We start from the raw sequence: 60,948 nt of genomic DNA on the forward strand, positions 1-60,948 counted from the left end.
GTCAATGAATGAGCCACAGTTTTACACTCACTCCCCAGTCTTATCTTATTGGCAGATGATCTCACCCGGTGTGGGGAGAAAATCAAGTTAGGCAAGAGCACAACAAGCTCTATCAGTGAGGCCTAACTTGAGACGCCTGGATAGCCCAGCTATCAGCCAGTCAACAAGGGATAATGAGGCACCCCAGGGCTATCAACAGAAAAAAGCTGTTACTAAACTAGGCCTACAGGTCCAAGGGGAAGGAGGTGCCATCCCTAAGGCTAAACAGAATCAGATGACCATAATTAGAGGAACAGAGGACTGAGTGACTCAGGAAAAGCCTAAGGGGTTAAGAACCTTCACACACACACACACACACACACACACACACACACACGCATGCCCCTCTCTCTCTCCTTTCTCCCTCTCTCTCCTCTCCCTTTCCTCTCTCTCTCCCCACTTCTTTCTCTCCTGTCTCTTCCCTCTCTCCTCTCTCCCTCTCTTTCTCTCTCCTCTCTTTCTCACCCCCTCTCTCCTCTCTCTCTTACCCCCTCTCTCCTCTCTCTCTTACCCCCTCCCTGCTCTCTCTCTCTGTCTTTCCCCACCCACCCTATCTCTCTCTCCTCCTATCCTCCAACACCCCATAGGCACTTCCTTCTGGCTGCTGTTAGCTAAAATCTAGAGAGTAGAGAGCGAGTAGCCCTCCTGGGGGGCACAGAGCAGGGCAGAGAACAGATCCTGAGGGAACTTGGAGAACAACAAACCTGAGGGCAAGGTGTGATTCTAGGAAATCTGTTCAAGTAGACTGCTCCAGATTGCTTTGGTTTGAATATTAAAGGTGACACGACATATTTGCAGTCACAGATTTGGTGAGATCTGGAGATTGAAGTTAGATTGTTTGAATGGATTCCCATCCAGGATCCAGGAGGTGAGAGATCACACTTGCCTTGCTCACTTCAACACCCCATTCCTGGGCACAGTTCCAGAATACAGTCGGCACTGAAAACAACATTGACTGAATGAATCAAGTCCATCCTTGCAGATTTGTGCTTTGGGAAAAGATGAGGCTCTTTGCGCCTGACACCTTCTTCTATTGAGAAGAGTTTGCTCACCCTCTAATATAAATTTACCTTGGGCTGTTCCTACTCCTTGGGCCTCCTGACATATAAAGACAAGCCTATAGCCTAGGCTCAAGCTGAGATACACAAAGACAATAAATTATGTCATGGGCCACATTCCCAGGAGGAGTTCAGGATTAGAGCTAGTAGCTGACTGAGCTGAGGTTCAGGGCTTGGTTTCAGCCCTAAGGTGAAAGCAGGGATTCAGGGGCCTGCGTGTGTAAAAGGCTGGTCAATTGGAGACCAGAAAGGAATTAGAAGTCTTTGCTCACACAGATGCCCTTTTCACTTAACATTACTTTATTGAGCATCAGTCTTGCACCAGATACCATGTCAAATGCCTGGGATGTAAAACCAAGTAAAACACATTATTTCCCTTTCATTGCTTACATTGTTGTTAGGGAGGCAGGGAAAAGTTTATGAATACATTTTGCAATGAGCTCTTTTGTAAAGGTCAAAGATGCCTTAGACAGGAGGGAATGCTAACCACTGCCAGGGTCGAACTGTGAAACGACAGGAAAGCTTAACAAATGCAGTGATCCCTGAGGTCTGTCTCAGAGCATGAGTGCAAGTTTTCCAAGACGGGGATGGGGAAGTCAGCTGGACAGAGAAAATAGCTCACGGAAAGGCACAGTGGTGAAGAAAAGGATGTTGCTTTCAGAAAACTAGATGTCTTAGTTTGAGCTACTGTAGACTGGGTGGCTTAAACACAAACATTTATTTTTCACAGTTCTGGAGACTGGAAATCTGAGATCAGGGTACCGGTGTGGTCGGGTTCTGGTGAGGTCCCTCTTCTTAGTTTACAGATGGCCATCTTCTTGCTGTGTCCTCCTGTGGTAAACAGTATCTCTTCTTATAGGGGCACTAATCCCACTCATGAGAGATTTGTTTTTATGACCTAATCACCTCCCAAAGGTCACACCTCCAAATACCACTATACTGGGGATAAGAGTTTCAACATATGAATTTGGGGGGATGCAAACATTTAGTTCATAGGACTATAAGAACTTATGTATAGGCCAAAGGGTCTAATCAGGGTTCCTGAATGCCACACACAGGAGCCTGGACTCTGTTGCACATGTAGAGTTTGGCTGAAGCAAGGAGAAGGTGAGGTCATGGTATTCTGCAGGCTCCAACATGCTCAGGTTGGAAGTGCCTACAGGCCTCGTCTGATACCAGCTTCTCCATGTGCTATACAATAATAGCCTAGTGTTTCTCATAGGGGGCATACAGCCCAAGAGTCCAGTCTCTTGTGGGGACATTAGCCATGACCAGAACTGATCTTTTTATATCCCTCTAATCAAAATCACTTACATGGTTTGCAAGGTGATAAGAGTTTCTCCCACTATTTAGCTGTTTAGATTCACGCCATTCAGAGGTGTGCTCTGGGAGAGCTATAGGCTAATAAGGAGGATACCAGGCCAAGCTGCTAGGGAAAATCTCCTTTCTCATTTCAAACGCTTGTAAAAGCCAAATTTAAAAAGAAATTTCAGTGTATAGAGATGTTTAACCCTCTGCCTCCCACCAAGAAGGCAATACCCAAAAACAAAATAAGGATAAGTAATTCAAAGCCAATGGTGCATGGGACTTGAAGCCACTCGGCAGGCTCGTGGGGGAACCAGGGAATGGCATAGGCTCCAACGGCTGGGGGCTAGGGTCCCACTGCTGCCCACAGAAGAGACTCCTGTCCTTGGCAAATGAAGCTACTGTCTTCCAAGGACCAGTGCGGAAAAAAAGTTGGCCCGGCCACTTTCACAAGCAGGTGTGAGTTCTGAATCCAGGCTTCTAATGTGATATGGTGACACCAAGCCAAAAAAAAATTAGGCTGGGTGTGGTGGTTCACGCCTGTAATCCCAGTACTTTGGGAGGCCGAGGCAGGTGGATGAAGAGGTCAGGAGATAAAGACCAGCCTGGCCAACATGGTGAAACCCCTTCTCTACTAAAAATACAAAAATTAGCCGGGCGTGGTGGCACATGCCAGTAATCCCAGCTACTCCGGAGGCTGAGGTAGGAGAATCGCTTGAACCTGGGTTGCAGAGGTTGCAGTGAGCCAACATCACACCACTGCACTCCAGCCTGGGCAACAAGAGCAAAACACCATCTCAAAAAAAAAAAAAAATTAAAACGAAAGCTCCTGATTTAATGAAACCCATAGGTCCTCCAGCTCAGGCAAATTCAAAACTGCCTGCCAGTGATTCTGACACAACTCCCGTTCAATAGTCTAATATGACAGGCGAGATTCGAAGATCAATAGCTATCAACTTAGAATCACAAAACCTGCAACAAAATGAGGAAAATAATGACACCTTTAGACAATAAGATGCAACCTCTGAAAGAAGAAAATTTAACATAGAAGACTGGCATACAGAAATAAAAAGAACAAATTGTTGTTAACTGTAAACTAGCATTGATTGACTATAAAAACTAAAATGACTTTTGAGAGAGGTAAACAGGTGAGGCTAAAATAATGGTGAACAATAACATGGAAAATGGGTAAGATCTGAATCTTATATGTTGCTGCAACAGACATACTTGATGAAAAATAACAGACAGTTGAGAATATAGTTGTAGGAAAGTATGTATTATACAAACACTAATAAAAATCTTTTATAGTAATAAAATCTATTCAGGATAAAGAGCATCAAGAGATATAAACAGGAATACTCTATAAAAGTGATGCTTATCCCCAGAGATACATAGAAAATGTGAAATTGCGTGCCCAAAAAAACAGAAATGGGTATTGAAATGAAAGCCTCATGGAATTAAAAGCTGAAATTGACAGATCTGCAGTCCCAAAAGAATATTTCAATTCACACCTCTCAGAAGCTGACAGATGAAATACACAAAAAATTAGTAGGATAGTAAAAAATTTGAATGACACTTTGTTCTATATGTCTGTGTGTGTGTGTTTGTGCACATGTATATAATTGTAGTATACATGAATACATATGTATGTATATGTAATATGTTATACATACCACACACATATATTAATATATAAATATATTTTACCTAAATATACATATCTATACATAACAATTACACATGCACAGTTTATATACATACATATACATCTTAACCAACAAATAGAAACCATTATATTCAAGTCCATACGTAACTTTTAAAATAAATATTAACCACATATTAGACCATAAAAAAATTTTGATAAACTGAAAGTATTAATATCATACACTTTATATGCTCTGATCACAATTCTGTTAAACTAAAAATGAACAATAAAGTCATAGTTAAAATACTTTACAAAAAGACATTTAGAATAAACACACATCCATACACACACAAATCCCAAGGGAAATACTCTAGAAATGTGTAAGAAAATATGACAGTCTAAATAGTTTTAAAATAGAAAATTTCTTAAGACAAAAAGAACCCAAGTCACAAATGAAAAGGTAAATAACTTAAATAAATCGAATGAAAAGCATCTCTCTCAAAAGAAAAACAAAGGAAAGAAGAGAAAGAAAGAAACACATTATAATCAAATTTAAAAGACGAGGCTGGGAGAATGTATTTACAACACATGTAGCAGATTCAAGATCGTATCCATGCTTCAGAAAGAATTTTTGTACAACCATCAGAAAAGGAGAAAGAGACTGGGCACAGTGGCTCATGCCTGTAATCCCAGGCATTATTCCCATTTTGGGAGGCTGATGCTGGTGGATTACCTGAGGTCAGGAGTTCGAGACAAGCCTGGCCAAGATGGAGAAACCCCGTCTCTATTAAAAATACAAAAATTAGCTGGACGTGATGGTGCATGCCTGTAATCCCAGCAACTTGGGAGGCTGAGGCAGGAGAATTGTTTGAACTCAGGAGGTGGAGGCTGTAGTGAGCTGAGATCTTGCCACTGTACTCCAGCCTGGGCGACAGAGCGAGACTCTGTCTAAAAAAATTAAAATTAAAAAAAGAAAAGGAGAAATAAAGTGATATTATAATTTGTTCATTGGGACAAATGTGTATATTAAAACATTTTTTAAAAACTTCATGATACTTTTAGGAAGGAAAATAGAGAAACGACTTATGGGAGGAATAAACTTCAACTTCATACTTAATCTCCTATTCCTTTAATAGAAAGTGCTTGAAATAAAAATTGGCAAAATGTTAATATTTGTTAATTTTGGTACACAAGTAAATTTTACATTTTTTGTACTTTTTGTACTTTACTAAGTAATTCAGAATTTTAAGATTGTCAAGGAAACTATAAATGCACTAATTAAGTGGTTAATATTTGTGTATGTGTGTGTGTGTTTCTTTATTGCTAGATTTCATGCCAGTATTTTTTCCAAAGCAAGATTGACACATGATCCTTCAAATAAATGAACATTTCCATTTTAATTGACTATATTAGTCCTAATAAGTTAACATGTTAATGTGTGCTTTATGTACATAATTCTTCAGTTACAGGCAATAAATTACTGTTATGTTTTTACCACGTGCAATGCACAATCATAAGAAAATCAGGAGGTGGAATTTCATAACGGGCATATGCAAGATTGAAGAAAAAGGACAAATACAAAAAATAACTAGGGCACAAATCATCATGACAGAGTAACCAATACCCCACTTTTTTCAAAAGAAAAGATTACTAGTGTGACAAGATTGCAAAATAAGTTCATTCCTTAGGTAAAATTGTGAAGAAGAGGAAGTGTGCATTGCTATTTGTGCAAATAAGGCACGTTGGGTAGTAAGTAACAGAACACACACCTCAAATTGGCTTCAAATAGTGACGGCAAGCATTATTTACATCACAGAGGGGCAGACAATGCAGTGGCTGATCAGAGCTTTCCTGATACCATCATGCTTTTTAGAGGCTCTGCTCTGCCAGCCTGGGAGTCATCCTCACCCTCAGGCTGGTAGACTCCAGTCTCTTAGGTCAGTATTGGATTACAGACCCATTCCTGAACCAGTCACACACAGGTGGCGAAACTGCTATGATTGGTTTAGACATAGAGACTGGAATGGTTGCTGGTGAGTCCCATTATTTCTGCCATGGTCTTCCTGGGGTTGTTTTTTTCCCCTATTTTTCCTTGTGTTTATGCTCTTTCATTTGCTCAATGCCTTGTTTTTCTTCTTGCTATTAAAATTGAGGCACAGATTCCCATGCCAGTTTATATTCACATTTTAATTTGTGTCTTGTCAACAAAAGCGTATTTGGAAAATATACTAATGGATGTCCAGCTTCAGTTACCAAGGTAGAATTGAGAAGTACTAGATAGTGAGGTTTGAAGTTATCTGATTTTCCTCCCATTCTTCCTTCCTCTGTCATTCTCTTGTAAGTAATATCATTGCAGAAAACTTGAGAAATACATATGCAAAGAAAAAGTAGAATTGCCCGTAATGTCACCACTCAGAGAGAGATGCTTTATATTTCAATCTGTGTTCTTACAATAAATTAAACCTTGGGAAATTCTGTATAAAACTTATTTAGAGAATTATGTTTGATGTTGATGAAAAAAGGCAAACTCTGTAAAATATTTAAAGAGGTTATCTGAGCCAATATGACTGACCATGGCTTGGGGTACAACCTCAAGAGGTCCTGAGAAAATGTTTCTGCGATGGTTGGGTTATAGCTTGGTTTTATACATTTTAGGGAAACTGAAGTTACAGGCAAAGACATAAATTAATACATGTAACGTGTACATTGGTTCAGCCCAGAAAGTGCAGGTTGGCAATTGGTGGGGGTGGGGCTTATAGGTCATAGGTAATTTCAAAGATTTTCTGACTGGCAATTGCTTGAAAGAGCTAAGCTTTGTCGAAAAAGTTGAATTCAGTAGAAAGAAATGCTTGAGTTAAGATGGGGAAGGTTGTAGAAGCCAAGGTTCTTGTTACGTAGATGAAACCTCTAAGCAGCAGGCTTCAGAGAGAAAGGATGGTAAATGCCTTTCTTTGGACATTAAAAGGTTTTCAAATCTCAGTTAAATCTCTTCTGGATCCAGTAAAGACCTAGTAAGAGGAGATTCTATACAGAGGCTAATTTCTGCCATAAGAGAGGGTTTTGCAGGGCCATTTAAAAATATGTTAGAAAGGACAGGTGAGGTGGCTCATGCCTTTAATCCCAGCACTTTGGGAGGCCCAGGTGGGTAAATCACTAGGTCAGGAGCTCGAGACGAGCCTGGCCAACATGGTGAAACCCCGTCTCTATTAAAAATACAAAAAATTAGCTGGGCATGGTGGCGGGTGCCCGTAATCCCAGCTACTTGGGAGGCTGAGCCAGGAGACTCACTTGAACCCAGGGGACGGAGGTTGCAGTGAGCCAAGATTGCGCCACTGCACTCCAGCCTGGGCAACAGTGCAAGACTCAAAAAAAAAAAAAAAAAAAAAAGAAAGAAATATATGTCATATATGTCAGAGAACTGTATTTTGGGGTAAATTATTTTGATTTCCTTTAGGGCTTGTGACGTGTCATGTGATGCTATCCCAGATTCAGGTTAGAATTTGGTATCTTGTTGCCACGAAGAGTCTGTTTTAGCGGTTATATGATCTCTATTTTAATGTTAATGCTGGTCAGTTGTGCCTAAATTCCAAAAGCGAGGGGGTATAATGAGGTATGTCTGAGCTTTTTTCCCATCATGGTCAGGAGTTCAGTTTTTCAGGTTCCCCTTGGCCCAGAGGGGTCCATTCAGTCATTTGGGGGATGTAGGATTTTATTTTTGGTTTACAATGTATATTGGTTTTCTACATTCTTGCAGAACTAGAGAAGAGAATTGAAGCTTCTCCTAAATGCTCGATTTGATATTTTCTTCCTGCCTCGCATGCCTTTCGCCCCTGCTTTAAGAAACATGTTTGTGCCTGTCTGTTGAGACAGCACTAAATTCTGCGTGAACAAACATCCAAACTCCATGGGATTAGGGTTTGCTCCATAGTCTGGCTTTATTTCAACCCTGAGGTCTTAAATTGGAAAAGCAACCAGGGCTCACAGGCACTGACTCACCTTAGAGACTCTTGCAGAACTTCTGCTCCTGAAACCCAGAGACAAAGAGAGGTGTGACTGGGAAAGAATGCTTCCCCTGACAAGAGTCGTGATGGAAACTCTTAAGTCATGAGCTTCATTCTTTGGGCTAATAGCACCTGACTCTGCCAAAGCCCAATCTTTCTTCAAAGCAGAAGATCCAGGATCCGTGAGCTGTGAAAGTGACACTGAAAAATTATTGTGAGTTGAACATTTGGCTGCCATATAGATTTTATCTTTTTCACACTGTTCTCCCCCACCACCGTCTTTGCCATCATTTACCAAGGGAGGAAGCCAGTGTTGCTATGCTTGGCCTTGCAAACATCTCTCCTTGCAACCATTGTTCTGAATGTGTGGATTGAAGGTAAAGCCAGTCAGCTCCAACTGCTAGTGGCTCCCAGGAAGACTGGCCCCTTCATTACACATCCCTGCCATTGTCATCCATAGAATGATTTAAAACTCTCTTTCTCACTTCTCACTTTGGATTATTTTCCCAGAAAGCTACTTTTTGATATGTGAATGACCCTTAAATAATATCTAGTGAGTGGAAAAGATTAAATAGATTTCTTCATGGTCAGAGTTGCCAAAGCTTGGGTAGATATGCCTTGAATTCCCTGCCTTGTTCCGGACAGATGCCATGATGCTTATGCCAGCAACAGCATCTAATGGGTAGAAACTTTAGTTACATAAAGCCACTTAGCCATGGGCTTGATTTCTTGTTCACTGACTGTGTAGATAATGGATATCTTTCTTAGTCTCTTTTAGCTATTGTATTAGTCAGGGTTCTCTAGAGGGAAATAATTAATAGGATAGGTGTATATTTGAAAAGGAGTTTATTAAGGAGTATTGACTCACACAATCACAAGATGAAGTCCCACAATAGGCCATCTGCAAGCTGAGGAGCAAGGAAGCCAGTACGAATCCCAAAACCTCAAAAGGAGGGAAGCCAACAGTTCGGCCTTTAGTCTGTGGCTGAAGGTCCTTGAGCCTGTGGCAAACCACTGTTATAAATACAAGAGTCCAAAAGCTGAAGAACTTTGAGTCCAAAGTTTGAGGGCAGGAAGCATTCAGCATGGGAGAAAGATGAAGGCTGGAAGACTCAATCAATCTAGTCCTTCCACGTTCTTCTGCCTCCTTTATTCTAGCTGTGCTGGCAGCTGATTAGATGGTGCCCACCCAGATTGAGAGTGGGTCTGCCTCTTCCAGTCCACTGACTCAAATGTTAATCTCCTTTGTCAGCACCCTCGCAGACACACCCAGGAGCAATATTTTGCATTCTTCAATCCAATCAAGCTGACACTCAGTATTAACTATCGCAACCATTATTCTTTGATCTGTAAAATGGCAGTCAGAACACTTAGCAAATAGATTTGTGTGAAGTTTAAATAAAATGACAAAATCAAATACCCACAATTATAGAGCCTAGTATGCAGTTAGTAAATATTAATTTCCCCACTACCTATCTCTCTGTGATTCAATATCCATAGCTGTTATCCACAAAGAGAGGACAAAAGCTTGTAATGTTAACATAGTTCACAAACTAATGGGTTAGGAGGCTAAGATAAGACAAATCTTAAATTTTTTCTTGCTCCAAGATTTAAAAATTGTTCATTCAACAGACTTAAAATACAGCAAAAATACACCAGTGGCACTCAAAGATAGAAAGAGTGGTTGGATGCTGCCTCTGTGGCCATTGAAAGAGAAGCTAGGTTTTCTAGAATATACAGTTCTGTAAGGTGTCACAAAAGGGAGTTCTTAATTTTACAGCCCATGAAAGCATAAAAAGTGACCAGAAACATCGGCAAAATTCTGAAAACAACATCTCATTGCTGTTTCTGTTTGGAGATGTGTAGATGTTGACAACAAAAATATCCATGAAAGTACAAGCCTCCCAGCTCCATCACACACCCAAGACTCACTGGAAGTGAGGGGAACCTTTGAGGTTGGCCTTAAAGTCACACAGGGTTGGGTATAACACTAAGTAAGAGTAGGTCAACACTGGTTTAATAAAACCTCAGAGAAGGGTAGAAATCCACATATCAAGTCTCCTCCATGCTGCCTTCAGACTGTTGCTAAGTGAAGATTAATAAGATTAATATTAAATAAGAATAGGTTTACGGTAAAGCTCTGAACATTAAGTATAAGCAAGATTGGTTTTTTCTAGAACGAGCTTTTGGGTTTATCGATTTGCCCCTATTGTTTTTCTGTTTTCAATTTCATATATTTTTTGCTCTAAATTTACTATTTCTTTTATTCTGCTTCTTTTAGGTTCAAATTGCTCTCTAGTTTTTTCAGGTGGAAGCTTAGATTATTGATTTAAGATTCTTCTTTTCTAATATATGCATTTAATGTTTTAAATTTCCCTCTTTTGCTGCATCCCACAGATTTTAATAGGTTGTATTTCCATTTTCATTAAGTCAAAACATTTTAAAATTTTTCTTGAGACTTCTTTGACTATATTACTTAGGCAGATTTTCAAGTATTTGGATATTTTACAGCTATATTTCTAGTATTGATTTTTAGTTTAATTCCATTGTGGTCTGGAAACATGCTTTGTATGACTTCTGCTATTTAAAATTTGCTAAAGTGTGGTCTATCTTGTAGAATGTTCCATATGAGCTTGAGAACAATGTGTATTCTGCTGTTTTTAGATTCAGATTAAGTTGATTGACAGTGATGTTCAGCTCAACTATATTCTGACTAATGTTCTATGTGCTTGATCGATTAATTACTGAATTAGGGATGCTTAAGTCTCTGACTACAATAGTGGATTTTTGTATTTCACCTTGCATTTCTGTCTATTTTGCCTCACATATTTTGATGCTCTGTTGTTAGAAACATACATATTAAGGGCCATTATTACATTTTCTTGGAGAATTGGCTTATTACTGATGGCTTTGTTATTTAATGTTCCTCTTCATCCCTGAAATTTTTTTTTCTCTGAACTCTGCTTTGTTTGAAATTAATACAGCTACCCCAACCTTCTTTTGATTGCTGTTAGAATGGTATATATTTTTCCATCTCTCTCTCTCTCTCTCTCTCTCTCTCTCTCTCTCTAACCTATCTGTGTCTTTATATTTAAAGTGGGTTTCTTTCTTTTCTTTTTTCTTTTTTTTTTTTTTTTTTGAGATGGAGTCTTGCTCTGTTGCCCAGGCTGGAGTGCAGTGGCATGATCTCGGCTCACTGCAATCTCCACCTCCTGGGTTCACACCATTCTCCTGCCTCAGCCTCTGGAGTAGCTGGGACTACAGGTGCCCACTACCACGCCAAGCTAATTTTTTGTATTTTTAGTAGAGACAGGGTTTCACCATGTTAGCCAGGATTGTCTCGATCTCCTGACCTCGTGATCCTCCCACCTCGGCCTCCCAAAGTGCTGGGATTATAGGCATGAGCCACTGCACCTGGCCCTGTCTTTTCTTTTTTAAGACAGGGTCTCACTCATTGCCCAGGCTGGAGGGCAGTGTCATGATCTCGACTCACTGCAACCTCTGCCTCCTGGGTTCAAGTAATCCTCCTTCCTCAGTCTCCTCAGTAACTGGGACTACAAGCATGCACTACCATGCCAGACTAATTTTTGTATTTTTAAGTAGAGGCAGGGTTTTGCCATGTTGGCCAGGCTTAAAGTGGATTTCTCATGGACAAGGTATAGTTGGGTCTTGTATTTTTATATTTGGATTAATATCTACTATGTTTGTAACTGTTTTCTATTCATTGCATTTTCCTTTATTCTCTGCCTTTTATAATTTTATTTATTTAGTTATTATTTTTAGGTCATTTTCTTTTAAAGGCAGGGTCTCACTCTGTCACTCAAACTGGAATACAGTGGTGTGATCATAGCTCATTGTAACCTCAAACTCCTGGGCTCAAATGATCCTCCAACCTCAGCCTCCTGAGTAATTTGGACTACAGGTGTGCACCACTGTACCCAGCTAATTTTTTAGCTTTTTGTAGATATGGGATTTTGCTATGTTGTCCAAGCTGGTTTCAAACTCCTGGCGTCAAGTGATTCTCCAGCCTCAGCTTCTCAAAGTGCTGGAATTATATGTGTGAGCCACCATGCCTAGGTTCTGGTTTTAATTAGGTATTTTATATGATTCCATTTTATCTCCTATTTTAACGTATGCATTTTACTTTTTTTAAAAAATTTACTTGTTGTCCTAGAACTTGGAATATATATTTTTAATTAATCAAAGCCCATTTTAAAATAACATTATATTGCTTCATTTAAAGTATAGTCAACTTTTAACAAAGTATTCCCAATTCCATCTCTTATAACCTCATTATCATTCCTTTTCCTTATCCATATGTTACAATCTCCTAATGAATTGCTACTAATGTACTTTAGGCAGAGCATTATATTTTATATATATTAAGAACAAGAAAAATAAAGGACTTGATTCTATAATAGATTCATTTATTTCTCCTCCAATATTCTTTCTTTCTTTATATAGATATGGGTTTCTCATATATATGTCATTTTTCTTCTTCCTGACAAACATCTTTTAATATTTCTTTCAGGTTTGTTGTCAATAAATTTTCTCAGTTTTTGTTTTCCTATTTATCCTTCACTTATAAAGGATAATTTTCCTGGATACAAAATTTTAAGTTGGTAAATTTTGTTATTGAACATTAAATATTTCACCCCATTCTCTTCTTTTGTACATGATTTCTGATGAGAATTCTGCTGTAACTCTTATCCTTTTTTTTTCTATAGGTAAGCCTTTTTTTTCCCTTGTCTTCTTTCACTATGTCCTCTTTGTCTTTGGTTTGCTGCTGTTTAGATATGACATGGCTAACTGTAGGTGTTTTGTTGTTTTGTCTTATTTTGTTTTTTTTGTCTGGTACTTATCGGGCTTTGTATTTTGCATCTGTGGTTTAGTATTTGTCATTAATTTTGGAGAGTTCCCAGCCATTATTACTTCAAACAATTACTTACTGTTTTGCTCTGTTCTCACTTTCCTATCTTCTAGTATGCCAAATCTGCATATGTCATACCCACAATTCTTGAATTTTTTCACTTTTAAAATATTATTATTCATTTCTCTCCCTATGTTTTTGTTTGGGGAGCTTGTATTGACTGTAGTCAAGCTCATAGATTCTTTCTTTAGCTTTGCCCAGTCTACTGATAAGTCCATTAAAGGTATCGCTCATTTCTGTTGTACACATTTTTATTTCCAGCATTTAAAAAAATTATTGCTTAGAGTTTCTATTATTCAGCTTATATTATTCACTTGTTTTTCACATTATCTAATTTTTCTATTACAAACCTTATCATATAAATCACAGTTTAAAATTTTCTTGTCTCATAATACTAGCATTTTTGTCATATTGAATGTAGTAATGTGGATTGATTCTTTTCCTCTTCAAATTGTGTTATCTCTTACATTCCAACATGATTTATAAGTTTTTGTTAAAAGCTGAACACCACATACTGCATAATGGAAACTGAGATAAGTATGATTTTAATGTATGGTTTTAAGTTAGTTTGGGTCGGCGTTGGACAATGTTTAGTGTTTGATATAGGTGTAGATGCCAGAGATTTCAAATCCCTCTAGGGTCCTTATTTTTGTCTCCCTTTTTGACTTTGAGTGCCTTGAGGACTGCTACTCAGAGAGGGTCTATCTGAATCTTGCAGCTTTTTCAGGTTTAATCCACTATTATATGGGAACCCTGTTGATATGGTAATAAGATGTTGGGGAGGGAAGATATTCTATAATTTTATTATTAAATCTCACTATTTTAACAGGGAGAGTTCTACATGTTAGTATGGAGTAAATAAAAATAAAATTAATTATGGAATAAAGTAAAATAAAAGCAAGATGTGTAAGAGTATATAGGGCAGGCTAACTTTTGTTTAAAAAGTATAGGTACATTTTAGAAATATAGTTACCTATATTTTCAGAACAAATTAATGAAAGGATAAACATAAACCTAAGTAAAATAATCTCCTCCCTGGGGAGACAGAGAACAAAATAGAAAAGGAGAGTGGTAACGAAACTTAAGTGAATACACTTTATTACATAATTTGGTATTAGATAAATATATACTTTTAAAAAGTTATTTTGACAAAAAAGGGGAAAAAGTAATATCTAAACTTAAGAGCAAGTGTAAATAAATGAACAAAATATCTCTATCAAATGATTGCATAATCACACAGAGCAAATAATTATTTCAAGTGACTTTAAACACCATATTTCAACTGAGCACCTCCAGTAAGATGTATTCTAAAGGAAAAGTACTCACAATAATTTTTGTGCTTTTTTAGCATTATTATTGTTAGTAATATTTACATTCTTATTTTGAAACTATTATAGTTATGCTATAAGTTGATGCAAATAAGTAATTTTGAATATATTAGAAACAGAATTTTTGTGTAGAAAAATATACAAGTTTAAAATCAAAGTCATTTAATAATCGTAATTTTGAAGTGGAATCATCAATTTAAATTATGACTATTTTTTCTCTTAAAAAAATATATATTTTCTCTTCACTGAAAAGGCCTACAAGTAAGACACGTGGAAGCAATGTGTAGCCAGATTGTTGTCCTAAATGCCATTTCCTACCAGGAAGGAACTGGAATCTTTGGAGAAATGTATCATTTCACATCTGGGTAAGAAAATGTCTGATAAGGATCAGACATTTTGTGGGTCAGAAAGCAACAGAGCTGTCAAAGAGAAATCATGCAATGGTATCAAAAGGACTCAGAAGAATTCAGTTGATAAAAGTTTGTATAGACCCATTTGTTCCCACTCTTCCCTGCTAAGTATAACTGTAACCCCTGAAAATTACTCAAGAGACAACCAAAGGAGAACTCTAAACACTAGAGGAAGAAGATGAACAGATTTGGGACCCTAAGAACAACATAGTGGCAGGGTGACACTCATTCCTCCTTTCAAAAGAACAAGGACACCTAGACCCAGTATTTTCCTACCTCAACAGAGCAACAGCTGGAAGCCCAGGCAGGCTCATCGCTCTCCTGGATCCATCAGCAGCCCCTCTGCATCAGGCGAGCCCAACACTACGTTTGAGGAGGAATCAATTTGGAGACCTATCAATAAGCAGTCAGGGGAATCACTCTCCTTCCTCAAGCAGCACCAGCAGGAACCAGTGGGAGCCCGAGAAACACCAGACATGTTAAGTAGTCCAATGTAACACCACAAAGTCTCTGAAAATTAAACTGCCATTGGAACCATAGCCTAAAAAAGTTGGCCGAGACTTATGTATGTGATAAACCTAAACAGGGTGACTGCCATTTAAAATAAAAGATTTAAAGAGGACCCCAGAGTCTCTTAACATACTAGACAAAATGTTGATACAACATTTTGTTGTATCACACCAAGAACCAAGGAAATGACAAATTACCCATCACACCAAGAACCAAGGAAATGACAACTCGAATGAGAAAGAAAATCACCTGACACTGCACTAAGTTCAATGTTGGAATTATCTGTCAAGGATTTAAAATTATATTTGATAACTGAAACAAAAATTATAACACAATACTTAAGGTGATGATATTTAAGAGTGAAGAAGATGGCTTCCTAAACAGAATGAAGTTTCCATACTATATTTGAAGTCATAAAATGTTGACACCGGTAGATTATTACATATATATTTTGTAATGCCCAGAGCAACCACTACAGAAACTATGCACAAAAATACACCCCAAATGCTATAAATAAATCAAGATGGAATTCTAGGAAAAAAAAAATTCAAGCAACCAACAGAATGGCAATAACGAGAAATAGAAAAAAATAGAAAATAAACTATAAAATGGCAGATTTGAATACTAACATATTATTAAGTTCCTTATATATAAGTGGTCTAAATACACCAATCAAAAGGCAGAGTTTAGCAAAGTGGATTTAGAAAATCCTGACTCAATTATATGAAAGAGGCATAACAATCAAATGCAATATGTACAACTGTTGATTTTGATCTGAACAAGCTAGTTGTAAACAGGTATCTTTGGCATTAATTAGGAGAATGTGAAAGTGGATGGTTAATTAGATAATAAGAAATTTTGTTTATTTTTTATAGTTGTGCTTATGACTCATAGTCATGTTTTTAAAAATGTTATTATTGTCCGGGCATGGTGGCTCATGCCTGTACTCCCAGCGATTTGGGAGGCTGAGGCAGGTGGATCACTTGAGATCAGGAGTTTGAGACCAGCCTGGCCAACATGGTGAAACCCCGTCTCTACCAAAAATATATAAAAAAAAAATTAGCCAGGTGCGGTGGCATGCTCCTGTAATCCCAACTACTCGGGAGGCTGAGGCAGGAGAATCGCTTGAACCTGGGAGGCGGAGGTTGCAGTGAGCCGAGATCGTGCCACTGCACTCCAGCCTGACGACAGAGTGAGACTCCATGTAAAAAAAAAAAAAAAAAAAAGTTATTATTTGCTTATTAAATTATGGAAGGACAAAATTATAGGCTGTCTGGTATTTTTAAAAATGCTCCAGGAAAACAAAAAATGTGAGAATGACTTGGCAAGATGGCTGACTAGAAACAGCTGTGGTCAGAGGCTCCCACCGAGAGGAACAGAAACGGGGAGTGAATCCTGCACCAGCAACCGAGGCAACTGCTGGAACGGGAGAGACTGAGCAACGTGGACCCAGGAGGAATTCCCCACAGGGAAGCACAGCCGCAGTGGAAGATCGTGGCCAGATTACCTCTTTAGGCTGGACCCCTGATCCGTCCCTCCTCACTGCGTAGGGCTTCCCTGTGGGAATTTCAAGGTCCCGAATCTACAAGGAACTTAAACGAATTTACAGGAACAAAAACAAACAACCCCATTAAAAAGGGGCAAAGGACATGAACAGTCACTTCTCAAAAGAAGACCTACATGCGGCCAACAAAGATGTGAAAAAAAGCTCAACATCACTGATCATTAGAGAAATGCAAATCAAAACCACACTGAGATACCATCTCATGCCAGTCAGAATTAATTATTAAAAAGTCAAGAAACAACAGATGCTGGCGAGGTTGCAGAGAGAAAGGAAGGCTTTTACACTGTTGATGGGAGAGTATATTAGTTGAACCCATTGTGGAAGACAGTGTGGCAATTCCTCAGAAATCTAGAGGTGAAAATACCATTTGACCCAGCAATCCCATTACTGGGTACATACCCAACGGAATATGAATCATTTTATTATAAAGATACATGCATGAATATGCTCATTGCAGGACTATTTACCATAGCAAAGACAGGGAATCAACCTAAATGCCCATCAATGATAGACTGATAAAGAAAATGTGGTACACATACACCATGGAATATGATGCAGCCATAAAAAGGAATGAAATCATGTCCTTTGCAGGGACATGGAGGGAGCTCAGAGCCATTATCCTCAGGAAACTAATGCAGGATCAGAAAACCAACACTGCATGTTCTCACTTATAAGTGGAAGCTGAACAATGAGAACACGTGGACATGGAGTAGGGAACAAGACACACTGGGGCCTGTTGGTGGGGTTGGGGGAGGGAGAGCATCAAGAAAAATAGCTAATGCATGTGGGGCTTGTAGGTGATGGGCTGATAGGTGCAGCAAACCACCATGGCACACATTTGTTTACCTATGCAACAAACCTGCATGTCCTGCACATGTACCCCAGAACTGGGCACGGTGGCACATACCTGTAGTCCCAGCTACTCGGGAGGCTGAGGCAGGAGAATCACTTGAACTGGGGAGGCAGAGGTTGCAGTGAGCTGAGATTGCGCCATTGCACTCCAGCCTGGGCAACAGAGGGAGACTCCATCTTAAAAAAAAAGAAAGAAAAAGAAAGAAAGAAAGGAAGAAAGGAAGGAAGGAAGGGAGGAAGGAAGGAAGAAAGAAAGAAAAAAAAAGAAAGAAAGAAAGAGAAAGAAAGAAAGAAGGAAAGGAAGGAAAGAAGGAGGGAAGGAAGGAAGAGAGGGAGGGACAAAGGAGAAAAAAGTGTATAAACAAAGGGATAAATTGATAGAGATACAGGATACATGAAAATAATGTTTTTAGTTGAAATAAATACTAGAGACTCATAACAGGTATTGCTCTTAAACATCATAATCACGTGAATTGTTACTTTTCTTTTTTGAATGACAGCAATTATTATTTGGGTCTTAAATGTTTGACTTTAAAAATTTTTGTTTTTATACTTCCTTTCTCTTTTAAACTCAGTGAAAACTTTCTAAACTTTAAAAGAAGCCATCTATACTCTCAATCCTGCTGTCTTGGTCACAAAGCTTCATCTGTTGTTTTGTTTTTGTTTTGGGCTGATTTGAATGAACTGATGAACTTGACCAAACACAGCAGAGAATTGCTCAATCCCCTTTTACTTTCTTGCTAATTAAATTTTGTATGTTTGCTGTGGAAAAGGGAGGTGGGAAGATTTTAGAACTCCAATTAATTGCAGATGCTGAATCACACCAGCTGAAAGCTGGCAAGCCACCCCATAATTTACACAGACTGTCGACTGGACAGCTGTGGCTGGGAATGGGCGGGGATGGGTGGGGTGCAAGCCCCTTCACCCCAGTGCTGGCGTCGTAGTGCTTGCCATAGCAGACATTTGCGAAAACCTTTCACCCTCCCCATTGCTGTCTTCACTTTTCCGGGCCTCTGTATATTCCTCTGATGCATTTCTTAGGGTCCTTAAACCTCCTTGGTTATTTTGCAATTCAGTAACTTTGTTGTAGGTGTGGCTCAAAACCAAAGAGTAGAGACAGAAAGACAAGGATGGATCAAGCTGGTTTTTTTTTTCTTTGTAATCCTTTAAATACTATTTTTTTTTTTTACCTAAATAATTGTCAGAATCTTCAGAAAGCCAAAGTCTCCTGGTTGCTCCCAAGGATGGCAATCAGAATGGCTCATCTTATTCATTCTCCAAACACTGGGGCCACCCAGAATTTATTATTTTCTCCTTGTTTTGGATGTGTGTATATGTGTGTGTTGGGGTGTGAGTATTCAAGCACATGTGCTGGATGCTAAAACACACACATGGCCTTGGCCCTAAATGTTCAGCTGTGTCTACTCCACACCCTGACATGAAAATAAACTCTCTTTTGGAATAAGATTCTATCCCCTAGACTCCTGGTTGAAGAGGATTTTAAGCTTGTGAACTCTGCTTACCCCAAGCACTGAAAAAGATTAGCAACAATCAAATCAACCAGGTATTCATCGCTCTCAGTGTCAAGTTAAACTTTTAAATCTAGAAAGTGAATGTTGCTGAAGTCTGGGTCGTGGAGACCAGTCTACAGAGGTGAGTGTGCAGTTGTGCATGAACAGTACTTGCTTGGAGCTTTGTCAAGTCTAATTCATGGAGAGAGAGGGATGTGAGACCTGCCATGAGCAGTATGTCAATTTCAGTTAAATGATGCCTACAATGTGCCTTTACATGTGTTTTCTCATTTTATCTTCATAATAGTTCTGTAGATAGGTGAATAAGACAGAGATGTGCAGCAGTTTGTCTAGGGTCCCCCAATTATTTCATTGATTCATTCATTTATTCATTCATTAATGTATTTATCCTTTACTATGATCTTATTTTGTACTAGCCACTGTATGATGTGTCTGGGATATAGGTTAGAAAAATAAACATGACTCTTCCTCTCATGCAATCATACACTAGTGGAGAAGAGTGGTTTAAATCAAATATATAAATAATCACACCAACAATTGAATAACAGCAGACTGAGGTAAATGCCATGAAGGAAAGGAACGCTGATCTTGAAGAGCGCATCATATACGGAACATGAGTCAGACTCCTGGGGTCTTTAAGGAGGTGATGGTGAACCTGAGATGTGAAAGATGACAAGAGTCAGCCAGACCAAGTGGGCTGAGTAGGGGAAGAGCATTCCAGACAGAAAGGTCAGTACACAGAAAAAACCTGAGAGGCTGCATTTTTAAAAACTACAAGGCTAGGGATGCTGAAGTTAGAGACCAACTTGGAGCATGACTCGAGAGGAGAATGGAGAAAGAGACAAGTTTCAGATCATGCAGGGGAGAAACAGGAAATTGCTATGAAGATCTTACTATTGTCAGTCAAACAGACAATGGCTTGGAGGCCTATGAGTTAATATTATTTGGAGTTTGCATAAGAGTAGCTGATAGCATTAACCAGGTTATTGGCAGGGCAGATGGAGATGTCTGGATAGATTTCAAGATTGCTTAGGAGACAAAATCAACAGCACTTGGTGATAATTTGAGTATCAGAGTTGAAAGAAATGAAAATAACTGGGATGATTCCTGGCCTGCTTACCTATGCAGTTGAATAGATTTAAGATGGCTGGCTTGGGGTGCAGAGAGATTCAAAGTTTGGTCCTGGGTTGATTGTGGCAGGATCAATATGGTTAATGTGGCTTGCAGGCCTCCAAAAAGAGATTCTGAATGGCCAGCTGGGTACATAGGTCTGAAATTCAGAGAAGAGTCTTTGAGTGAAAGATTGTTTGAGAGTCTCATCAGCATTTAGGTAGTAGCTGTGGGTGGAGATTATCTTGCTTGAGACAGTGATAATGACAAAAGACAAGACCTGGGACATCATGTTGAGAAATTCCGTCAGGTGGGTTGGGGCAGGAGGATGAGCCTGCCAAAGCTAAAGAAATCCGAGGATGAAAGGAGATAAAAAAGAATGTACGATCCTGGAAGCCAAGGAGGATATTTCCAGAAGGAGCATGAACAGTGCCATATGCCTTGGGTCAGGTAAGATGACGACTGGAGGGGTCCCATTATGTCTGTAACATGGTTCTTAGACTGTCAACTGGAACCTTCCACCTGACTTTTAAACATTAAGACTCTTCTTTTGAAAGAAAACGTTTGCACCCCACATCTCCCTCTATGGCCCACTCTAATTTTCTCTCTCTGTCTTTGCACAAACTTCTTGAAAGTGTTTTTTGTGTGCTCACTCTCTCCATTCCCCCTCTTTTCTCTGAGTCTTCCGCCCACTCAAACCCACTTCTTCATTCCCCTACCCACACTCTTCTGCTTCCAGTGTGCCCTTTGCATTTTATATCATGGCGATGTGATATGGTTTGGCTGTGTACCCACTCAATATCTCACGCCAAATTTTAATCCCTGGCCAGATGTGGTGGCTCACGCCTATGATTCCAGCAGTTCGGGAGACCGAGGTGTGTGGATCACCTGAAGTCAGGAGTTCCAGACCAACCTGGCCAGCATGGTGAAACCCCATCTGTACTAAAAATACAGAAATTAGCCAGGTATGGTGGTGCACACCTGTAATCCCAGCAACTCGGGAGGCTTGAACCTGGAAGGCAGAGGTTGCACTGAGCCAAGATTGTGCCACTGCACTCCAGCCTGGGCAACAGAGCAAGCCTGCATCTCAAAAAAAAAAAAAAAAATTAATCCCCATAATCCCCATTATCCCCACGTGTCAAGGGAAAGACCAGGTGGCAGTGTTTGAGTCATGGGGGCTCTTTCTGCACACTGTTCTCATGATAGTGAGTGAGTTCTCCCAACATCTAATGGTTTTATAAGGGTTTGGTAGTTCCTCTCGCATTCATTCTCTTTCTTGCCGCCTTGTGAAGAAGGTGCCTTGCTTCCCTTTTGCCTTCTGCCGTGACTGAGGCCTCCCCAGCATCCTGAACTGTGAGTCAATTAAACCTCTTTTCTTTATAAATTACTGAGTTTCAGGCAGTTGGGGTTTTAAAAATTTTATTTCTATAGGTTTTTGGGGAGCAGGTGGTATTTGGTTACATGAGTAAGTTCTTTAGTGGTGATTTGTGAGATATTTGTGCACCCATCTCCCAAGCAGTATATACTGAACCCAATTTGTGATCTTTTATCCCTCATCCTCTTCCCACCCTTTCCTTATGAGTCCCCGAGTCCATCGTATCATTCTTATGCCTTTGTGCATCATGGCTTAGCACCCACATATCAGGGAGAACATACGATGTTTGGTTTTCCATTTCTGAGTTACCTCACTTAGAATAATAGTCTCTAATCCTATCCAGGTTGCTATGAATGCCATTAATTCATTCCTTTTTGTGGCTGAGTAGTGTTCCATCATGTTTCTTTATTCTATTCATACAGTTTCTTTATCTATTCATTGATTGATGGGCATTTGGGTTGGTTCTACATTTTTGCAATTGTGAATTATGCTGCTATAAACATGCATGAGCAAGTTTTTTTTTTTTTGTATAATGACTTCTTTTTCTCTGGGTAGATCCAGTGGGATTGCTGGATCAAATGGTAGTTGTACTTTTATTTCTTTAAGGAATCTCCACACTGTTTTCCATAGTGTTTGTACTACTTTACATTCCCACCAGCCATGTAGAAGTGTTCCCTTTTCACCGTATCCACGCCAACATCTACTTTTTTTAAAATTTTTTAATTATGGCCATTCTTGCAGGAATAAGGTGGTATCACATTGTGGTTTTGATTTGCATTTCCCTGAAAATGGACTAATACATGATGTTTGCATAGTAACATTTCGATTCACATATTTAAACTTATAAATATTTTTATTTTTACATCTGCTTTGGATGTCCTATATAAAAAAGTTTTCATGCCCAAAATTTATAAAAAATTCCCTAATATTTTTATTATTTTATGCTTTTATATTTTATATTTAATTCATCAGTAATTACTTTTAGTATCAAGTATGAGGTAAAGATTTAACTTTCTTTGGCTCTAGGTTGCTAGATAGCTGTTTCAGAAGGATATACTGAATGCCTTCCTCATCAATTGGAAATGGGATCTTTATTGCTCTTCTTTTAGATTCTTGGAATGAACTATTCAAAGCTCTTCTTTTCATCCACAGTCTCATTGACTGGCAAATCAATAAGAATTGGGAAGACAAAACTCTAGAAAATTGAAAAAATCAGCAATCTTCAACACAGTGTTCAGAACACAGAACGTATTGCACTTCTGGTGTTTAATTGTATCAACAAAAAATGATAATAAAAGGGAAAAACGGCCTAAAAATGAATTATTTCCTATAGCAATAACAAGAGCAAGGCACAAACACACACACACACACACAAACACAAACACACATACCCCAATGTGCTAATATTATTATTAACCCTGGCAGGCAATACTTTTTGTGAAGTAGATTTTTTTTTTCATTTGTTTTTTGATTTGCTTGAAACCTGATTCCATCATATGGGATACTCAATATTCCAAAAAGCTTATCAAATTATTACTTTCAACTTACCTGTAATTCCAAATCACTGGCTTTAGTGTTGCTAGACCAAAATTTCTGGCCTTGTCTTTATTAGATTGAGAGTCACTTAAGGTCAGTCAGCTCCTATCTGCTTGCAGCGTGATCTCTGGTGCACAGAGCTTGATACCAGGAAATATTGTCCTGCAATGATTCATTCCCTTTTATTGGCTACATAGTCATAGATTGGACTCTATATTAGGAAGATGAACAACAGGTATTTTGTGCCATTAAGGCAAGTACAGTTTATAGTGGAAAAAAGGCAAATAAACATATAATTAAGATAAATAAGAGAATTTCTACATTAATTTAGAAATTAGGGCTGGGCATAGTGGCTCACGCCTGTAATCCCAGCACTTTGGGAGGCTGAGGTGGGCAGATCACTTGAGGTCAGGAGTTCGAGACCAGCCTGGCCAATATGGTGTAACCCTGCCTCTATTCAAAATACACAAATTAGCCAGGCATGGTGGTGTGTGTCTGTAGTCCCAGCTACTCAGGAGGCTGGGGCAGAGAGTCGCCTGTACCAGGGAGGTGGAGGTTACTGTGAGCTGAGACTGCACCACTGCACTCCAGCCTGGGCATCACAGTGAGACTCTGTCTTAAAAACAAAATTAGAAATTAGTATATGTATGTAAAGTACTCTGTGAACAAAAGAGAGGCAGTCTCTCTCTTTTGGCAAATGTAAGCTGTATATGGCAGAGAAGCAAGAATCTTCTGGCTAGAGAAGGAAGAAATATGCACATGGTACAGAGATGACAACATGAAGAGAGACATGGAAGCCCCATAGGGTGCTGCCTGCTTGAGGAAGGAGCCATGGTTATGGTGGCTGGAAGAGCCTGAGAGGAGCAGGGCAACTGCACGTGGAGGATGCAGCTGGCATCACTTTGTAGGACTCTCTGTACTGGTGTAAAGAGTTTAGTCTTCATCTTAGAGAGCTGTAGGAATGCTCAGGCAAAGGGGAGGTATAATCAGAACTATGGTTTGGATAGATCATGCAGACGGCATCAAGAAGGATATGTGGGAAGAGGAATTGGTGGGGGACTGGAGAGAAGAACTGGTGGGGGACATTCTGCAATAATACAAGGATGGAAGCTTCAATTTAGATAGGATCCAAATACTTCTTACCAGCTCTATGTCTGATCCTAGGCACCTTGACTGTTGCCTGCAGTATTGCACCAGACTCTTAATTTGGATTCCTGCTTAGGTCCTTGTGTCCCTACAGGCTATTCTTAAGGCAGCAGCCCCAGTGGTCCTCTCGAAATCTAAGCCAGAGTCAGTTCATGTCACTGCCCATCACAAAACTTTCCAGTGTTCCCATTTTAATTATAGCAAAAGACGTGGTCCATACAATGGCCCACATATCCCTACACAGTCTGGCCCATTGACCTCTCTGTTTTATCTCCCGGACTCTCTCCAGTTGTCATTTGGCTCCAGACATGGTGGCACCCTCTCCCTCCCTCCAACATGCAAGGACATTCTTGCCTTAGGCCTTTGAAATAGCTGTTGCTTTAGCCTGGGATGTTTTTCCCCCACATATCTGTATAGTGAACTCTGTTACCTTCTGTAAGTCTTTGTTCAAATATCACATTGACCACCATATTTGAACTGCCACCTACTTCAGCATGCCTATTCTTCCTTATCCAGCTCCACTTTTTCTTTATTCCCTCACAGCACTTACCACCTTCTCCCATAGTAAAATAATTTACTCTATTATTAAGTATATCATCCCGTTGTCCCTGCTGAAATGTAGACTCCATGACAGCAGGTGTTTACGTTTCATTTCCTGATGCATTCCAACTATCTTAGAGAGTGGCTGAAGATGGTATAGATTCAATAAATATTAATCAATGAAAGAATAAGTGGCCAAACTGATAGTGAAAATGGGTTAAATTCTATAAATACATTAAAGATATAAGGGGCTGCAGTAGATACCTGCTGAGATAGAGAGGGTGATAAAGAGAGGGAGAGGAGGATAAAGTAACTCCGGTTACATGGCTGAAGGTATTACTCTTCAAAGTGTGGAATACGAGGAATAATACACTCAAGTTAGAAAAGAAAAAGAGCACTATTTACATGATCAATGTGTTTACTTTGAGAATAGGAGGCATTCGGTGGGAGATTGCTGAAAGTCTTCAAATTATGTTATTGATACAGCTCTAGGCTTATTAATCACAAATGGACCTCTGCCATGACTTCCACCTTCTGAATTATTTATATATGTGTCCTTGGATGTCAAATAAACCTATGGTAGTAACTTTTTTTAATACTTCCTAAGGCAAAACATTACTAAGCATCTTTTTTTTTTTTTTTAATCAAGGCCTGAGGTTGATTGAAGTTAGAAAATAAAGTTTAAATATAGATATTTAAAAAGAATTGCATTTTTGTAAAGACATTTTAAAGCACAGAAAAGCTGTGAATACTTTGTTTCAATCAGACCAAATTCACTTTTATAACAAATAAACTGAAAATTCATTAGGTAAAATCTTTCCAGGCATCCAGGCCTTGGGGTATTTCTCTCCCTTAGTTTCATTTCATTGGAAGGAATTCTGGCAGGCCCAGAAATCATATGAACTGACCAGGGGAGGGATGGAATCAGCCTTCATTGCCTGATGGTTACTCTCTGTGTGTATTGTGACATGCACATACGTGCAAATAGAGAAAACCTCCATTTAATTCCTTAAGCAATTGTAACAGGCAGGCATCATTTTCATTTAAGCATGAAGATTGGGACTCAAAGATTTGCATAACTTGGGGAAGGTTGCACCATATGAAGGAAACATATTCAAGCCCAGCCCAAACTTGAGTTCTCCCACAGCCAGCTGCCTCTCACATGAGGTCAAATTACCTGCCATACATAGAGTGAGTCTGGAAACGTAATAAAAACTCTCCTCCTCTCAATGTTTCCTCTACCTAAGTCCCTGGCATTTGGCTCTGAACAAGTCCTTTGAGGTTAAGAAGTACTGATATTAGGAATACTTTCTAAGACACCACACCAGTGCTTCCATTGTCAGCTTGCAGTGCACACACATTCACGGAGTTTATCAGACTCCGTCCAGCCTGGGATACTCTGAGCCTCTAAGAGCCCAGGGAACTCAGACGGCAAAGTTGGAGTAGGAGACCAAATCACCCACCCTCATTCATCATGCTGATTACTTTGCCTGTAGCTAAACCTGTCTTTAATTTTAAAATTAAATATTTTTAAAAAGCGTTTCTTCCTGTGGAATTGTGTTTCAGAAATTCTGATTTTCTTTTCCAATTTTCCTTGGAGATCAAATTTAAAGAAAATATTATTGAATACCTACATGTTAATTGGCTACAGGTAATGTACAAAAGAGAATATAATGACAATATATTTGTGTTTATGTTGTCATAAAACTCACTTTCAGTTCTGTTTAGTAAAAGCTTACCCTGTACATGGACCCATGCATGGATAGGACATGCTATCTGCTTTCTCATGAGAAGCAGAGGCACAGGTAACTTTGAGGCAGGGAGGATGTGGTTATGCAAAGAAAGATGATAAAGAAGAAATGGGAGAGCTGGAAGACAAACAGCCATATATGGTATGTGATAAAAAAGCTAAGTGAGCACATGGACAGAGTGCTAAAGCTCTAAGAGAGGGGAAATCTATTTCATGGTAGTAAAGCATTTACCATCTCATAATAGTTTTGTGACCTTATGAAAAAAACTGGGGCTCTCTCAGCTCTGGTTTCCCCAGCTGTAAAATTGCAGTGATAACAGCTTACCTCTGAGGATAGTTGTGAAGGTGAGGTGGTGAGCTAAAGAGCTAAGGAATCAATTAGTGGCGTTTATTATCATCATTATTGTTATTCAATGAGGAGATGATATTTGAGATAAGCCTTCCTAGAAAGAATATTTGAGGAAGTTAAGGAGAATGGGAAAGAGAACACCTATGTGGGTATGGGATGATGAGGGGTGGAAAAAAATGGTGAACAGGTGGCATGTGCGTTGTATGATCGGGAAAGGACAGATGGGAAAGGAGAGACGGGAAAGGAGCTGTCAGATTATGTCCTGGTTCCTGATGCCGGGTAAGGTGTGGTTAGGAGGGAATAAGAGGACAGGGCTAGTTTGGGGGCAATAGTTATATTATTTCTCACATGGCTTCTCAATTAACTTAGGATATTTTCCCTAAAGTGTCAGCTCTGTCAGGAAAATTGTTGAAAGACTTTGAAATGGATAAAATAATTACTAGGTGTCCTGTTTAGCTGCCTTTCCATGTTACCTAATTCTATAGGGGTCTGTACTTCTTTTGAGTCATTTTATAAATCTGTAATGTGTAGAAAGCTTACATGAATGCAAATGACTTTTTCCTAGCAATGCAAATAAACTTTGACGAGTAGAATCAATTGTATTATTGCCCAGCAACTATTGACATCTTCTGTGTTTATTTATTTCAGCATTTCTGATTGCATGGATGTGTGTGTTGTTTGAATGCTCCCTCATACTGATCGTAACATCTTACTGGTTCACTCATTACTTAAAGAAAATCTACGTACATTCATTTTATATTTGTTGAGTTGTATTTTATTGGGAGGTCGAGGCGGGAGGATCATGAGGTCAGGAGATGGAGACAATCCTGGCCAACACAGTGAAACCCCATCTGTACTAAAAATACAAAAATTAGCTGGGTGTGGTGGCATGTGCCTGTAATCTCAGCTACTTGGGAGGCTGAGGCAGGAGAATTGCTTGAACCAGGGAGTTGGAGGTTGAAGTGAGCCAAGATTGCGCCACTGCACTCCAGCCTGGCGCCACTGCACTCCAGCCTGACGCCACTGCACTCCAGCCTGGCAACAGAGCCAGACTCTGCCTCAAAAAAAAAAAAAAAAAAAAAAGTCATATTTTAGTTCATTATTTAACACCTCAAGGGCATTTTGCTGAGCATAATTCCTTTCTCGGAGGTCACATGCATTCTGGCAGGGTGTGTCAAGAGGGGTGAAGAGGGGAGTAGATGAGAGAAATAGTCTATTATACTAGCAGTCCCGATTGCCAAATCTTGCCAAATTGTCTTACCACAGTTCCCACCCCCAAGTTGAAAAAAATAAGAGTTTTGAATTAAGATCTAGAGCTTTTTAATTTTTTTTCTTAAAGTGTGGTCTGCAGAAGAACACCACCATATATGCTGGGAACTTGTTGAAAAGGCAGAATCTTAAGATTCATTCCAGACCTACTATATTGTAATCTTTATTTTAATGACATCCTCATGTGATTTGCACCCATTAAACTTTCAAAAGTGCTGATCTAGAACAAAACAGTGAGACCCTGCAGCTCTCAGTTCACCACCTCTCTGCTTCCTCGTGCCTGGCTGAGACAGAGGTTCAGAGTCCATGCAGTGGCAATAAGAAAAGCCACAAGCCACGAGAGCTTAATTTTTTCTTTTATTAAATAAAGGAATCAGCATAATTGTAAGTCTCCAAAGTTTGAAACAGTTCAAGTTGAATGGGCATAGAGACAAAAGATAATGGGATATATATATACATATATATATTATTCTAGCTTAATGATGGGGATACATTCTGAGAAGTGCGTCAGGCGATTTCATAATGGTATGAACATCGCAGAATGTACTCACACAGATCTAGATGGAATACACAGATCTATATGGAATAGCCAATGACTCCTAGGCTACAAACCTGTTCACCCTGTTACTGTACTGAATACTGTAGGCAGTTGTAACACAATGGTACTTGTGTGTCTAAACATAGAAAGGTACAGTAAAAATATAGTATAAAATATAAAAAATGGCATACTTGTGTAGGGCACTTACCACGAATGGAGCTTGCAGGACTGGTAGTTGCGCTGGGTGAGTCAGTGAGTAGTGAGTGAATGTGATAGCCTAGGACGTTACCGTGCATTATGGTACAGTTTAAAAACACTGTTCACTTAGGCCACACTACCTTTATACCTTTTTTCTTTCTTTAATAAGTTAACCTTAGCTTACTGTAACCTTTTTACTTTATAAACTTTTTAATTTTTGAAAATTTTTTGACTCTTCTGTAATAACACTTAAAACACAAACACATTGTGCAGCTGTACAAAATTAGTTTCTTTTGTATATCCTCATTCTAAAACTTTTTTCTATTTTTAAATCTCTTTTTTTCCTTTTTAAAGTTTTTGTTAAAAGTGAAGACATAGACACACAATAGCTTAGGCCTACACAGGGTCAGGATCATCATTATCACCCTCTTCTTCCACCTCTTGTCCCACTGGAAAGTCTTCGGGGCAAAAACACACACGGAGCTGTCATCTCCTGTGATAACAGTGCCTTCTTCTGGAATACCTCCTGGAGGACCTGCCTGAGGCTGCTTCAAAATAACTTTTTTATAAGTACACTCTAAAATAATGATGAAAAATATAGTATAGTATGTATTTCATAAACTAGTAACATAGTCATTTATTAAGTATTAAGTCATTATTAAGTATTATGTACTGCACATAATTGTGTGCGCTATAATTTTTTACCATTGGCAACACAGTAGGTTTGTTTACACCAGCATGACCACAAACACGTGAGAGCTGTGACACGACAATGACTATGATGTCACTATGTGATAGGAATTTTGTGGCTTTGTTTTAATCTTATGGGACCGCCATTTTATGTGTAGCCCGTTGTTGACTACAACATTGTTATGCAGAATATGATTGTGTGTGTATTTGTGTGTGTGAATCCAATGAGGATATTCTGCAGCTACCCTGCTATATCCTAGCAGAACCCTTTCCTGCAGCAACATGTCTATTTATTGCTGCAGACTGTTCTCACTGGTTTGATTATTCTCGGGACCCTCAGCCTTGCTGCCCATCTTTGGACTCTCCCACTCTTTTGAATTTGAGATACTGACTTCTCCTCGATGCTCTCCAAGGACATTTTTTTGCCACGAACTCTTTGACACTTTTGTTGTTGGAGGACTTGAATAGGCTACCTTTGCCCTGGCAGACCCATGCTGTGGCACTAATCAGTTCTGCCCTTCCAAGCGGAGAAGATAACCATGGTCTCTGGGGCTACAGCTCACATGCAAAGGCATTGGTGGAAATTGGCTATGGTTCCCATAGATGAGCACACAGTATATATATTTCATTTACATGAATGAGTAGTCTTTTCAAATAAAACGTTTTTTCCCTTTTTTTTTTTTTTTTTTTTGGAGACAGAGTCTTACTCTGTCACCAGGCTAGAGTACAGTGGCACGATCTTGGCTCAGTGCGACCTCGTCCTCCCAGGTTTAGGCGATTCTCCTGCCTCAGCCTCCCAAGTAGCTGGGACTACAGGCACGTGCCACCATGCCCAGCTAATTTTTGTATTTTTAGTAGAGACGGGGTTTCACCATGTTGACCAGGATGGTCTTGATCTCTTGACATCGTGATCCACCCACTTCAGCCTCCCAAAGTGCTAGCATTATGGGTGTGAGCCACCATGCCTGGCCTAAAACTCTTGGACTTTTCACACACAAGGGTACAATCAATGTGTTACCATGGGTGAGTTTAACCAAGTGTCCTTTAACATTACCTTAGACTCCAGGGTTTCTCAACCTTGGTAATATTAATACCTACGGCAGAATATTTCCTTTTGTTGAAGGGCTGTGCTGAACATTCTATAATATTTATCAGCAGTCCTGGCCTTCACCCATTACATAGAAGTACCCTCCTCCCTGATGTGACAAATAAAAATACCACCAGACATTTGCCAAATGTCCCTGGGGAGTGAGGTAGATGGGGGACAAAATCACCCTTGGTTGAGACACTTATCTATGTGTGTAGGTTGCTATTATTTGCAATCCTAACCCTGGAAACAAGAAAAATCCCCCAACATCTGACCTGGAGGCTCACAGAAAAAAAGTGCTTGTCAGTAACCATTACACTTCTATTTGGGATTCCTGGGTGCATAGCAAAATAGAAAGTCATCAGTTTTGTTTTGCCTTACTGATGTGTGCTTTAGGGGAAAAACAAAGTGATCTGGTTGTGCTTGAATGAGACAGCGGTATTTTCATAACACAATTAGAACAGGGAAAAGTTGCATACAATTAGCTTGAAGGATGCCTTCTTTAACATGCACTTGGTATAACAGAGCCAGCAGGTTGCAAATTATGGAATGTAGATTTTCATTATCGGGTCTGCGTAATGTATAGCTTGCATTTAACAACCCAGGTCTGAGGGTGAGTAGGAAGCATGTCAATTGTTTGGTGCGGTAACTAAGGCTTAACACTTTCTACCTCCAGTTTTTTATTGCTGTTGCCTTAATTTAAGCACATCTGCCACTATATTTGCATTTTCTTCAGTTGCTCTTTTTTCTAGTGTATTACCATCATGGTTGCTGCCATAGACTATCAGCATCCTGTGGAAAATCATTTTAGAATCCTCCCAATGCTGGAGAGAGCAGAAACGTGAAGCCTGGCCATCCCCAACCCGGGCACGCCCAATGAAATGACTGGGAAGACCATGGCCTCAGTTTTTTCGTTGGACAAAATGGGAGGAGGGGCAGTCGATGCTCATTTTCCAGTTCCTGCCTGACCCTCTCTGACCCTTTACTTTTTAAATCATTCATCAAATGACCATTTGAAAGTTTTTTAAAAATTTCAGTTCATCATTTCTATCATTTATCATCATATTTCACTGGGGCCTTATTCCTGCCAGGAAACTCTGTGCCCTAGTTCAAATCCTAGCTTACCACTTATGACAGTTGTCCCCCCTTATCTGTGGTTTCGCTTTCTGTGGTTTCAGTTATCTAGTCAGCCACAGTCTGAAAATATCAAAAGAAAAATTTCAGAAAGAAATAATTCATATGTTTCCAATTACGCACTGTTCTGAGTAGCGTGATGAAATCTCTCTCTGTCCCTCTCTATCCCGCCTGAGATGTGATGCATCCATGTATCCAGCGTATCTGTGCTGTAGACACTACCTGCCTGTATAGTCACTTAGCAGCCATCTCGGTTATCAGACTGGCGGCCATTGTACTGCAGCAGTGCTTGTATTCAATTAGTTAACTCAACTATTCTATTTTATTATTAATTGTTGTTAATCTCTTCCTGTGGCTAATTTATAAATTACACTTTATTATAAGGTATCCATATACAGGAAAAAACATAATATACGTAGGATTCAGTACTATTTGGGGTTTCTGGCATCCACTGCAGGGGGGTTGCCTGGAATGTATCCTCATGGACTACTGTAACTGGAAAATTTACTAAACTTCTAATCAGGTCATAGTCAAAATAGATAAAATTGTTGAGGCTCAACCAGTTCAAGCAGATGGCAGCACAGCCCAGGAGCAGGTACTGGGGGTTTCTGCTGTACCAGGCGCTCAGCTTTGAGTCACTGGATCACGTGAAAGCAGGGAGGGGAACAGGCCAAGTGCGGAGCAGTCAAAGGAGGTGACCCAGAGAAGGATTTGGAGTAGTCAGAGTACAGGAGAGTGCTTGGGGGAATTAGGGTAGCAGATTTACCACAGATGTGGAAGCCACAGACTGTTAGTTCCAAGACTGATTAAGTCTCACCTGCCTCATACAAAATGGAAATTCAAATAGTGTTTACTTGATAGGGTTATTATGGTGCTTAACGGAGATTTTGCAAGTAAAGCACATAGCGTAGCGCCTGACACAGCATAAGTGCTCAATAAATATTAGCCAATATTATTATCATTACCCGAATGTGTCTTCCATATCTCTTTTTGTGCTTCTTCATTGCTTTATCCTACCCACATGTCTATACTGTGCGTTTCTGGTTCTATTTCCCCATTTCTCTGTTGTTCCTGTTTAAAGTTTTCTCATGTCCCTAATGTTGTTTCTGCCCTTTTATGTTTCTCTATTTTATTTCTCCTTTCCTGTTAGTATTTTGTCATGCATTTCTCTCAAATTTATGTGGGAATGAATATGTGAATGGAATGGGAATATGAGGCACAAAGCAATTTTCAACATAATGGATGCCTGCAAGTGAAAACGAAGGGAGGGGGATATTTCACTGGCACCATAACTAGGATTCACAGACTTTATGCTGAATTTTGAGGTTGTGGAAAACCCATGTGCCTGTATGACAGAGTTCTGTCAGTGGGAAAAAGGGGACCTAGAGGAGGGTGTTTGGGCTGTTGTGTCAGGGCCAGAGACTGAGCTATGGGCAAATAATACAGTATGTTCCCAGACTTGAGTCAGACCCCAAGAGGAAGGAAGAGCGAGGTGAAAGTTGAGGAAGTCATTTGTACAACGGACTCTGTGAGAACAGAGACAAGGAGTAAAATGCCTGAGCTCAAGTGACAACAAGCAACCCTAAACTAGAGACAGGATCCTTCTCCCCACTTTGAGCAGATCCCAGCATGAATCCGGCAGTGTGGTGATGGCAAAAGTCAGTGCAGGACCGCTGGGACTCCTGGAGCTTCTCATGTCTCTGAGAGCACCAGCAGCAGGTATTTTGATCAAAGCAGAGGTGTTCTCAGGGGGGGATGGTTTGGCCAAATGTATCTACGGTGGCTTGTGGGAGTGGGCATAGCACGTGAAGACCAGAATAAAGACCTTGTAAGAGAAGTGGTTGTTAGCTGTCAATGATGCTCAAAATAACTGAAATTCATGGCAAGTTAGAGTCACGTGGGATGATGCAAAGATTCTGAGGGTACCCGTGGAAGCTGCAGTCTAGCAGCGTGGGTTTTAAGCACTGAAGTTACCTCATTTGTGTCTACAGGCTGGGCTATAGTTTGGCTGTTTGACCCCCTCCAACCTCATGTTGAAGTTTGATTCCAGTGTTGGAGGAGGGCCTAATTCAAGGTGTCTGGGTACTAGGAGCAGATCCCCATTAATAGATGAATGCCCTTTCTGAGGGGAGGGAGTGATTGAGTTCTCACCGTGTTAGTTCCCATGAGAGACAGCTGTGAAAAAGAGCCTGGCACTGTTTTTCCCTGTCTTGCTTCCTCTCTCAACATGTGATCTCTGCACAGCCAGCTCTCCTCTGCCGTTTGCCATGAGTGGAAGCAGCCTGAGGCCTCACCTGAGGAGGATGCCAGTGCCATGCTTCTAGTAGAGCCCACAGAACCATGAGCCAAACAAACCTTTCTTCTTATTGTTTTTCTTCCCAACTTTTGTTTTAGTTGGGAAATAAAGGCCCAGTGGAGTGTTTTCTCCACTGTGTTGTGACAATGGGCCATGAAGTTGCCTCATCTTCCCAATAGTTATCTACTACTTAACGTCTGAAGAAACGTATGCATTAGCTTGACTAATGTTACATTTATGTTATTAAGAAACATGTACTCAGGGGCTACATGTGCAGTTTGTTACACGGGTAAACTGCCTACCATAGGAGTTTGGTATACAGATTATTTTGTCATCCAGGAAATAAGCATAGCATCCACAGGTAGTTTTTTGATCCACACCCTCCTCCTATCCTCCACCCTCAAGCAGGCTTTGGTGTCTGTTGTTCCCTTCTTTGTGTGCATGTGTACTCCGTGTTTAGCTTCCACTTACAAGTGAGAACATGAGGTATTTGGTTTTTTTGTTCTGCATGAATTTTCTTAGGATAATGGCATTCAGCTCCATCCATGTTGCTGCAGAAGACATGATCTCATTCTTTTTTAATAGTGGCATAGTATTCCATGGTGTATATGTACCATGTTTTCTTTATTCAGTCCACTGTTGATGGGCATGTAGGTTGACTCCATGTTTTTGCTATTGTGAATAGTGCTGAGATAAACATACATGTCCATGTGTCTTTATGGCAGAACAATTAATGTTACTTTGGGTATATACCCAGTAACAGAATTGCTGGGTCAAAAGGCAGTTCTACTTTAAGTTCTTTGAGAAATCTCCAAACTGCTTTCCACAATGGCTGAACTAATTTACATTCCCACTAGCAGTGTATAAGTATTTCCTTTTCTTTGCAATAAACCTCTTGTCTTTATAAATTACCCAGCCTCAGATATTCCTTCACGGCAATTCAAAACAGACTAAGACATGGTGGTTGTCTGAAGTTATAGAGGCAGATACAAAAAGGAAAATTATGCTAATTACTACTTCTAACCTCATCCCTCACTCCACCTTTCAGAAATTAGGATTAAGTATGTCTGGGGCAAGGCCCAGGAATCTGAACTTTTAACAAATAGTCCATCCTCCCCTTCTGTTCCTATCCTAGATCTTTAGAATATACACAAAGTTTTCATGGACCACACATTATGAAACACTGGATTAGAGCAAAGTGAAATGCTTCCAGAGGAGGAGCCACTATTCTGAGGAAACTTGGAAGTAAAAGCATCAAAATATGTTACTATATTTTGGGGGGATAGAGACAGAACTTAAAATTGATTGAACTCCAAATATGGCCAATTTTTTGGAGGATTTAATCTTTCCCTAGAGCTCTTTGTTTACCCATAAAATGTGAACTTTCCTTGACTTTGACTGGGTATGGAGTAGATTGATGGTATTGACTGATATCTTTGAGTGTGTAGTTTGTGGTTTTATGAAGCATTTTTATATTGTCTATACACTTTTGGAAAGTATATGCAATTGCTAAAACTTCAACATTATCTTTTTCTTTTGATGAAACAGAAAACATTGCCCGTTTTTCTTCAGTCCCCAGGTAGTAGATGACTGGTAGGAAGATGAGGCAAGTTTGTGGTCCATTGTTGTGGATAGTGGAGACAACACTGGGCCAGAAGTGGTAAGACCTGAATCCAAGACTCAGCTCTGCCACTTGCTAAATGGGACTTTGAATAAACCATTTCTCTGCAATTAAGTTCCTTATCAACAAAATGAGCAAAGTGGCCTACATGCCTAGATAGCAACATTTCATGTCACGTGAAGATCTAGCATCACAAGACTCCAAGTCATCCTTTGTTGTCTTTAAGGTAAGGGCTGTTGAAAAATAATCAGCTATCAGAGTGCTTAATCCCAGTCCTCAGTTACATAAAGAAAACCAATACCATACACCTTTTGGCCTGCCCATTTCAGGACAGGGTGGAGGAGGCAGAAGGAAGTGGGAGTTGCACTGGGGAGGGAGAGAGACTATCTCCACAGCTGCTCTTATGATGAGGAAATAATTACTTAATGGCTAGGCAATTTGTGAAGCAGCTGCTGGTGGTTTAGGGACCCAGCTGTTCCAAAAAATAAAAAGAATTGGGTTTTCTCTTTCCATATCCTTCCCATAGTAGACAAATTAGATATGTAGTTTCAAAATAAATGATTAATTCCTACTGAGAAATTTTCTTTAGAATCCCTTGTTGAGTAAGAGTCTAAAGGATTGGTTAAGTTTCAATGCTCACATTTAAAAATAAATCTTAAAAGTATGAGAATTTGAGAGAAATCTGAGCTCATTGGAAATGTATACCAAACCCTCTACCTGATGTTGCTATAATTGATACTCATTATTTTTAACCCCTGAGGTAAAATAAAATCAAACAATAACATGCCAGAACAACTCTCTCTTTTTTCTGGCTATGGAGTGTGGAACAAAAGCAGGTTCCATTCTTTGATGGCATTGGCCAGGCAAGCAGGGTGTCTGGACAGCTAGGGAGAAGGTGACAATGGGATGGAAATCAGATGCTCACTCAGTAAATATCTGTGAGCAAGTAAATGGACTAGGAATTTTGTGGGTTTTTTTATGTCATCCTCAGAGGCATGGGGGAAGAAGGTCTCAGTCTATCCATCGTGCAGATGAAAAAACCAAAGCCCACATGACTTACTCACCTAAGCTTTCCCAGTGGTGATGTGTGGAATCAAGTTGAAAAGGTAGAAAAGTGGTTAAAGGAAACACATTTGGAGTCTAGCTGTTTGAATCCCGGATCTGCCACTGTCTGAGGTTGGACAAGTGACTTAGCCATCAGAGGCTTCCTTTCCACTCAGCACAGTTGTCCAGCAGACCATGAGCTCAAATTCAGTGACAGAGATGATTAATTCTGTCTGACTTGAAAGCCTTTGCTCATGTACTACACTTAGCTACACTGAAAGTAACACAGGTTTGCAGAAAAAAAAAATAATAATCAGCACCACATCTGGCTACAGAAAACCCATTATATACCACAAAACAGCATGTATTAGCTTGGCTAACATTACATTTATGTTGTTCAGAAAGAAACAGGAATCAAGAGGGATGTAATTCTGACTCTTTTCATGGGGTGGTCATCAAACAGCCTTTACTCACCTTTCCACTCTGAGTATTAACTTCTGAGTTGTCAGTGGTCTGAGCAGGACCTGGGCAGCATGTTGCGTTTTGAGTAGTTGCAGGAGGACATCTTTCCATAAATTTCCCCTGGAAGGAAGGAAATAATAACCTAATCTCATCATCTGCTGATTGAACAAGATCTGCTATATTACAAATCTGCTTAGCTGAGGAGCAGCTCTCCTGGCCTGCTTTCCTCCAGCTGTCTAAATATTTCTTAGTTCCAAAACCTGTCTTACTCCTACTTCCTCCAACAAATCCCATCTCAAGGCCTTCGGGCCACACTGACCTCTTTCTCCTTTCCAGAGTCCCAAAGTTCCTTGCATCTGTGCCACACATTTCAGAACTTGTTTTGATGATCTTATATTGTCCTCTGACTCATTTTAAACCAACATTTGTTCCTCGAGAATGAAGATCATACTAGCAATCTCTTTGTCCCCTGCAGATTTCAGCATGGTGAAGGAAAAGTAGCAGAAGACTGAATGTATACTCAGTTTTCAAGCTCTGGATTTAATCTTTCCATAGCTGGAATTGCCTCTTCCTCAAAAGCCTTATTTGTTCATTTAATTGGGGCAACATGAAGTCATGATGTATCATTGACAGAGAACAGGGGGCTTAGGTTCTCATCTTGGTCCTATCGATTACTCTATGCATAACCTCAACTTCTTTATCTGTACATTGGGAACAATAATTCTTACTCCACTTGTGTTGAAACTGAATTATATAATTCATAAATTGAAACACCAAATTCTGATAAATGCTAAATGCCATTTTCTTGTCTTGTTCTTTCCTATAATGCCCATTTTGATATAAACCAGGCTCCCTTGTCAGTCTTGCAGAAGGTATTCTCAAGAAGAATTGGTATCTTTGGTTTATCAACATATTTGCAAAGCTGTGTTGATAATCTAGAGCTGAGTCTTTTAACAAGTTTTAACAATATCTCAATTACTATGACGTAGGTCTCATAATAAAATGTGAATGTGCATGTGACAGAAGTCAACATTAGGACTTTTAGGAAGGGATATAGACACTCAACATTCCTCTTTGTTTGGGAGACTGACATAGCATAGCTTGCCACCTGTGAGCTAACCTTATCTAGAACACAGTATAGGAACTACTGCTTGACTAGAAAAGTAATTTATAAAGCTTAAGGAACTTAAGGGACTTTCAGGGACTAATTTACCATCATCAAATATCTATCTCTACAATGAAAGAAGAGAGTTTTAAGTACTTGAAAATAAAAATCTTATATTTTAGACTTCTTGTGTGATACTCCTTCACCCTTGCAATAGACTGACCAGAAAAACAGTGATTGCCATCTCCCGTCTCTTAGAATAGCATGCTTGCCTGCAGACTCTGTGGCCATGTTTCAACAACTGGATTAGACCTCTTTCAATATCAAATCCATACCTGATCAATTTCAAGTTGTTCCTGTCCCTTGGGGGTGGTTTGCCATTTCCTGCCTATGATTGAATTCCTGCTTTCTTCTTATCCTCAGTAGCTCATGGCATGGACATTCTCGTGTGCCTCGTCCACGTCGTGACCCTGCTATCCATTTGGGTGACCTCCACACTTTGCGTTTGCCACTTTCATATCACATGAGACTCTCAAGGAGAGAGTTTCAGGATGGGTAAAGCTACGAAGTAAAAATAGAAAAGGTGGTGAAAATTGAGTAGGAGACTAGCACACAGGTTGACAGAAGAACACATTTATTTTCTAGTGGGGAGTGATCTGTGAAGAAAGATCTGAATCAAGAAGTCTTTCAGAATTCTGGTTTTAATAGTTTCCCAAATTTACTTATTAACATTTACATTAAAGCCAGAGAGAAAAGAGATGAAGTCATTCAAGAGAAAATTGTCACAAGAAGAGCCTATCCGATGGAAATGGCCACCTCTTATTGATCACTTACCATAGGCTGGGTGTATAGGGCAAGGGTCCTTAAGATTAGCTGCATAGCAGAATCACCAGGGGAATTTTACAGATCCTGATGCCAGGGCTAACTGCAGACCCATACAGGTGGAATCCAACATATTTAAAGCTACATAAGTCATTTCAATGTGCAGCTAATTTTGAGAGCCACTTTCAATGGTGTTAGAGCCAGCTCTTATTAGCTCAGAGAAGCCAATTATTAAATTTTCAGGAATCCTTTCAGCGAAACACATTGGCCACAGAGGGAATATTTACACCATGGAAATTTACACAAATGCTGCAAATCATTTTTTTATCTCTCTGGAGAACTAGTTTTTAAACATTTACAAACACACTGGTGGCCCTAAGGGGTAACCATATAACTTGCTATTTAAATCTGGGCAATTTTAAGACACATAGAGGGGAACAACACGTACTGGAGCCTGCCAGAGGGTGGGGGGTGGGAGGAGGGAGAGGATCAGGAAGAATAACTAACGGGTACTAGGCTTAATACCTGAGTGATGAAGTAATCGGTGTAACAAACCCCCATGACAACACAAGTTTGCCTGTGTAACAAACCTGCACATGTACCCCTGAACTTAAAATAAAAGTTAAAAGAATAAAAAGCACAAAAAAAAGAACAGAAAGAAGACATTGTTAATAATTATGCCAGGACAATTAGCTTGAATCAGAAATTATGATCACTTTAAGTATATAGGTAGTTAATACTCACAATGCCTATGAAAGACAGTTACCACAATGTCCGTTTAATGATTAGTCAACAATGTCTTGGGGAATTTAAGTAAGTTTCTCAAATTTCTTTCACACAAATTAGAATTAAAGGAATCAGAATTGAAGTGAATCTGACTACACTAAGCCTACCACTTGTGACAGCCATAGGAAGATAGCGTTGGTTGCTGAGGAGCAGAAATAAGCAGAGATCTATTGTGTTAGGTTATCATTCATTTTAGGTACTCTATGGAGTAGCAATGGTCTAAAACAGTGAGTTTATATAGGATTCATTTGAACATATTTCTGATGACAGTATAGTAAGTTAGAAACTTAAAATGTAAAGATGCGGTCCTAAGGCAGAAAAATCAGAGAATAAATGTTCTACTGAAATGTCTTCTGTGTAACTATGTCCTGTGTGGGATGAAAAATCTATTAACACTTGATGTTTAAGAGAGAACTCAAGAATCACCTGGCTGTTAGGCATTTGTGCTCCAGGTTGGTTGAGAGGTGAGACAGAGAGGGAGAGGGAAAAGGGAAGGAGGGAGAAAGAAAGGGATAGAAGAAATGGGAGAGAGTGAGGGAGAGATGGTGACTGAAATGAGACAGAGATGGATGATCGTGTTATCTTGTTACCTTTCTTTTATCACTGACTATTCTGCCAAACACAAGGCATATTTAAAACTATCTCCACTCTGTACAATCTCATTCCACACTTCTTTCCCAATTCTCAGCAGTTGAACTTGCCTCCTACTTTAGATTAAAAGTAGAAGCTGTTAGATTGGAAGTATTGATCCTAAACCTACATGCACATCCACCTACACATAACACATTCCATCTTCTGTCTCCCTATTACACTGGCAGAGCCATTTCTCCTCCTATCTAAAGTCATCTTTTCCTTCTGTCCCTTGAATTCTCCCATCCTCCACATCCATGCACTGTCAGGATCTCTCTAGTACATTTCTCTCATTCTCCCTCATTTGGATCTACTCCATTGGCCTTTGTCATTGTTTGTTTGCCTTTAAAAACAACATTTTATTAGAGCTCATAATTTTATGGTCAGGAATTCTGTGGTCAGAAATTCAAGCTCTTTTTGGTTGGCCAAGTCTTCTTTTCCACCTCTTTTGACTAAGGTCACTCCATGGAATTCAGCAGGCAGATGGTCAGGCTGGGAGGTCTGCCATGGCTCTGCTCACGTGGCTGATGTCTCAATGGGGATGGCCTTAGCTGGGGTCACTGGCCAGGGTACCTACAGATGACCTCTCAAGCATGGTGGCACCTGGCTAGCCCTGCTTCTATTTAAATTTTTTAATTTTTATGATTTGTATCAATACATAATATTTGTACATATTATGGGGTACATGCCGTGTTTTGATACATGCATACAATGTGTAATGATCAATTGGAGTATTTAGGATAGCCATCACCTCAAACATTTACCATTTCTTTGTGTTAAGAACATTTGAAGTCTTCTTTTCTAGCTATTTTAAAATATAAAATATGTTGTTAATTAGAGTCACCCTACTGTGCTATTGAATACTAGAACATATCCCTTCCATCAAATTGTATTTTTGTACCCGTTAACAAACCTTGCCTCATCCCTCTCACCACATCCATCTCTCCTACCACAGTCTCTGGTAACTATCATTTTCCTCTCTACCTCCATGAGATCAACTTTTTGGCTCCCGCATTATGAGTAAGGACATATGATATTTGTCTTTCTGTGCCTGGTGTATTTCACTTAACATAGTGACCTCCAGTTCCATCTATGTTGCTGCAAATAACAAGATTTCATCTTTTTAATGGATGAATTTTATTCCATTGTGCATACAACTCACATTTTATCTATTCATCCATGGATGGACACAGGCTGATTCCCTATCCTGACTATTGTGAATAGTGCTGCAATAAACAAGGAAGTGCAGGCATCCCTGTGATATATTGATTTCCTTTCCTTTGGATCAATTCCCAGTGATGGGATTACTGGACTTTGTGGTAGCTCTATTTTTTAATTTCTTGAAGAAACTCTATATGGTTTTCCAATGGCTGTACTGATTTACATTACACAACAGTGTACAAGAGTTCCCTTTTCTCTGCATCCTTGCCAGCGATTGTTATTTTTGTCCATTGGCTTTTAAGTATTCTTCAATCTCTCCTCAAAAAAAAAAAAAGAAAGAAAAGAAAAGAAATCTCACTCCACTTCACACCTCTGTTTCTTCTTTCATTCACAGTCAAATATCTTGAAAGAGCTACTTATTCTTGCTAATTTCATTTCTGTATCTCCCACTCAATCCTCAACACCTTCTGATCTGACTTTGCTCCCTTCTTGCCCTTATCACTCCACTGAAACAGCTCTTGGTAAGGCCATTAAAACCTTCATTTACATGATCTCTGTCTGATTGATAGTTTTTATTCCTAACTTGAATAAACTCACTAGAATTTGACATCCCTGATCACTTTCTCTCTTTGGCTTCTGGTTTCCATGACTTAACACTCCTGGTTTTCCTCCTAAATTAGTAATTGCTCCTCCTCAATGTCATTTGAAAATGTGCCATCTTCTGCACAGCCACCAAATGCTGCTCAAAACAGGCCTGTGCCCTCTTCTCTCTGCTCTCTCACCTCTCAGTTAGCCAACCTGGAGCACAGAAACCTAACACCCAGATGATTCTTCGGTTCTCTCTTTTTCAACTGTGTCGCTACTGATGTTGTGGGATGGACAATTTCTTGTTATGAAGTGGGGTTCATGATGGTAGCTGTCCTGTGTATTGCAGGTTGCTTAGCAGAATCCCTGACCTCTATCTGGTAGAGGCACTCCCCTCTCATCCCTCCAAGTTGTGACAACAAAAAAAGTCTACACACATTGTCAAATGTTCCGCGGGACATTTGAATCCCCCTTAGTTAAGAACCACTGCTCTGCTCATTTTAGGTGAGCTCATTTACACTCATGGCTTTATTTTTCCCCTGTCATACAAATAATTAATAAATAACATCTCCATCTCTGAAACCTCCTAGAGGCACCAGATCCATGTAATCATTTTCCCTCTTGATATATTAATCATAGAAGACTCAAAGGTATTTCAAACTGAATGTGGCCAAGAATAAATTTGTAATCTTCCTCCCCTTCCCTAAAACCTATTACTGTTGTAGTGTCCTTTTTCTCAGTGGGTAGATTTACGATCCATCCACTTATACAAGCTGTCAACTGAGAGTCCATCTCCAACCCCTCTTTTCTAATGTTGCAAATCAAACCATCATTGAGTTTTACTTTTCAGTCTTGAGATATAAAAGTTTCCTTAAACATTAAAGTAAAAGTTATATCTCTAAAGGGAAACTGATACATTTAACTTCATAAAAAATAAAAACTTTTAAGATAAAAACACAGCAAAAATAATTAAAAATGATATAATTTATATGAAATAAATAACTAACAAATAAATCACAAAAAGACAAATGACCAAATCGAAAAGAAGGCTAAGGTCAGGAGTAGGCATTTCTTCAAGGAGCGTCAGGAATGGTGATGAACACAGGAAAAAAAATGTTCATTCTTATTAGTAATCAGAGAAATAGAAAAGAAAATCATATATAACTAAAACATTATTGTTTGATTTGCATTTGGAATTACTCCCATCCCAATTTATCTTCCTTTGCTCTTTATCTCTTCCATCAACCCATGTCTTTTAACAGGATTACTTTTTTTAATGTCAAAGGCTCCTGTCTTAATTGTCTAGTACAGTCTGCTGCAGTCTTGTATTATTGTTTGTCTGAAAATGTCTTTATTTCAACTTCATTTTTAAGCCGCATTTTCCTAGATCTAGTAATTTAGCAATTATTTTCTTTTGTTTCCTTGAAAATGTCATTCCATTGTTTTCCAGCTATTGTTGCTTTTGAGATAGCAGTTGTAATTCTATGGTTTCAATAAAAGTAATGTCTTTTTAAAAAAAATTTCTGCTGCTTTTAAGATTTTCTCTTTGACTTGATATTCAGCAGTTTCACTGTGATGTATTTAGCTGAATATCTATTTTTATTTATCCTGTTGGTTACCACTGAGTTTCTTGAATCTGTGGGTTGAAGCTTTTGCTTTGTCAAGGAAAACTCTGAGCTGTTATCTCTTCAAATATTGCCTCATTTTTAACTTTCTGTTCTTCTGGGACCACAATTTTTCAAGTAAAGGCTAGATCTCATGGAATCTACTCTATCTTTTCATACTATTCTAATTTTTCCACCTTTGTGTCCTTTTTATGCTATATTCTAGATGATTTCTTCTGAGTTATCTTCTAGTTTAAAATTTTCCTTATGGCTATTTGTAATCTAATTTCCTTATGGCTATTTGTATGAGTAATTGATTTTGATTATTGTACCTTAGGCTTAGAAGTTTAGTTTCATTCTTTAGTTTATGATGTGCTATATTATATTTTATCATTTTTTGTTTGCTGTTACATTTTCAAGCTTATCTTTGTTTCTCTGCACATAGTACGGTCACTTACTTTAAAGACTGATCACACAAAATCTAAATATTTTGTGGGTCAGCTTCTCTTTTTTGTTGGTTCTTGCTCATGATGTCTTTGGTTTCTCTGTTACCTGGAAATCTTTAACTCTGTATAGTTATTTGTAGAAATAATTTGAATATCTTTAAGTAAATACCTTACTTAAGGGAAGATTTGGATTTGCTTCTGAGAAACTCTTAGGGAAGTAGTAACTCAGATAGATCTTAAAACAAATTCAAGGCTGGAGGATCACTAGGAGATCTACAGATGAAACTTGGTTACAATTCCTCCTAAGGACTGGGCCTCTTCTCATTCATTCTTATCCTGACTACGTTGCGTTGAATCTTCCTATTGTTCAATTTCTGCATCTGTGAAATAGGCAAAATAATACCTAGCTTGCTGATTTGTTGTAAACATTAGAGGTAGCAAGCATTGATACAGGAAAGTGATTTTTTAAGACTATTGTGGATAAATATCAACAGATGTTATGAACTAATTGGCTTGAATGTGTTTGATAATATAGGATGCTGTATCTATTCTAATTTTGTATTTCATTGCTGCTTTAAATTTACTGAGAAACTACTCTTTTCATAGCTTTGACCCTTTTATACACATATTTGTAATCTTAAGCAACCAATATTGGTTGATCTCTGCTATGAGAGAGATGGTCCTTTAAGGAAACGTCATAAATACTTGATTTTGATTTTTCTATTTTTAAAATTTTGCAGTATTCATGGTAACTAGCCAATTTTAAGATATGAATACTACGTCAAGTATTTACTTTTTCTAACATTTAGTACTTGGAGTGGACAGAATCTATTTTAAGAAAAGATTTCTCCCTGTCTTAGTTGTTCCCCTTTGGCCTGTGGAGGGTGGAACAGGAGTTACACAAATAGAGATGATTGCCTCTCTACCCTGACAAAGTGTGGTGAAGGCCACTGAAGTGTTGTATGCAAGAAATCACAGGATGGCTGGGATGAGTGAACTATGTATTCCAGGTTTTACTTAGGCCTCAGCATCCAGTGGTAACCCTGTCAATTCTTTGCTCTCTCTGATCATTTGCAAGTATTGGGATGAAGACACTATTTCGGGGTTAATTAGAATCATACAGTATTTATCTTTTGTGACTGGTTTATTTCATTGGTTTAATATCCTCAAGCTTCATCCACATAGTAGTATATGCCAAAATTTCCTTCCTTTTTAGAGCAGAATATTTCATTGAATGCATATGTCATATTTGGCTTATCTATTCATCTGTTGATGGACACTTGGGTTGCTTTCATGTTTTAGGTTTTGTGAATAATGCAGTTACTAACGTTGGTGTACAAATACGTTGCTGAGACCCTACTTTCAATTCTTTTGGTTATATACTTAGAACTGGAATTGCTGAATCATATGGTAATTCTATTTTTTAATTTTTTGAAGAACTTCCACACTGTTGCTCTAACTTCTATTATTTATTTGCTTCTGCTAGCTTCAGGTTTAGTTTATTCTTTTTATGGTATCCTAAAGTATGAAGCTAAGTTACTAACTTGGAATCATCCTTTTTTAAATTGATACATAATATTTTACATGTTTATGGGGTATATGTGGGTACATTTCTTACACGCATAGAATGTGTAATGATCAAGTCAGGGTATTGGGAGTGTCCATTGCCTTGAGTATTTATCACTTTTGTGTGTTGGGAACATTTCGAGCCCTCTCTTCTAGCTACTTTAAAATATACAATGCACTGTTGCTAACTATAGTCACCCTGCTCTGCTATCAAACATTAGAGTTTATTTATTTTAACTGTATGTTTATGCTCATTAAATAATTTCTTTTCATCCTGCCTCCCACCCACACCCTTCCCATGCTCTGGTATCTGGCATTTTATTAATCACTTTCATGAAAAAATTTTTTTTTTTTTTTGAGATGGAGTCTCTCTCTGTCGCCCAGGCTGAAGTGCAATGGCAAGATCTCGGCTCACTGCAAACTCTGCCTCCTGGGTTCAAGTGATTCTCCTGCCTCAGCCTCCCAAGTAGCGAGGGTTACAGGCATGCGCCAGCAGGCCTGGGTAATTTTGTATTTTTAGTAGAGATGGAGTTTCACCATGTTAGTCAGGCTGGTCTCAAACTCCTGACCTCAAGTGATCCACCCACCTCTGCCTCCCAAAGTGCTGGGATTACAGGCGTGAGCCACTGCACCTGGTCAAGTTCTACTTTCTTACCTCCCACATATGAGAACATGTGGTATTTGTCTTTCCTGTCCCTGGATTGTTTCATTTAACATAATGACCTCAAGTTTCATCTATATTGCTGAAAATAACATAATTGCATTCTTTTTTGTGGCTAAATAGTATTCCATTGCATGTGTGTATATATATATAAAAATATGTGTATATATTTATATATACATATATAACAACATTTATGTTGTTCCTCTACATGGGTCATATTTCCCGATTTCATTTTATGCCTTATTTTTTTGTTGTTGTTGTTAAAAATTGGGCATTTGGAAAAGTACACACCTCTCCCCATCTTTGCAAACTGATGTGGAAGACTGTTACTACTTAGTGGGCCCACCTATCCTTGACATTAGCCTGGGTTGAAGTCTTAATGTCTTTGCAGATCTTTTCTGGGTATGCATTCTGTCTGGGCCTCTGTGTGTGTGTCTGTCTCTGTGTGTTTCCAGGCTTCTTTTAAGTGTCTTAATTTCCCAAAATATCTCACTCTAGCTTTTTCTAGGGGGTTCTAAATGTTCTATTGCATTCCTTGGTCTGTAATCTCTTGACTCTAGATGTTCAATGGTCCAAAGTGCCTCTGTGGTTTTCATATACTCCAGTGAGTACCACTGCCTTCTATGAACTGGAGCTTCCTAATCTACCCTCTTGCTGACATCACACTAAATATTCACTTTTGTATCTAATTTTATATTTCAAAATTTGCATCCCTTTTCAAAAAATGGGTTCTACACCAAAGTGTGTGAGCATTAGGCCCCTGAATCTGAATCTACTTCTGGAACTGAGAAGAAAGAAGTTTTAACTGTGGAACAAGTTTGAATTTTTGTTATTTAAGTAGATATATTAATTACAAAAACAAGTCATTTATATCTAAAGGTGATAAAAGATTTTATTTCTATTTTTTGTTTTATGAAATCAACCCACCTATCCAAAGTAACAGAAATAATCTATTCAGAGTCATGGAAAAAACAGAGTGGGCTGTTGGAATTGGAAAGAAACAAGTATGTGTGTGATCTATGTATCTCTATGTATCTATCTATCTATCTATCTATCTATCTATCTGTCTATGTGTCAATCATCTATCTGTCTATTATCTATAATTTACTTCATAGCTTAGTGTATGCCCATCTATGTCTTTTAAAGGGGAAAATAATAATATTTAATCTGAGAGCCTATTTATAATTTTGACAAATGTTTGTGGACACTGGTTTTATAGTTAGGTAGACTTGAAGTTATCCTAGGTCTGTTTTTGTTCACTCAGGAAAGTTGCTTATCCTCTAAATAACCTTGGTTTTCACTATCTGTAAAATGACATCATAGAACATGTTTTAGGTTTGTGATAAGAACAAAATGAGATAATTCAAGTAAAGGTTTTAGCATAATGCCTGACATGTAGAAAACACCAGCATTCAAAAAGGAGTAATTATTATCATTTTTACTATTACTTATTAATACATATTTGGAGAAGTAGGTAGTTTGGTATGCTTACATTATCACTGAATAAGTTGAGGCCAAGAGTTTAAATATTTTGTTCATAATTACTTAGGAATTTATGAGTATACCTTTAGCTTGTAAACTGTAGAAATTATTAACATCTTTGCCTTTCCATCAGTTTATTAAGAACTGCAAATTATAAATGTTTCTGGACTCTGAGCTGAGTATGCACTATCTTTTGAAAACATCAGGCAGGTGGGGTTGGATTTGGTATTTTTTCTAAGAATTTAGTCCCTTTATTGCTCAAATTACTGGAAAATCAATGACTTGTGCCAAACAAATTGTTTTCTTTCTCTAGACAAAAAAGCAGATCAGCAAGTTTTCATATTGCACTATTTTCAATGGCTGGAGCATAAACATTTTACAACAAGAAAAAAATTAAAATTCTTCAACATTTGGAAAAGAAGTGCTTGTAAAACTTTTCACATCCATTCACCATCTGGAAAAGCAAGGTTTTACAGTGAGGTCTGATGATGTCTAGAGTCACCATGCATCTTGGAAAAATGACCTCCTATTTAAGTTATTTCCTCCACAGGACACCATGGTGTTCACCTTTCTACAACTTTACACTTGCTGAGGACATATTGTGGAAAATTAAGAGAAATATATATGGATGGCCAAGGCTGTATATGGATGGCCAAGCCTTTTTACTGGGGAATGTTTTCAGAACAAAATGAGTTACAGGTTCAAGAGTAAAACCCAACAAATCTTGGCTCTTTTTTTCTCTACTAAATTCCAAATCAAAAGTATTTATGGAGTGCTTTTAATGTGCCAGGCGCTGGGCTAGAGATGCGTAATTTTGATAGCAATCTGTGTATTCGCACTCTTTTAACGTGGAAACCTTGCTTGTGCAAGGTCCTCCCAGATCTTATCCTACTTTATCAAAGCTTGGCTAAATGCAACATGTCTTCTCCCCAGTGCCCTGGGTCTCTGTACACGCAGCAAAGTGGTCCTTAGACATATGCTGAAATAGTGCTTAATTTTCCCCATATACGAATGAGATAAATTCTACTACATGTAGCCAGACTTCAATAGGGAGAAAACCCAAAATCACTTAAAATAAAGCTACATTTTCATTTTTGCAAGCCAAATAATCCTGGAGGAAATTGTGCTAATTATTATTTTTTTTATTTTCAGTTTACACGTTGGAGTTTTGACTTCAATATGTAAAAAGTGCATGAAAACGAATGTAGTGCATCTTTCCTCATATGCTCTGCAGTGATGGGAATTGACTGCGTGGCTAGCTGGTCACCTGATAAAGGGCACACAGAGATTCTTGTAGTTCATTAGGGATTACTCTGAGGTTGAATACAGGTTTTTCTTTTTCTCAGATATATAGGTAAGACTTGAACTTCAATTTCCTGCATAGTGAATATGATTTCTCTTGTCATGATTGAGCTTTTTTCATTTTAAACACTGAGAGCTTCTTTTGAGTTTGTGGGACACACGCTTTTGGGTAAAGACTGCTTTCTCAAGGCACATATGTTCAGATGTTCAGGTCGTGATGCAGAGGTATGTATCATCTGGGAGGTGCTCCATGTAAGTTTGCTACTAAACTTCACCCACCCTCACGTGAGAGGCCACGTCTCTTCCCCTGAGTCTGGGGATCATGACACTTTCTATGTCAGCTACTATTTTCTTTTTTCATTTTATTTTATTTTATTTTTGAGATGGAGTCTCACTCTGTCTCTCAGGCTGGAGTGCAGTGGCGCAATTTTGGCTCACTGCAACCTCTGCCTCCCAGGTTCAAGCGATTCTTCTAACTCAGCCTCCCAAGTAGCTGGGATTATATGTGCACGCCACCACACCCAGCAAATTTTTGTATTTTTTTTTTTAGTAGAGACAAGGTTCTGCCATGTTGGCCAGGCTGGTCTCAAACTCCTGCCCTCAGGTGATCCACTCGCCTCGGCCTCCCAAAATGCTGGGATTACAGGCGTGAGCCACTGCGCCTGGCCACATCAGCTACTATTTAATGAACGTCTTTCCCTGGACAAGAACAAAACTCAAAGAAATCCAACAGATTATAACTTAGTCCTGGGGAGAGAAAATTCCACATGTTAAGCAGAAAGCTGAACCACATAGAATTCAACCTTTGGTGCTGCTAGTGTTGACAAGGAAGGATAGAGTCTCTGAGCTAGAGTAATAAAGAAAGAGGAATGAGAAACTAGTATATCTCCAAAGGTTCTCAAAGTATTATTCCTGGACCAGTAGCACCAACATTCCCTGAAGATATGTTGGAATTAAAGATCTCAGGCTCCACCCAGACTTACTGAATCAGAAATTCTGGGGCAGGGTCCACTAATCCTTGTTTTAGTCTTCTGGGTGATTCTGATACACACTCAAGTTTGAGACCCTCTGTCTAGCTAGACCATGCTCTTTTTACTTCAACTCATTATTCCCACAACATGATGCCATAATATAAGAGATTACATAGTGTCAGGCTTTGCTTAACTTAGGCTAAGTCTTTAGACAGATACAAAGAGGTCATTCAATTAGTGGTACCTATTGGATAGGGCTCTTATGCCATCCATTTTGTTCCAGCAGTTCTTAGCTCAGTTCCTGGGACACAATAAATGATTAATAAATAGATAACTAGTTATTGAATGAGTGTGGATTGATGAAGTTTGAGTATATACACACACAGCACACACACACACACACACACACACACACACACACACACACAAACACAATGTGAGCCATACAAGAGAATGAACGGGAAAGCAAATTTCTTCTTGAATACTCATAAAATCAGCTTCTAATACCAAATATTATTTCTTTAGGCCATATCCCACTGGAGCCTGAATTGCTACAGTAGCATTCTGGAGATTTTCCTCCTTTCTAGTATTGGCCTGTCCTAATGTATTACATAACTAGCATTCTGGAAAATATTCCTCAAGGATCACTTGCTTGCATAACTTACCTTAGAAATTCTTCAGTGTTTGAGTGTGTAGTTCTTTCTGTGCTGTGTGCCCATTGTATCTTGTGAATTTCTGTCTACTAAGGTAAATATCTGTCCACATGTCTCATTCCTTCACTAAACTAAGAAATCACTGTAAAGAAAAATGTATTAGTGTGTTCTCACACTGGTGATACAGACATACCCATGACTGGGCAATTTACAAAAGAAAGAGGTTTATTGGATTTACAGTTCCACATGGCTGAAGAGGCCTCACAATCATGGCAGAAGGTGAAAAGCATGTCTCACATGGCAGCAGACAAGAGAAGAGAGCTTGTGCAGGGAAACTCCCCTTTTTAAAATGATCAGATCTCATGAGTCTTATTCACTATTGGGAGAACAGCATGGGAAAGACCTGTACCCATGATTCAATTACCTTTTACTGGGGCCCTCCCACAACAGGTGGGAATTTAAGATGAGATTTGAGTGGGGACACAGCCAAACCATATCAAAAAATAATTTATTAATTACCTTGTATGATTCTTTTTCCTATTCCTGGGATTTAGCACTGTTCCTAAAATGACTTATAAAAATATTTCATGTGTATTTATGTATAAGTACCACACACTAACAGATTGCCCCACTGGAGCACCCAATTTGTGTTTATTTAATCCGTGAAAACAATTAGTTCCTGGCCATGAAGTTTATGCTCCTCCCATAATTTTATGCCAGTTTTTCAGCCTTGTGAATTTCCTCTTTTACCCATCACCTCAATTATTTTTTTTTACAGGTGGAGTCTCACTATGATGCCCAGGCTGTACTTGAACTTCTAGGCTCAAGTGATCTTCCCACTTGAGCCTCTGGTAGCTGAGACTACTGGGGTGTGCCACCGTGCCTGGCTTCTCCTCTCACCTTTAGCTCAACAAGTCCTCTTGGAGTCCTCCCCTTACTCAAGCAGCGCTCAAGCCACCACTGGGTCATACTTTATATACCTTAGGGTGACACTGTATTTGAGGGTTCACATTTAAATGTGCCAAATGAATGCAAAGCCTGGTTTACATTTAGGAGCTTTATATATTTTTTGGCTTAAGGTCTGGTCTATCTGGTCTATACGAAAAATAGACTTCTTGAGCAGCTCCACCCTTTCTCACTTACAAACTTGTTCATAATTGGGCTTTAAATAAATAAATAAATAAATAAATAAATACTTATTTAATGAGGTTGACAGCTTGGTGAGATGTTTGACAATGATAATTTCAATAATTTCTGTCATTTTTAGTTCCAAGAGGAACCATCACCCAGTTGAAACTGTGAACCTCTCTCACAAAGTCTAAGTAGCCCTTGATTCAAGCTATGGGCACCAGTCTCCACATAATCTACTCAGAAGCACCGTAGTGTGGAAATTGGCAATGTCTGCCTTCTCCAAATCATTCAATAGAGTTTCAGCTTTTCTCAGGCATTCTGCACATTTATAAAAGTTAGCTCGATGCAGTATTCCAATAAGACCACCAATTATATGCCTTTCAAACGATGTCATCTTCTGAAAGCGTTCCACATGGCTATAATCTTATTACCTCTGGTTGAAGTAGTCACAGACCAAACTAAATGGTGAGTAGAGATTGGTTATAGGGATTATTTTTTCCCATCAGAGTCAGAGTAAGTGACTGCCCTCTCCCTTGTGGTGTGTTTCAGTCCTGACTTGACTAGTGAAGCCACTCCTACAGATTTCAAACTCTGTGCCGGGGTAGGAAAACACAGGTTGGCTTCACTTCATCCTCAGCCTCCTAACTTCCTTTTAAGTAACCATGAGATATATTTAGGAACAGCTGGTTTCTGAGCTAATATCCATGAGGCACCAAGGCAAAAAAAAAAAAAAGGCAATTTAAACACACTAAAACTGCTGGCCATCTCCTAACCATTCATTGCACATGTAAATTTCACTTGCATTTTTTTTTTTTTTGCATTTGCTGGTACTATTTTCACTTTTATACCCTAAGTTCATGTGGTAAGAGTTCCTTTTAAAGCATAAGGCAAAGCAGCATAGGGTGGAAAGTTATGGATTTTAGAGAAAGGTAGACATGGCTTTGCAAACTAGCTCTATTATTTATTACATCAAGAATCCCAGAGAAGTTTCTTCTCTGATCTTCGTCAATGTTGTTATGTGTATATTAAGGGTAATGATTCCTATCTTACAGTATTAATGAGAATTCACTGAAGAGTCATTCATTCCTCAAATGTTTATGTGCCCTTACAGGAACTGGACCAAAGGAAGAGGACACAGAAGGTAAAAGGAAGCAAGATCAGCAGGTTCTCCCACTCTAGCGCTCCTACCAAGAGGCTTTGATAAGCAATCACAATTGTCCCCAGTGACATGAAAGAAAAAGTGAAGCATCCTGTAGGGATGCATAACATGACATCTACATAGACTTGAGTTTCATGGAAGGAAACTGTCACCACATACAAGTTCAAGGGAAATGTTCAGCCTCCACGGTAGGCAATCCCTAATTTATAACTCTTTACCTGTTGCTAAACATTTTGACTGAGTGTGGAAGAATAAGGAGTAGATAGCTAGACAGAGAAGCTTTTGGGAGAGAGCAGGAAGGAAAAGAATACAGCATGAGAAAAGACCTGAAACACTCAAGAAAGCCCAGCAGGGCTGTATGGTAAACAGCAGGGGATAGACTTGACCTGAATGCCAGGGGTGTGATATGTTCTCAGTTAATGAAAACTATATTCATCATTCAAAAACTGTGCATTAACTGACTTCTAGAAAGTAGGCAGTGTTCTGGTTAGTAAGTGGTTTGGAACTGATTTTTTTAAAAACTTTTTTTTTCCTAGAAGATATCTAGCAGAGCCTTCCTGCTGAAGGTAAAACCTATTAAGTATAATCTATCTATCTATCTATCTATCTATCTATCTATAGATATATATATATATAGAGAGAGAGAGCCTGAAATCAGATAGTCATATATATAGACAGATATATATATATATATACATATATGTATATATGTCTGTGTATATATGTATGTGCGTGTATATATATATGTGTGTATGTGTGGGCATATATATATGTATATATGTATATATCCTGAAATCAGATTGTCCTCAAGCAAATGGTAGCTTTCTTTTTTTACATTTTACTTTTTAGTATTGGCCAACATCTCCACTCTCCCCATGGGACACTTGAGTCCAATCATTATTATAAGATGTTAGACCTACTCTCTCTCTGGGACAGGAAAATGCCAGTCACCATGGGCAAGAGCTTTTGGCAGCTTTGCAGCCTTTAAATGCCTCATTTTGAATAAGCAAGGCACTTTCTGGAAAGATTTAAAACCATGTTCTATAAGTTGCAATTAGTGGCTTCCCACAAATTGCATATCTCTCCAGCAGGTGAGGTCTCTCCAGAGTGCTTTGCTAACTGGCTTACAAGATTGTATGTTATTGTTCTTTAGGGGGAAAATATTTTCTCTTTTCCTTTTATACCCACTCACTTAGATACGTATCATCATAGGTATTTACTGCAGCAGACTCTAGCTGTGTGTTTACAAGGTCCCCAACTAGGGATTAACAAAAGTAACGTGGTGTGTCACCTTTCAAAGATATTTTATTTTCTTGGTGGGAATGTTTTTCCATTTCATTTTCAGTATGTAGGTGACTCCTAACCTACACTAGTTTATTGCCTTACTTAGAGTAAATAAAGATGCCTGATAGTGAGGAAAACATATTTACAGCAGTTAAATATGACTTTGTTGCCAGTGCTGAGCCAAGCTGATTTGGGTTCAGACAATAAAAGCAAAGATAGCAAGGAAATATGAGAAGCTGATTGTTGTGGTAGTGAAAACTTTGAATTGCACTTATGTAGTGAATTCATACCTTTGAACTAGGAGAAATTTTGTCAGAGCCTTTTTGCCTTTGCTAAACAGGTTTTGGGAAGACTTTAAGAGAAAAAGTGTTTAGCAAAGGCAAAGCGTGGTTTGATCATTTTAGGAAGATAGCTAGTTGATGTGACATCAGCTTTCAGGTGGAAGCTGAGAGTATTTTGATAGGCAGCCTCCAAACAGAAGCTGCCCTACTGGTCACTGTTAACTAGGAATCAATTCAGACATAGTGCAAGGGTGTAGGAATAATGACATTTATTGTTTTTTAAAAAAACAGACATAATAGATTTAGAAGTCTTAGCCGCTCCCCAGCATTTGGATGTAGACAAATCACTGGAGTGCTTTAGGCTTCTATTTCCCTATATTTGAAATGAAGGAATTAGAGACTCTTTAGTATCTTTTCTAATCATAAGACTGCAAATTACACGAATTCAAATCCCAGGTTATTCTCTAATTCTGCCTTTGGAATACCATTCACCTTCTGGACCTCAGCATCCTATATCCCAGAATAACAACAATGTGTGTCTTATAACATTTTTAAATTAATTTAGATAATATATGTGAAAAGTTCTAGCAAAGGGCCAGACACATAGTAAATATCTCAATACCTTTCTAGGAGCCTTGTTGATGATGGCTTGATTGAAAAGAAAAAAAAAGTTAAGAGAATGATTAGGGGATTTTCCAGTCAAAGATTTCTGTACAGATGTGCCTTGACTTATGGTGGGTTTGTGTACCAATAAAGTTGAAAATATCTTAAGCCAAAAATGCATTTAATATACCTCACCTGCCACACATCATAGCTTAGCCTAGACTACCTCAAATGTGCTCAGAACATTTCCAATAGCCTACAGTTGAGCAGAATCACTTGGCAACACAGTACACTATAGAGTATTTGTTGTTTACCCCTGAGATGGCGGGGCTGACTGGAAGCTGTGCTCACCACCGCTGCCAGGCATTGAGAGACAGTATGGTACTCATATCATTAGCCTGGGAAAGGATCAAAATTAAAAATTTGAAATGTGGTTTGTACTGAATGCCTATCACTTTTCAACCATTGTAAAGTCGAAAAATTGTACCATAGTATGCCAGGGACCATCTGTATTTTTAGTAATTTTGCTTGAAAACAGCTTCTGGGTACCAGGCAGACCCTTACCTAAGGAAATATTTTTTCATTACCAACATTTGAACAGGTTAGCAGAGGTGAGAGATCTGAATACAGAAGTGGAAGCAACATTAGAAACAGCCTTGGAGGACATCCAGCAGCCCATGCAAGTGGCAGAATGCTCACGGACAAGCTGAGTTTGTAGGGAAACTGCAATTGGATAGACAGGACTTGACGTCCAGATTTGAGATGTGTGGAATCTGTGGGCATGATGTCATTGGTTTGTAGGGTTTATGCTCCATTTATCCTTACAGAGGAACCCAGGAAAGAGCATAGTGTGAGGGGAAGGTCACGGGATTAAGGTGAGACATCGTGGCAGGGAACCATCTTTCCATCAAAAATGTGCACTCTTCCTTCCACAGTGTGGAGCGTGTACAGGAACGAGGCTGCTCACCCAGGACTTTTGCTTTTCACCTTTGTGCTCCTCACATACGGCCATGTGCCCAACCCCCACCTGCCTCCTGCACAACCCCACCAATGGCATGTGTGCAGAGTGATATGCGCCACTTCCGGGCTGGATATTTACACTGTGGTTACCTTCTGTCCCTTTTCTCTGCATCAGCCACTGAATGCAGCTCTGCCCAGGCCTTAGGAAAAGGTGAAACCCCAAGTGGCAGGGGACCAAGTTCACCATATCCAGGAAGCTGTCCTTGAACCAGAAATACCCATGTTGTTCTCCGACATGAACAAGAAATAGGTTTCTATTATATTAAGCAACAGAAATTTTCAGATATATTAGTTCTCCCAGCAGGAAGGATGCATTGATAATGGCAACATGAATGGAGCTCAAAACATCACATTTAATGAAAAAAGAGACTTACATAAAAAAAATTATAGACTACATTATTACATTCAAATGAAGTTCAAGAACAAGCAAAAGTTGTGGAAAAATATCGGAAAACTTGCTTCTGCTGGAGGGGTAGGACGGGATTTGACTGGCAAGAGGCCTAGGGGAACATGCTGGAATGATATTAATGTTCTATTTCTTGATGGAGGTTTGGGTTCCACAGGTGTATGTATTTGCAAAAGTTAGCAAATATAGAGTTAAGGTTTGTGTTCTTCCTTGTACAATACATTTTACACCAAAGGAAAGGCTGTAAACAAATATTGAACTGTAGTTAATATGTATGGAGAAAAACTTAAGGAAAAGACTTATTAATGCCTCAAGTTTATTTTAAAAAGCATTGAAAATAAGATTAAACATGTATTTATGGATAAACTACTGAAACTGAGAGACATTAATAGTAAATAATCAAAATTTTCACCATAAGAATGAAATTGAAAGGGATTTGAACCCAGGTCTGTTTCACTGTAAATCCTTGCTCCTGTGCTCTCTCATGTCTGTATTGGAATTCATGGGTAGAAAATTTAAATGATCTGAATCACTAGGAGAAGAAAGATTCAGGAAAAAGAAAACGAAAGGCTAGATTTCCAAAGATAAGCCAGGTAAATATCATGGAGAGTTGCAACAATGTACTGCTAATTAACTCTAATACTTAGAGCTAATGTCGAGTTTTCTGAGGGTTGTGACATTCATACATGACTAATTAACCTACACAGCAAATGCGTTTCACTAGCTGCCATGACACAGCCAATCAAGACTAGCTCACTGTTTGCTCATTTGGAAAATGATGAGGATTCCCATATAGACTTAATTACACTACAAAGATTGACAATTATCTTCTCTATAGAAGCATCAGATGCTTCAATATTATACTGAACATGTGCCTATAATTATGTCCATAATTTGTCTAGCAGAAAATGTAACCCAGTCATTACTGAGATCTTATGCCTGTAATTAGATATTGAAAAAAAAATACCAAATGGGAAATGTGGGTTGCTGGGATGTTAGGACCATTATAATGTGAGAATCTGTGTGAAGCTATTAGTGGGAACTCAGTAGCAACCAACATCTCTTGGATTGCTGCCCTCTATTAAAAATAATTAGGAAGTGTGAGAGAGAGGGGAAAATGATGGCAGAGTAAAACCATAGTACAATCGCTTTTCCAATACTTGACTGAAATCATTAAAAATCCCATAGGCACCTCAAATTCAACACATTTGAAACCGACTCATTAGCCACCTTTGCCCCACTATAGCTACTCCTTCTCCTGTGTTTGCTGTCTTAGACAATTGCAAAGCATTGTAGAGTCATCTGCAACAATTGTTCTCTCACTCCTTTCTCCTAATCAAACCTCCGTGATTCTGATTATGAATTATTTCCAAGTGTGTTGCTCCTCTCCATGCTGTGACTCTTCCATTGTCTGCCTTCATCATCCTTGTATGGTCAATTTCAAGAGCATGTGTAAGAACAGTGCTGCATCTGCATGTTCACTCATAAGTGGGAGTTGAACAATAAGAACACATGGACACAGGGAGGGGAACATCACACACTGGGGCCAAGGGGAGGGAGAGCATTAGGACAAATACATAATGCATGTGGGGCTTAAAACCTAGATGACGGGTTGATGGGTACAGCAAACCACTATGGCACATGTATACCTAACAAGCCTGCATGTTCTGCACGTGTATCCCAGAACTTAAAGTATAACAATAATAAAAGAAGAATGGGGCTGCTTTCCTCAAATGTCTCCACTGTGTCACTTATCTTCTGAATTTCTCCCAGTATGATCACCTCTAATCACAAATCTCATTATGCCACTCTGCCATTCAGAAGAGTTGAGCGTGTCCACCTCTTTCCTAACAGCATTTGGCAGAACACAGCAAGTATGTTTTGTTTTTCATTGAATTTTGTTCCAGCTTCACGCTGGCCTGCCCCAGTCTGTAATTTAGGCTAGCTCCATTATATGGTTTACTAATTATGTAACGTGACATGCTCATTATTTCAGTTATCTCTTGCAGGACAACTGGCTACACCAAAATTTAATAGCTAAAAGCAATCGTTTTTATTTTGTTAATGATTTTTTGGGGTAAGGAATGTAGAAATGGCTCCAAAGCGTGGTCGTTTCTGATCGATATTGCATCAGCTGGGGTGGAAGAATCTTCTTCAAAATAGCTTCTTTACTCACATCTGATGCCGTAGGGCTTCTTGACCTCTCTCTCTCTCCATGCGGCTTCTCATCCTCCAGGCTTTCTTCACTTGGCTTACCTTCTTGAAAGTAAGGATATCTAAAAGAAGTCTCACTTTTTACACGGAAGCTAGATTCCAAGAGGCAGGCAGTAGAAACTGCCCAGCTAGTTAAAGGCTGTAACAGAAAAAGGCATGGCAACACTTCTACCATAGTCTATTAGTGAAGGCAGTTCCTGAGACCCTCAGATTTAAGAGCACAGAGAAATAGACCCCACTTCTAGATGGGAAAATGTCCAGGTCACGTTGAAGAAGAGCACATAGGGTAAGAGACACTGTTGCACCCGTATTTGCAAAAGTAAATCTATATGCATGCTATTTCATTCTTCTAAAATACTGAGTGGCTGTAGCTCTCAATGCTAATCGCTCTGTCTGTCCTACTCAAATGCACTTTGGAGCAATTGCTCAACTTTGCACATTCTCTATGCAACCTCTCTCCAAAATGCCCCTACAATATTTAGTGTAATCACTTTTATGTTAGAGTGGAACACCATTGTCTATTTACTGACATATTTATCTCTCCCGCCAGAATATAAGAAGCTCATGTCTTATTTACTTTAGAATACCTTTTGTATAACACAGATGCTGGTATATAGTAGATATTAAGTACATGTTCTATTGACCACAAGACTAATAAAAGGAATAAATAAATTATCCTATTCATACATGTATTATCTATGCCTGGTGTACTTCCTGGAACAAGTTTAGTACCTGGTGTTTATCAGCTTCCAAGATGGCCCCCAATAATCTCCACCTCCTGAATTCACACTCTTTGTAGTTCCTTCCTGCATTGTGCCAGAGTTGGTCAAGGTGACCAACAGGATATAGTAGAAGGGATGGTATTATGCTATCAAAGACATTCAATTTCTATCTCTTTCTCTCTCATAATTCACCCTGATAGAAACCAGCTGCCTTGTTGCAAGCAGTCCTACGGAGAGGCCCACATGGTGAGAAACTGAGGCCTCCTGCCAACAGCCAGATGAGGGAGCTTGCAACAAGATCCTCCAGCCCCAGCTAAGCCTTCAGGTGACTGTACCCCAGGCAACAGCTTGAGTAAAACCTCACAAGACGTCCAGAGCTAGAGCCACCCAACTAAGCTTCTCCCAGATTTCTGACTCTCAGAAACCATGTGAGATAATAAATGCTTGTTGTTTTAAGCTGCTAAATTTTGAAGTAGTTTTTTACACAGCAAGAGATAATTATTTTATTTACTAATACATATTCGTGAATGCCATCCAGCATAGAAAGAATGAAGCAGTTCCATTCTTCTTGGATTTTTAGCTAAAGTATTTTGTTGTTACTAGGATAGACACCTGGGTGGTAGTTGCTATTTCAAGCTGGACACCTGGGCTTTTTCTCCACTACAAAGAACCTCTCAGTTACTACCAGAGAAAGTAATGATCTCACTTCTTGGAGTAAGTATTTGTGCTAATTAGCAGCATGACGAAATCTAGCATGTCAAGCAAAAAACTATTTGTACTTAATCTTCCAACACATTCTCTTATAGAGAGGATATGATGCCAGAGAAATAAACATTAAACTACTGTATACTATCAGACCTTGCAATGTAGCCTTACTTCACTAGCTTTGTATTTCAATCCCTAATTACTAAACTGATAAGATTTCTGATTATTTTGGTTAAAAGAAAAAGCCCTCCTTTTGTCTCAACAAAATTAGAACATGAAAGAAAAAAATAAATATATGAAATTACCTAGAGAAGATATTATTTATAT

At 39.0% G+C, this 60,948-nt stretch overlaps 1 long non-coding RNA gene across 1 annotated transcript; it reads left to right on the forward strand.

Moving 5' to 3' along the window:
* Positions 1-5,927: 5,927 nt before the first annotated feature.
* LOC129050209 (uncharacterized) lies at positions 5,928-60,378 on the forward strand. Its single transcript, XR_008513794.1, has 4 exons — positions 5,928-6,080; positions 52,364-52,692; positions 53,339-53,574; positions 60,117-60,378. It is a non-coding gene; the product is annotated as an uncharacterized LOC129050209 (long non-coding RNA).
* Positions 60,379-60,948: the final 570 nt, after the last annotated feature.

The sequence above is a fragment of the Pongo abelii genome, chromosome 16, assembly GCF_028885655.2.
Source record: "Pongo abelii isolate AG06213 chromosome 16, NHGRI_mPonAbe1-v2.0_pri, whole genome shotgun sequence".
NCBI lineage: Eukaryota > Metazoa > Chordata > Mammalia > Primates > Hominidae > Pongo > Pongo abelii.